General features: G+C 47.9%; 5 protein-coding genes across 5 annotated transcripts in view; 3 read left to right on the top strand and 2 right to left on the bottom strand.

Annotated features, from left to right (window-relative positions):
- Nucleotides 1–6,030: 6,030 nt before the first annotated feature.
- On the bottom strand, nucleotides 6,031–7,395 carry LOC105192274 (uncharacterized). Its single transcript, XM_011156295.2, has 2 exons — nucleotides 7,153–7,395; nucleotides 6,031–7,053 (listed from the first exon to the last, which is right to left on the bottom strand). Exons 1-2 carry the CDS (start codon nucleotides 7,393–7,395, stop codon nucleotides 6,031–6,033), a joined length of 1,266 nt encoding a protein of 421 aa, XP_011154597.2.
- An 18,211-nt stretch (nucleotides 7,396–25,606) lies between these two features.
- LOC112589417 (uncharacterized protein F54H12.2-like) lies at nucleotides 25,607–26,410 on the top strand. Its single transcript, XM_025302598.1, has one exon. The coding sequence runs from the start codon at nucleotides 25,607–25,609 to the stop codon at nucleotides 26,408–26,410; it is 804 nt and encodes a 267-aa protein (XP_025158383.1).
- Nucleotides 26,411–63,117: 36,707 nt separating this feature from the next.
- LOC105192275 (uncharacterized) lies at nucleotides 63,118–64,050 on the top strand. The gene is made up of 2 exons (XM_011156296.2): nucleotides 63,118–63,370; nucleotides 63,611–64,050. Exons 1-2 carry the CDS (start codon nucleotides 63,118–63,120, stop codon nucleotides 64,048–64,050), a joined length of 693 nt encoding a protein of 230 aa, XP_011154598.1.
- A 286-nt stretch (nucleotides 64,051–64,336) lies between these two features.
- Nucleotides 64,337–65,859, top strand: LOC112589418 (uncharacterized). The gene is made up of 3 exons (XM_025302599.1): nucleotides 64,337–65,089; nucleotides 65,189–65,560; nucleotides 65,683–65,859. Exons 1-3 carry the CDS (start codon nucleotides 64,337–64,339, stop codon nucleotides 65,857–65,859), a joined length of 1,302 nt encoding a protein of 433 aa, XP_025158384.1.
- Nucleotides 65,860–71,340: 5,481 nt separating this feature from the next.
- Nucleotides 71,341–71,345, bottom strand: part of LOC112589419 (uncharacterized protein F54H12.2-like) — an 804-nt gene continuing 799 nt past the window's right edge. The window contains exon 1 of the mRNA XM_025302600.1: nucleotides 71,341–71,345. This exon is cut by the window's right edge and continues 799 nt beyond it. Coding sequence (XP_025158385.1) covers nucleotides 71,341–71,345 — 5 coding nt within the window.

Here is a 71,345-nt window from a genome sequence, read left to right on the forward strand (position 1 = left end):
TCTTCTGAGAGCGGAGTTAGAGGACGCGAGTTCAGGATGGCTTCGATTTGTACCAAGAGTGTGGTTAGTTCCTCGTATGTCAGTGTGGAGTTGCCGATAACCCGACGTAAGTGAAACTTGACAGATTTCACTGCAGCTTCCCACTTGCCACAGAAGTGAGGAGCTGCCGGAGGATTAAATACCCATTTCACTCCGTCATTGGCAAGAATGGATGCGATTTGAGAGCCCAGTCCTGAGGCACTGAACAACCTTTTTAATTCGGCATGGCGCCTACTGAATTCGAGCCGCAGTCGTTCGTGAGAGTGTTACAGAGTCCTCTCCGCCCTATGAACCGTTTGAATGCGGCGATGAATCCTTCCGAAGTATAATCAGTGGCGGCTTCGAGGTGAACGGCTGAAGTGCTAAAGCAGACGAAGATAATTAAATAACCCTTATATAATTTAGAGCCTCGACCTCGCGAGGTTTTTAGGGTTAAAGGACCTGCGTAGTCGACTCCGCTGTTGAGAAAGTTTGGCACGGGACGACACGGTTGTTTGGAAGCTGTCCCATTATTTGTTGACCGGTTACTGCTCGCTGTCGACACAGATTACACATTTGTGTATAAATTATCGGATTGGCACTCGTCCGCCAATAATCCAAAATCGGTGCCGAATTGACGAGAGCGTAAATTGTGTTCCGCCGTATAACGTCCGTCGGTGGTGCTGGTCAATTATAAGAGTAGTGAGCCTAGAGTCACGAGGCAGAATGAGCGGATGCTCTCGAGAGTTCGAGTGATGACCAGTGAAACCGTCCGCTGACTCGCAAAAGGCCTTCGCTATCAGAAATGGCGTCAGGCGGCTCAGTGAGGCTGAGTTGGAAAGTGGGCGCGCTTTCTTCAGGGCGCGACTTTTCGATGACGAAGTACCCTCTCGAGTGAGTCTGACCCATCGTAATAGAGCTATCTCCAGTTCAGCGACAGTAAGTTGAGCTGAGTACTCGTAGGCCGTGGGACTCCTTCGCCATCGTCTTAGAGCTCGAAGTATCCAAGCGGTGACGCGAACGAGCGAGGTTAGAGATGAATAATTCTCGATTAGATCCCAGATTTCTGGTTCGCGAGCTTCGGTGGCCGTCGAGCAGTGGGGGCTCGCTTTTCTTCTTCATGTTTTGGTCAATACACCAGTCTGTCCCAGATCCAATGAAACTGGTCTAAAAAGTACAAAGCGTTTATTATTTTGATTTTTTATTCTTGTTTATTCAAAATAGTCTCCTTCTGAGTCAATACAGCGCTGGAAACGTTCAACAAATTTTTCGAAACATTTTTATACTCATCGGCTGGAATGGCCTTTAGTATGGCGGTCGAAGTCTTGGATGACCGGGATGGTATCGAAACGATTTTCCTTTCATCGCCAATTTCCAGTTTGGGAATTCGCCAGAAGTCGCACGGAGCCAAATCAAGTGAATACGGTGGATGATCGATAATAATGATGCCTTTTTTGGTCAAAAACTCATGTACCATGATGGCTTTGTGCGATGGTGCATTATCGTGCAACAAAAACCAACTGCCTGGCTCTCGATATTCCGGTCGAACTCGTCGAATTCTGACCCACAATCGTTGTAGAACTCCCAGATAATATTCTGCGTTCACCGTCTGACCTTCTGGGACGAATTCCACTGTGAACAATTCCCTTTGAATCGAAGAAAACGGTCAGCATTGTCTTGATTTGCTCTTCTGAAAGCGTAATTTTTTCTCTTTTGGCTCTTCTAGTGACTTCCATGCCACACTCTGACGTTTTATTTTTGGCTCGTATTGAAAACACCACGTTTCATCACCAGTTACAATGGCTGACATGCTTGTCGGATTTCTTCGGGAGATTTTTAACATGTCTTTGCAATGCTGAACTCTCCAATCTTTTGTCGTCTGTCAGAGTGTGTGGCACGAAGCGCGACAGACCTTCCGTTTGCCCAAATCTTCGGTCAAATTCGATAGACTGCTTTTCGGTATCTCAGTTTCCTCTCGATGAGTCTCGCAGATACACAGCGGTCGCTTCGAAGAATTTCTTTGACTTTCTCGATGTTTTCTTCATTGCGAGTGGTTTTTGGCGGCGGTGCTCGGTCATCGTCTGCAAGGTCCTCACGACCATCACGGAATCGGCCAAACCAACGGAAAACCTGTGCACGGGACATGCATTCATCCCGTACATATTTTTTAGCGTTTCGTACGTTTCTGCACCACTTTTACCCAATTTAAAACAGAATTTAATATTCGCTCTTTGTTCCATGTTAGTTTTTCGACCGACGTACACAAAGTGACTTTACATAAAATGTCAAACCACAGTGAAATATCAACCGAATTCGCTCAAATTTTGAGGTAAGTAGATGAAGGGTAGAACATTACCTACTATCATTCACTCATAGATGTTGCTGCGCTAAGATCTTTGATGGAACCAGTCTCATCGTATCTGGGACAGACTGTGTAGTTGGAGCCGACGCAATGCCACGCTGTCGAGTGTTTCTGCAGCCAATGCGGCCCTGACCACCAGATTTGCCCCGCACGGAGTCGTTGTGGCGATATTCCTCGCGAGGCGAGGTCCGCGGGGTTTCTTTACTCGAGACGTGATGCCATTTCGAATGAGATAATCTTGAATGAAGCGACGCGGTTCCGAACGAAAATCTTTCCAGCGTGACGGATGACTCTTTATCCAGGCGAGCGCAACGGTCGAATCAGTTCATAAGTGAATGGATGCGTGAGGAATATCGAGTATTTTACAAATTTTCTGCACATGACGGACGAATAATACGGCCGTGGATAACTCGAGTCGCGGAACTAACATGCGTTTGAGAGGAGCTACCTCTGTTTTCGCCGAGACAAGACATACGTGCACAACATCAAGGTCGTTAAAAACTCGGAAATACACAGCTGCCGCGGTGCACATTGGGAGGCGTCAGCGAACCCGTGAATCTCGATAGCCAGATTCGAAGTAGTCGTTCCGAAGCAATGGGGGTTTGAGATAGCTGCGACGTCTTGGAATTGGAATATGATATTTTACCATCGAGAGTTGTGTGGCTCAGGTAGCTCGTCATCACATTCAAGGCGGATAGCCCAGAGTTCCTGCATGAATATTTTTGCCCTAATAATGACTGGTGTGATCCACCCAAGTAGATTGAACATTCTCGCGATAGACGAAAGCACGTAGCGTTTCGTTAAGTTCCTGCTTGAGTTGATGGTCGTCGGTAGAGAGAATATGAATTTATCGTGCTGTTTTTCCCATGATATTCCGAGCGTATTGTATATCGTGTTGTCGTTGACCGGTAGCAATGATGTCAGGTTTTGGTCGCGATCCGGGACGTCGGCGAGGAGAGTCGCGTCGTTTGCGATCCATTTGCGAAGATGGAACCGGCCCGTCCTGAGAGCCTCCCGCAATTGCTGGATTTGAGCTTTAGCATGTGAGACATCAGATGCGCCGGACAGAATGTCGTCGACGTATGTGTCGTGACCAAGATTTGTGCAGCGAGCGGCTGCTTATCTTCGACTTCCATGCAAAGTTGATGTAGACATCGGAGCACGAGATATGAGATGCATGCGAGACCGTATGTGAAAGTACATAGATAATATTCGCGAGGACGGTCGTTCGGTGAGGTTCGCCATAGGATCTTTTGAAGCGGCCAGTCATCCTCGTGAACTCGAATTTGGCGATACATTTTCTCGACATCTGCCGCGAACACGAATTGATGTCGCCTCCATCGAATAATGATGTCCGCGATTTCCGTTTGCAATTTCGAACCAACATGTAGATAGTCATTTAACGAGAAACCGAGGTTCGTCTTTTGAGATCCGTTAAACACGATGCGTAGTTTTGACGTTGAGCTTGTTTTTCGGACGACGCCATGATGCGGAAGAAGAAATTCACGAGATTGAACGCGATCATTTTCGGGGATGAAACGCATTTGATCGAATTCCTGATATTCACGAAGAAAGTCAGTGTACGGGTTTTTAAGAGACGGACTCGACGCCGAATTGTTTTTCAATACGGAGTAATGTCTTGAGTGCGTAAGTTCTAGAGTTGCCGAAGTCGCTAATTTGAGTTTTCGGAGGAAGTCGAACTACGAATCGTCCATGATTATCGCGCGAGTGAGTTGCTTCAAAATGTTGCTCACATACTGATTCGTCCGTCGTGAGTGACGCAGGAGCTTGCGGCAATACTTCTTGTTTCCAAAACTGTTGAAGAAAATCAAGAAGTTCGGAGTCGACCGCTATTGGACTGCACATTGCAGTCCAATAGCGGAGGTACTCGCTGAAATGATCCTCTGTTGATCGTCCTGCGCGAGCGGCCCTGATAGAACCCATCCGAATGCTGTTCGCTGCACGATGGGTTCTCCGTAATTTCCTCGACTGATGCCTTCCTCGAGAATTTTTGCATAGATGCTCGTTCCGAGAATGACATCAATTTTGCCGGGCGTCGCGAAGTTCGGGTCGGCAAGCTGAAGACCGTAAAGGTGAGGCCATTGATATGGTTCGACATGAGCAGCAGGAAGATACGAGGTTAATTTCGGTAGGATGAGAGCGTCAATGTCGAACGAAATATCTGAGTTTATCCTTGAGATGATTGTGAGAGAGGCGATGCCGTTAGAGACACTCGATCGCTGAGCGCCGATTCCAAGGATCGGAATAGACGCGCTTCGACGCGGGAGTTTCATTAATTGCACAACAGATTCTGAAACAAACGAGACTTCCGATCCCTGATCAAGAAATGCGAACTGGATGACAGTCTCCGGCGCGAGACATAACGTTAACGAAAGCGGTAGCCAACAGTACGGGTGAACGTCTTACAACTTGCGATGTCGATGTTAAAGAGCCTGAGGTTCCCGAGCCGGAATCCGCATCTAATCCGAAAGAAATTGCCTGAGTGATAATCGTCAAGTGGTAATCGACGGACTTGATGGCTGCCTCCCATAGTCCGCCGAAGTGAGGAGCGCCAGGAGGATTGAAGCGCCACCGCGTGCCCTTGCTGGCTAGTTGGTCCGCTGCAACCCTGGTCGTCCCGCAGTCGCTGTACAGCTCAAGACAAGAGCCACGCCGAGCAGTGAACCGCCGGAAAGCCGCCAGGAACGTGCTCGAAGAATAATCCGAAAAGACCTCAAGATGTACGGCCCTGGTCACGAAGCACACGAAAACAGCGATGAACGCCTTCGACGCAGAGTTCACTCGCCCTCGAGTCGAGCGGAGCAGAACAGGCCCTGCATAGTCCACTCCCGTCCTGAGGAAGGGCCGGCAAGGCAAGACCCGGTAGGCAACTCATCTGAGGTTGCGGCGCTGCCGCCCGCCATGGCACATAAGGGGGCAGCAATAGACGTGCTCCTTCACCAGGACGTCGACCCTGGGGAACCCAGTACCGTCTTCAGATGGTGGCCAGCACGAGTTGGACCCCGCCATGCATCATGCGTCTGTGAGCAGCGTCAATCACCAGCCGGGTGAAGTGCGAGCGCGGAGGCAGAATAACCGGATAGCGCTCATCATAGCAGAGGAGCGTGTGTTTTAGGCGGCCACCCACCCGCAAAACTCCCTTCACGTCCTTGAAGGGAGTGAGGCGCAGAAGGGAGCTACGCCTCGGAAGCTGCGCCCGCAGGTGACAGCTCCGAACTCGCTCTCAAAAGCCATCGCCTGCACATGACGAATCCACAGCAACTCCGCATGTCGCAGCTCCTCCTGTCAGGACGGGCGACGGTGAAATGTCCCGAAAACACCCGAGCCAATGTCTCATCCAGGATGTCACTCGTAGCAGTCTCGTCATAGATGAAACCCTTAAGAGAACAGGGCTCTCCTCCGTCTCCAATCGGGCGATATGGACGACCACACGACGCTCCGGCACCTCCAACTTCTCACTAGTGATAGGAAGTGAGGGCCATCGTCGAGTGATAAGGGAATCCGGACCGTTCAACCAAAGCGAGTGAGAGATGAACTCGCTAGGTGCTATGCCTCTAGAGGCGCAGTCAGCAAGATTGCACTTTCCCGGCACGTAGCGCCACTCAGCATCGGGGAGGAGAGCCTGGATCTCAGCCACTCTGTTGGCCACGAAGGTGGTTCAGCTCCGCGGGTGACTTCGGATCCAACTTAAGGCCACTGTTGAATCCGACCACAGCGAAAGGACGCAGCTTACAAATGGAAACGGCATGAGACGCAAATCTTACAAGTAGGGTAGCGGCGCACAACTCCAGCCTCGGCAAGGACACCTGTCGGAGAGTAGCTACCCTCGTCCGGGCACACAGCAACGAGACCCTGACGTCGTTATCCAGGGCGGTCCTCAAATAGAGCATCGCTGCGTACGCCAGCTCAGAGGCGTCGGCAAATTCGTGGAGCTCCGCTTCGCTACCCGGGCGATCGAGCCCGTTCCAGCGCGGCAGACTTACTTGCCGCAGGAGGGGGAGCTCCTCGTAAAAAGTCCTCCAAGCGCTGACATCCTCGTCCGGCAAAGGAGAGCCCCAACTAATGCGCAGGCACCAGGTTGCTTTTATTAGGCACTTCGCCCGTATAGTCACGGGCGCCATCCATCCCAAAGGGTCAAAAAGCTGAGCGGCTTGAGAGAGAACGCCCCGCCTGGTCATGGCGCTCTCTCCCAACGAGCGGATGGTGAAAGAGAATTCGTTAACGAGCGGTCTCCACATCAGTCCGAGGCTGGCGTGGCTGAATTCTCGCGTAAGCAGCTCGAACTGCTCACCGTCAGCTCGGTAATTGAACGGGATACCGGCCCAAATAAATTCGCTATTGGCGATCCACTTCCTCAACGGGAAGCCTCCAGCTCGACAAACATTCTCGAGCTGTTGCCGTAGAGCTAGAGCAGTAGGAATCGACGGGGCCCCTGTGAGGATATTGTCCATGTAGACATCCTCTCGCAACACACGAGCCCCAAGCGGAAACCTCGTCTCTTCATCAGTGGCCAGCTGTTGTAACTTGCGGATAGCGAGGAATGGCGCGGACGCTAGGCCGTAAGTAACGCTGTGCAACCGATACGCTTTCACCTCACCATCGGCACACCACAAAATCCTCTGAAGGCCGCGATCGTCCGAATGCAGCAGAATCTGACGATATATTTTCTCGATGTCCGTAGTGAAAACATACCGGTGCCGTCACCAAGCAAGCAGCACATCAGCGAGCTTCGGCAGAAGGTTAGGTCCGACCCTGAGGAAATCGTTCAATGCGTAACCGTCACTTGTGCGATGCGACCCATCGAACACCACGCGCAGCTTTTTAGTGCCTCCGGACTCGCGAAAAACGCCATGATGCGGCAGGAAACATCGCTTGTTGTGTCCTTGACGCTCGAGAGGGAGAGCCGTGCCCATGTGGCCAAGAGACTCGTATTCGCGCATGAAGTCCTCGTATTTTCTTCCGAAAGTAGGCTCGTGAGCGAAACGTCTCTCCATGGCGAAAAGAGAACGCTCCGCCTGACGACGTGTGTCGCCCAAATTAGAAACGTTGTTGGCGAGAGGCAGCCGGACGACGTATCGTCCTCCAAGTTCCCTAGAGTGAGTGACCTCGAAGTGCTCCAGACAAGACTTTTCCTCGGCGGTGAAGGGAGCCGTATTCTGCGGAACCTCCTCCAACTCCTAGAACTGACGCACGCGGGCGGACAGCTCGTCATCGACCGAGCACTGTAGCGCGGAGACGGAGGAGCGGGAGGCAGTGCCGCTCTCCTCGATCACGACCCAGCCGAGACGTGTGCGGAGTGCGACCAGCTCCACGGGTCCTCCCTTTCGCATACGGTCGAGGATCAACTCTGAGAAGGCTTCCGCACCGAGAATTAAATCAATTGCGCCTTGATTCAAGTAATCTGGATCCGCTAAATCGAGGTCGCGAAGATGTGGCCACGATTTGCCTGAAACGCAATATCGCTGGCCATAAGAAGTCAATCGTGGTAGTACGTAGGCTTGCGCTTGCAGAACTGGAATCCCGAAACGCGAAATGACCGACACGCACACTCGCCCGCGAGTTGAGCCAGAACTCACTCCTCCAATTCCGGTGATGGAGAGTGTCGAGGAAGTCCGCGGCAACCTCAAGCGCTGAGCAAACGCCTCGCTGATCAGTGAGGTCTCGGAGCCGGGGTCAAGAAGCGCCCGCGCCACAACATGATCCCCGAGATGTCCCACGACTTTGACGTGCGCGGTGGCGAGCAACCGTTCGCTGAGCTCTCCGAACGGACGACAAGCTGCGAGAGCCGAAATGCTCGCGTTCGCCTCTCCCGCTCCGTGCCTGCGGACTCGAACGCGTCATGCATTGCGCTATGATGCCTGTCGCCGCATCGAACGCATGATTTTGATGAGTTGCACGCGCTGACGGGATGCCTACCCAGGCAGTTCAAGCACAGGCTGTGCTTCTCGATTGCATTCCTACGCTCTACGGCTGACCGCGACTTAAATTTGTCACAAAATAAAACGTAGTGCGACTTGGGGCACAGTGGGCACCGTCCGCTGGGAAGATTCCTGCGAGTTGGCGTGCAACGCTCTTGTCACCCGGCCCGACCCGTCTTGTTTCGAAGCGCTCGAATCGATCCTACTCGCGCACAAGGCGTGTAGAGTGCGCAACTTACGCTCCAGGAAATTGAAAAGCTGATCATAAGACGAAGGATCAGAAGAGCCTCTAACATGGTTCTCCAACTCACGTCTGGTCTTTGCTTCCAGCATCTCCACTACCAGGTACACGAAGAGATCGGAGCAGTCCGAAATCGGTCTTCCGACGCCCTCCAGGGAGCTCACGAAGTTCATCATACCGTGGAAGACCTTACGAAGATCGGCGGCAGACTCCGACTTCATCTTCGGCTGAGAGGTGAAAGCGCTGAAGAATGCAGTCACCAGCACCCGCTTGTTTTCGTAGTGATTGGTGAGGATCGTCCAAGCTCGGGAAAAGTTGTCACCGACCACTGGGAGACTGCGTATCAGTTGCTCAGCGTCACTCTGGATGCTCATTTTGCAGCTTTTCTATTTCTGAAATAGCTCCGTCGGCAATGACCATTGAACGGAAGAGATCGCGAAAAGCAGGCCAATCCTTTGATCTGCCGGAAAATTGCGGAAGCGGGATGCGAGGCAAAGATGATCTGGAGCACGAACCTCTGTCGGACAACTGCGAGGCTCAACTGCAGCCGTCTTCTTAATCGAGAGAGATTGCTCGACTTCGATTAACGAGGCACGCTGCTGCAAGTAGATATCTTCCACTTTTCTAATAGTGTTGCACCGTATGTAGTCATGATGCAGCAGCTCTGAGTGGAATTTCGATCGCAACAGATCATGGTGTTCCTCGAATTTTTCCCACTTCCTATCCAGAAGACTAATGGTTGATTGCACTAACGCCGAGGTAATCTTCGCCGCACCAGCCTTCCTCAACCCTTGTCGTTCGTGCGAGCAATACGATCGCAAAGCTCCGACTGAGCGCTGATGAGCGACTCCATCGTTAGCGTCCGAAGAAACCAGGATAAGTCAAACAAGCACTTCACTACAGCTACCGGAGCGCAAGCAACGCAGGCTCGAAGGACCAAATGTTCTTACCGAAAGTGCAAATTGTAAAAGAAGGAGTAAAGGGAGACGATTGAATGCCGTCACTTTACAACAGAACTGCAGTTTAATGAATAGAAAGAGTTTAAATGTCGCCCGACAATTTTTCCACGGAATTGCGCTATTACAAGAAGTGATATGAGAAGTCTCGCCGAACGTCGAGGAAGAACAGCGTGTATATCTCGTCTTCTAGCATCTTCGATGTCTTGTCGAACTTTCTCCCGATAGACACAGGACTCAGGCCCGTGTATAAGAAGCCGAGACTATGTATCGATAACATACAATCAAACTCAATGTTCGCGATTTTTCTATACGGGAATATCAATACATAATATCGAAGACAAGATGTAGGTTTAAATTCTAAGCGAGATCACGTTAATACAATAAAGCTTATAGAGCCCAGATATAAACAATTTTAGCAAGCGGATGAAATTGAAATTCGTCGATTCCCTTTCTTTTCCGTAAAATTCCTTCCTCCCAAAACTTCTTCTTTCAGAACCATTTTCATAAATAGTCTCTATAGTATTTGCTCTTTCTATCGCTGCCTCTAAAGACACTGTCCCCTCAAGTTGCAATAAACGCTTTGTATTTTCGCTCGCTAGTCCCACAATAAATTGCGCACAAACTATCTTTGTTCTCATTTCTTTTCCGCTTTCGGGATAAGCTAAACGCGCTAATCGCTCTATTTCCGATCCGTAAGACGTAATTTCTTCCCCAAATTTTTATTTTCTATTAATAAACTGCGTATAGAAATTTTGAAAAAGCCCCTGTTGTCCGAAACGTAACTCTAACCTAGCACATAATTGTGCATGATTAAAATTTTCCTCCATACCCTCTAAAACCGTCCGAGCTTTTCCTCGCAAATTTGCCGCGAGATTTATCGTTTTAAAATTCTCATCCCAATTATTCGCCCGTGCGATCAATTCATACTGGCAAAGATATTCGCGTAAAGACACGGTTCCGTCAAAAATATCGGTTTTGATTTGCCCGGTTATTAAAGAAATTGAAAGCGACTGGCCTGTCATATTCTGCCGTTGCGCCTCCAGCTCCTCCACTAAATGCAGCCGCGCCTCCCTCATCGCTCGGATCTCTTGGAGCGCATCCTGTAACACCGTCACCTCCGACGTTCCGGAGCTTGCCGCCTCCGTCCCCGTCGCTTCCGACTCATTTGAACGAACATGCTTCCGTCGGCTAGGAACCGCATGACCTCTTGCTTCGGTTATCATTCTGTATCCTCACTTTCTCTCACTGTCACTCTTACTCGCGATGCGCGTCGCGATACGATACCGAACATCTCGCGTTCCTAACCCGGACGTCTCGCGATTTTTATCCCGAATACTCTGTGATTCGATCCCGGATCAGCCCCCGAAATGTTGCGCGTGTCCGTCTCGCACGTACCGGGTCCGCGAAATGAACTGACAGGATTAGAGGAAAAGAAGTACTCCGTTTTACTTCCAATATGTACAGACTCACGAACATCCTCTCGTCTTAACAATATTAAAAAGAAACGTCTAAGTCACGTCTGCTCGCAGCTGTCACGGCTCGTAACAGACTCTGCTGCTGTTGTTTTCCAACAAATTCCCGTCATCCAGACAAACATCCTTCAACTATCAAAATCCATATGCCTAAGGCTCGCTGACAACGGACGCTGCCACACTCCTTGTGGCTCGTACACAACAATATAAATAGTGTTAACACATTTAATATTAATTTTTAGAAATATAGATTGTCATTACATAATTATAAAATGTACCATCGCAATTATTAGAAGATTGAAATGTAAAATCTATTACAACTTTTGTTTTAATGCATCCTAGGTACGCCAAGTGTTTTTGTCAAAATCTTAATTTTATGTTCCATTGTTTTATTATTTTTAATTTTATTTGCTTTCGTTGCTTCGTTTTTTATATCTTGTACAACATATTTTTGCATTATCAGTTGGCGTAACTTTTTAATTTCATTACTTTTTTTAAAAAGATTAAAAAGTAACATTTTTTTATACAAACTTGCATTAATAATTTTTCCTGAATATTTTTTTTCATGCAACGAGATAATTTTTGGGAAGTTAAAATACAACATCCCATATTATTTTCTTAGCCTTTATTTTTTATAACATTTTTTTAAATCTATATTTGCGGAAGAAACGCTGCAACACGTGTACTTTGCGCTTTTTTCTTTTTTTTAAGTAATTTTGTTTGGATTTCACATCTTCTTTTACATACATTTAAATTATTATAAATAGTACTGAATTGGTAACATTTTCATCAAATATTGAAGATCTTTTTCTTCACAGTTCGATGTCGCTTATCTCATGCACATGTATTCTATATACTAGAGTATATTCTCAAGTTCAACACAAAAGGGTGAGTTATATTTATTACTTTTAATCAAGGAATACAACTCTGTTTAATTACTGTTATCGTTGCATTTAAAGTGATTAACATCTGTATTAAAAATTACAAACAAAAAATTACTTATGTTCTGACATAAGCAGCACTAACTACGCAGTGGTCACCCATTGTTTATTGAAAAATTTGCTATCACCATTACTAACTTTACAAAAACTACTCGTTATGACTCTGATAATTTAAAGAGTAATGAATTGTTATAGAAAGCACTGAGTTGACATGGATCTGTCAAGATAATGATTTTCAAAACTTGATAAAAACAATACCAACTCAATACTTTCTATAATAATTCATTATTCTTTAAATTATCAGAGTGATAAGGAGTAGTTTTTGTAGAATTAGTAATGGTGATAGCAAGTTCTTCAATAAACAATGAGTGACCACTTTGTGGCGCTATTACGTTAGAAGGTTAAAAGCAATTTTTTGCTGTAATTTTCTGTAATTTTTTACAGAAAACTTTCTGTAATTTTTTAATACAGTTAATAATCACTTTAAATGCAATGGTAACAGTAACAGAGTTATATTGCTTGGATAATAGTAATAAATAACTGAACCTTTTGTGTTAAACTTAAGAATACATATGCATGAGATACGCATCATCGAACTGTCAAGAAAAAGATCTTCAAAACTTGATGAAAACAACTTAGTACTTTTTATAATAATTCCAATTCAGTACTTTTTATAATAAATCATTATTATTTAAATTACCAGAGTGGTAACAAGTAGTTTTTGAGTAATGAATGAACGTGAAGATGACGATCTTAAATATAAGACTGGACTATGACTACGGCCCATTGGGACGACACAACGCACGACGCACAACACACATGTCCCAGTGGAACGATTTGATTGGTTAACTCGGTTCTCCAATCAAAGCGCTGTTACAAATATATGGATGTTACATATGTATCATTTAACTGAAACATTTAAATCAAACTTTAAATAATTATTTGAATATTTTATAAATAATTAGAAAAGTTTCAGATGACAAATATTAACTGATGCATACCTAAGTCAAAAAATGGATCGAAGTGTCTCACATATAAAATCGCTTCGCTCTCATATGCACTTAGCGTGTGTCTTTTCGTAATTGTAATTGATGACAGACAAACTGTCAAGACTCAATAATCATCATACTTTAGATGGTGTTTAGAATAGGACTTACATATACAACAGGAAAGTATAAACAAGTGAATTTAAATGTTCAATTTCTAACATCACAAGTCAAAATGTCTACATGAGGTTGTCAATTAATCATTGAAAGCAGTGTTCCGATGTTGAGCAGAGACTCTCTCTCTCTTTCGAATAGAGATTTATCGCGCATACGCATGCAGCCTCTCCAACATATCGGAAAACTGATCGAAAATATGACTACCACTTCAAAAAATATAATTTTTTTTCTCTGATGTTCCGTTTTCTGTTGTATGTATAGGTTTTCTATTCTATGTACAGGATATCCCATTTTAATGTCCCACCCCAAAAAACTCTTCAGTATTGAAGTTTCAAGGAAAATGATCTAAATAAAAGTTGTAGGGATTTAAGTAAGCTACCTCACGATAACCTTGACTTTGACCTTGATCTATATTTTCAAGGTCATTTGAAAGCCAACTTGCGTTTTTTAAATAGGAATACTTATTTTTTATTACACCGTTTTTTTCTACTAGCTAACTTGAACAATTTTTGTCTAAAACATTTTTTCATTTGTCTAATTTTTTTTTAGATATTTGAGGAAAATTTCATAACTTTTTCAATATTTAACTTACCATATCTCGCTAACTATTTATTGGAAGAAAAAGTGATACTAGACTTTCTTGCTTTATTTAGTCTCAAGAATATATTGTTACAACAGCGCCTGATTTTTGTTAACTTACTAACTTTTGGAAATTTCGAAATCATCAAATTAACAAAAATCAAGGCGCTATTGTAACAATATATTCCTAAAACTAAGTAAAGCAAGAAAGTCTAGTACCACTTTTCCTTCCGACAAATAATTAGCGAGATATCGTAAGTTAAATATTGAGAAAGTTACCAAATTTTCCTTAAATATCTAAAAAAATATTACACAAATCAAAAAATATTTTTGACAAAAGTTGTTCAAATTATCTAGTAGAAAAAACGGTGTAATAAAAAATAAGGGTCCCATTTGAAAAACGCAAGTTGACCTTCAAATGACCTTGAAAATAGAGGTCGAGGTCAAAGCTCAGGTCATCATAAGGTAACTCACTTAAATCCCTACAACTTTTATTCAGATCATTTTCCTTGAAACTTCAATACTGAAGAGTTATTTGGGGTGGGACATTAAAATGGGACACCCTGTATAGATCCCAGGTAGAACAAAAAATCATAATATTGGGTGAAGTAAAAAGTTCTGAACGTTTTTTCTCTTTACTTCGACGATGAAATTAACAAAGTTAGGATTATCGGATTTAGATCAAATATGCGCCGTTTTGTTCGATAACTTTTGTCCATTGTGAAGGCAATTTCATAATTCCGCGATTGAAGAAGTCCTCGTCCCTATTGGTAAAAAACTTGACCAGCTCATTTTCACAAGCCTCTCTTGAGGCCAGTTTTGTACCATCAAGAAAATTTTGCAAATGCTTGAAAAGGTGATAATCGCTTGGAGCCAGGTCTGGGCTATATAGCGGGTGCGACATAACCTCCCATCCAAGCTCTCGGAGCTTCTGGCGCGTCGTCAAAGATGTGTGCGGCTTGGCATTGTCTTGATGGAACACAACACCCTTCCTATTGGCCAATTCTGGCCGCTTCTCGTCGATCGCCTGCTTCAATCTGGTCAGTTGTTGACAGTGTAGGTCCGAATTGAGTAACTGGCCCGATGAGAGCAGCTCATAGTGGATGATTCCCTTCCAATCCCACCAAACACACAGTAAAATCTTCTTGGTCGTTAATCCGGACTTGGCGATCGTTTGGACCGACTCACCGCGATTGGACCACGATCTTTTCGCCTGCTGTTCTCGTATGAGACCCATTTTTCATCGCCAGTCACCATCCGCTTCAAAAATGGGTCGATTTCGTTACGCTTCAACAAAGAATCGCAGGCATGAATTCGGTCCAAAATGTTCTTTTGCGTCAATTCGTGTGGCACCCATACATCGAGCTTCTTCTTGAGACCAGCCTTATGCAAATGGTTCCTAACGGTTTTCTGGCTAATCTTCAGTTCCTGAGCAATGGAATAAGTGCTCGCATGCCGGTCCGACTCGACGATTTCCATGATTTTATCGACATTTTCGACGATTGGCCTACCAGAGCGTGTCTCATCTTCGATGTCCATATTACCAGAACGGAATCGTTGAAACCACCGCTTTGCTGTTGCATTCGATACTGTATTGGGTCCATAAACAGCACAAATTTTTTTGGCCGCCTGCTCCGCTTTTCCATTTGGTCGTAGTGGTACTGAAGAATGTATCGAATTTTCTCTTTCTTTACCTCCATTTTGGAACGCTCTAACACACAACTGGCTTCACCAAACACAAAACTGTCAAAGAAATTTTTTTAAAGCGTTATGTCATCTTTAAGTCGCAGTGTAGAATGACCAGATGCAACGTATACATCGCGAGATATGACCTCACTAAAGCCATCTAGCGGAAAACGCTCAAAACTTTTCATTTAACCCAATAATATAATTATGATATCAAAAAAGTCATTTTAAAACGAATCAGTATAATGTCATTCGATATAATTTTCGTGATGGCTTGGTGATGTTTTTTGATATAGAAATGATGTTATGGTGACTCTTAGAACTGTACATTAAAATAGAATGTCACAATAACATCAAAGTGATGTCAAAGTGACGTCAAAACAACAACAAGACAATGATCTAATCATGATTACAAAGTGAGCTTTTACAGTCTTTTGTTACTCATTTTGAAGTCATTGTGATTTTTGTTTAAATAATAATATAGCTTATACCCATACATATACAATGGCCGAAAAACATTTTAGAGATATCATATTTCTAAGATGTTTTTTGGGCATGTATATGTATTTTTGTATGTATTTATACATGTATTTGTGTATGTATGGATAAGAAACATAGGATAAAAATGTTAATGTGAATGTGACTATTTGGGTGTTATTTTGAGAGTTTTCTTGGGTGTTATTTTGAGAGTTTTTGTTGAGCGTTAACCCTCATTTGAGTGTAACCTTCAATTGATCATCCGAAATCACATCCAATTAAAATGATTTCTCGGTGTATAATATCCAAATTTGAGCGTTTATTCGGTGTATAACACTCAAAGTTGAGTGTTTCTTATCGGTGTTTAACACCCAAAGTTAAGTGTTTCTTGAGTGTTAACCAAAATTGAGAGTTCTTCTCATAAGGGCTAATATACATATATGTTGTAACGAGTAAGCCTGCGGCTCCCTCGTTACGCGCTCGAAACCGCATAGCCGTCGAAGAGGCGTCAGACCGCCATACAGGGCACGGCCCCTGAATACCGACAACCCGGCGAACACGCTCGACGCGGCCGAAAACGGCCGAACACCGCCGAAGACGTCCGAACACCGCAAGCACCGGAAGCCTCGCGCGGGCACGCGAGCTTCCGGCCGAAGATAGCCGAGCGAGACGCCGAAGGCACCCGAAGCCACCCGGCTGGGGGTATAAATACCGGCGACCGAGCAGCCCGAGACATCACTCGACCACCGGGCCACCTCGATAGAAGACCGAAGAGATGAAGAGACACCGTTCGCAATACCCTACCGATCCTGACTACTCCTAAGCTACGGGACGGCGAAGACTGTCCCCGCCACGGAAGTCGTGGTCACCCACCGCTCTTTACCTACGGATCGGCGAAGACCGTCCCCGCCACGGAACTCGTGGTCACCCACCGCTCCTCACCTACGAGTCGGCGAAGACCGTCCCCGCCATGGAACTCGTGGTCACCCACCGCTCCTTACCTACGGGTCGGCGAAGACCATCCCCGCCATGAAACTCGTGGTCGCCCACCGCTCCTTACCTGCGCGTCGGCGAAGACCGTCCCCACCACGGAACTCGTGGTCACCAACCACTCCTTACCTACGGGTCAGCGAAGACCGTCCCCGCCACGGAACTCGTGGTCACTCACCGCTCCTTACCTACGGGTCGGCGAAGACCGTCCCCGCCACGAAACTCGTGGTCGCCCACCGCTCCTTATCTGCGGGTCGGCGAAGACCGTCCTCGCCACGGAACTCGTGGTCACCCACCGCTGCTCACCTACGAGTCGGCGAAGACCGTCCCCGCCACGGAACTCGTGGTCACCCACCGCTGCTCACCTACGAGTCGGCGAAGACCGTCCCCGCCACGGAACTCGTAGTCACCCACCGCTCCGGACCTACGGGCCGACTCGACTCAACCGTGCGACCACACGCGCATCCGTCCACCGCCCTCGGCCGCGGACCTTCGAGAACCCGCACAAGGGAACAAGCTTCACCGCGAGCACGCGGACCGCCGTGGACAACGAGAGCCGAATATAGAGGATTGAGAACCAACCACCGGGATCACAATACCCGGCAGAGGGACCGAACCCAGCAGCCCGACCCGCAGATCTAAGGCCGGAGAAGGCCCAGGGCAACCACCGACCCAGTGACCACCAGACTCACGAGCCCTAGGAACATTGTACCTAACCGAAGAGCGCAAGTGCCGACTAATAAAGCAGTTCACGTGATCTCTCGACGCCCGCACTTATCTACCCCTCCCACGAATCCTGACACCGGCGAGCGAATTCAGGCAAAACCGGGGACAGCCGGGGAGGGGGAACGGGGAGGTCCGTTACAATGTTATATGAACAATTTTTTCTATGAAAATCTAGTTTACGTTACACATAAGATTCCTGAGGATAATAGCGTCATCAAACCTCAAAGATTCTTAAAAATATCGCATATGTTATTTTACCTAGATAACACAAATATATTCTATAAATATTATATAAATATTTTTCGAGAAAATTAGAATATTCGCACAATATATCGATAAGATGAAAAAACATTTTATGCATATATATAGAATGTTAAAATGAGACTAGTTTTAGAATTTTATATATGTGAGTAGAACATGCAGTAACATAATCAAATAATATCCGAAGAAGATCATTGGTTCTATTCAAAAATGTTCATAGGATGTTTATAGAATGTTTGAAAGACAAATTATCTGTTATTTGCAAAACAGTATTACCATTTATTTTTGGTGCAATTTTAAATCATAGCCGATGGTCAGTAATATAGGGGTAGATATGGTCAGTCAAAACATTTCCCCTCCACTCGACCCTCCGACGCTGGAGGGTCGAGTGGAGAGGGAATGTTTTGAGTAGCCATACCTAATCCTAAGGCTGAAAATGGCGGAAATTTGAATCACCGGAATAAAAATTAGCGTAATGTAAATATTAAATTTTTATTATTCATATTAGGCGTTGTTGTGATTCTAGCTCTTGGTCAGCTGGTTAATTTGCATGTTACTTTTGGAAAAATCTCCTAGGCACTCTGCGAGGCTCGAACCAGAGACCTCAGGCTCTTAAGTCAAACCCGTCTTACCACAGCTCTACTGCTACTCTTTGGTAGAAACTGGTTTCACGACATACACGTAGAACGGAGAGAGAGATGTGTGTGTGTGTGTGTGTATGTGTAGTTAGTGCGAAGTCTCTGGAAAAATCCTGTAGGCCTGGCCGAATTCGAACCTGCGTCCGCTGGTTTTCGAGTCAAGCACCTAGCACTACACTACTGCTATACCCTGATGGAAACCAGCTATATTGTATACATACGAAAAGTATCGATGTCACGCGTAAAAAATTCTAGAACCTACGGGACTCGAGCCCCCACCATGAGACCCCGCTTCTCGACTCTCGTGAGCGTGTTCGAGCATGTTCGAGCAGGTAGGGATCATTCCGACTGCCACGTCATCTGCTATGCAGATGACACCCTGATGGTGGCTGGGAGGAGGACTGGGGGATGCTCTGTGCGGAGGCTGCGCTGGCATCGGTGGTGGGCACCATCAAGGACCTGGGGCTGAAGGTGGCGCCTCAAAAAACGGAGGCCGTTTATTTTCACGACGGCAGCCGTGGGGCGCCTCCGGAGTCCCGGGTCCTTGTGGACGGAGTCCGCGTACGCATCGGGCTCCAGATAAAATATCTAGGCCTGGTGTTGGATGGCCGGTGGGGCTTCGGACCGCATTTGGGTGGCTGGCTCCCCGGGTTCGCACAGCAGGCTTGGCTCTTGCCGGGCTAATGCGGACCCAAGGCGGCCCTGGATGGCACGATCGCCGCCTGTACATGGGTATGGTGCTCTCGATCACCCTCTATGGGGCGCCTATATGGGCGCCCCAGCTTAACCCCCAGTTGAGTTTGAGTCCCAGGGGGTATTGAAAAAACACTGTCGAAGAATCCCAAACAGCGCAACTGCGCTTTCTATAAATGAGTATGAAAAGACCCAAGCAGCGCGATAGCGCTGCGTTTATTTTACATCGATGAATCCCAATCGGACCAATACCGCTTCTTGTATTTGTTAGGTAACGCGATACTCGTCTTTTTCTCATCGCTCTGTCACATTTATTGTAGTTTGCAAAGCGATCGGACGTATTCTTGCGTAAGTGTTTCTCATTGTTAATAATTGTGTGTTTCAAAATGATTAGACGAAGCAACGGAGCAACGAAGCAAAAGGAATCCATCCAACATGTTTTGATAAACACCGATGTTACAAATTATAATTGTTACTCTCCATTTAAATTATTTGTTCATAACACAAAAATATTGTTAATTTGTAATTCGTTATTTTATAAAATACATCTGTATTATTACATATGCGTACTGTAAATTTATAAATATTTCAAGTTTTGTTCGATAAAAATTATTGAGAAGATAACAATGAAATAAAAATTTTTATTTGTATTTTGTAATGTATTATTGCATTATTATAGTATTATTCTACCTATTATAAAATGTACTATTTACATTAAAAGGATCGGTGTGATATACTTGCTTCAGTAAATCTGAGCGCGCGACTTCGACAATCGGTAACGCACCGTCAGTTGTCCACAATGATCGAAATGTACTGAGTTTTCTCGACATAAAATCAGAACAGCGCGATCGTGCTGCTTGGGACTCAAACGGTTAATGCCGCCGACCGCAGCAAACGCTTGATGCCCCAGGCACTACGGTCGGTGGTTGTGAGGGCGATCAGTACCGCACCGTATCGTATATGGTGGCGATGATCCTGGTCGGCTCCCCTCCCGTGGAGCTCTTTGCCGAGGAGCGCTGCACACTTTATTAGAGAGTGCGTGAGCTCCGCGAGGAGGGGAAGGAGGTAACGGTCAGGGGCCTGGCGGCCCTGAAGTTCCAGAGCGGTGCATTTGAGCGGTGGGTCGCCCTATTGGCGGACCCTCGTGGATCCGGGCTCCGAACGGCCGAGGCCTTCCGCCCCTGTCCGCCGATGATGGCGGACAGGAGGGAATGCGGACTCTCGTTCCATCTGGTGCAGGTGTTGACGGGACATGGATGTTTCGGCCGATACCTGCACCGGATTCAGAGGGATCCCACCGCGCGGTGCCACCACTCTCCGGCACTTGAGGACACAGCGGATCATACGCTGGCCGCATGTGAAGCATGGGGCCAGCAGCGCCGTATCCTCGCTCGAACGGTGGATTGCGCGGAGGAGGCCCTCTCGCTCCCGCGCATGGTCCCGGCCATGTACGGAAGCGAGGAGGCATGGGAGGCGGCGGTCTCCTTCTTCAGGGATGTCCCGGAAGGAGGCCGCCGAATGGGAGCGCCCTTCCGGAACCCGTCGCAGGGAGCGACGGGGGAGGCAGCGGCGCTCCCCGCGTATAGGAAGCGGGCCCGAGGTGACACCGGCTGAGGAGCTGCCCCCGATTCGTCAGGGGCCTCCTCGGGCTCGCCATCGTCCGCGCGGGGGAAGGCAACGGGCCTAAGCCCGCCTTCCCTCACGCGATGGTGAAGGAAGGCAAGACGGGAGTGATGGCCCATTTGGGGACGGGCTTCACTCCTTTGCCTCCTCAACTGAAGAGGGGCGTTAGGAGAGAGGGTGAGTGTCCCTTCTCTCCAACCAGAACCAAAAGACCAACCCGGCCGGGTGACCGGTCGGGGCGTCGCGCCCTCGACTCCTTTCGTAGGAGGGGGCGCGGCACTTGGACGAGGGTCAGAGCCCCGGGGCCGGGTGTCGGGGAGGAGTGCCGGCGCAGTTCCCCCGACCCCCCAAATTCCGGCCCGATTGGTAGACACCCCGGTGAGGGTTTAGCCAGTAAAAGTCCGGCACAACCCTCGCCCCCAAGGCGAAGGTATCCATGAGGATTCCCCCACCGTGATAAAAAAAAGAAAAAAGGTGGGGATCATTTCGAAAACAATAACTACCCAGCAATTGTTGGAAGACGATACCTCTGGTCTATGTCTACCCGAATATTTTTACCTGTGCGGGTCCCCTCGCTTTCGAACTCGAAAAGTTTACAACGGGATTTGTTATCTCGAACTGGAAATCACAGGGAAGAGAGAAGAGGTGAAAAGAAAGGAATGTACAATATTTTTCGTAGAATTAATTCACATTTTATTTTTATTCATTTTTCTTAATATAGGATTGAACCTGGTACACAGGGATATGATGATCTAGCGATTTACGCTTACATTGACAAAAGATTTTCCTACACATTCGTACAATCAACTGATCGTTTCGTACACAATCATTAGTAAACAAACTGTTAAACTGCTCGAGATTATAACCCCGACACATAAAGTAAACAAAAATATGGCAATAATGACCACAAGTCGTCGATAAGAGGGCCTGTAGCTGAAAGATATTCTATTGGTAAGTGACGGAATTCTTCTAAGACGCAGGAGAAATCGTAAGTCCCAGGGTGGCATCCGTAGCTGTCGAAGTATGTGTCCGTTCCATTGCGATCGACGTAGAATGCGACCTAGTGCTGTCCCGACGATCATGAGTGTCCGTATTAGCGACTACGGCAGTCGACCTCGTTCACATCCTCGGTAGTCTGTCGGCTGGATAGACGCCTGCGTATCTAGCATTGAGATGTTGCAGTGTATGTTGAATTTCGAACGAATTCATTTTATACAATTTCGTTTACCTCTGGTAACGCGATTGTTATAGTCTTCGACGGCTCGACGGAATGTTCCAACTCAGTATTTGTCTCGTTTTCCTCTTCTTCAACCGGCGACTGTTCGCTCCCTGATTTGTCGGAATAACTATTTTCTCTGTCTTCCTCGTCAATTTTGGAGGACAAGCACCGGGTCCCATAGATGTTGTCGCGTTTCCTGATGTTGATTTGACTTTGTTCGATGAATCTGTGTTTTCAATTTGTATGCATCACGTAATGCATAATGATAACGTCTGTGTTTTCTAAATGTGGTGGAATGAGCAGCCTTCTATTCGTTCGCTGGGTGAAAGATCACTGGATCGGCGAGATATTCTCCAGATTATACACATTTCGCGCTAACAAATTTTGCAAGTAGCTCGCTTTTTCCTTGCCTTTTGTCATGAAGTCACGAATATGACTCGTAATTTCACACAAGCGCGGATAAAAATATTTTGGATTAGTCTCCCCATCGTACCACTTGATTCCATGATAATTCAGCGAAAGCCAGTTATTTATCCGTCTTGATTTTGCATTCAATTCCGCAGATGAATACTCTGGAGCTAAGACCAGTGTCCGACAAATGCCTCATTAATACCGACAATACCTCCTTGAACACATAGGTATCGTTGCTATCGCGGAAACACTGCACTTCGATGATCACATCCATGTTCTCACTGCATTCGCAATTCTGCTTGCCGAAACTATACTCTTTACGCCTCGAAGTCGACTGAGTTCTTTTCTCAAAACTTTTACTCTGGAGGAGAATGATGTTGAAAATCTTTACACGGAAGGGGAAAGACGCCGAAAAAAAAGTGGGAGATGTGTTTCTTTAACCGCTATAATCTACAATGACTTGACGAGAAGAATTATTTCCAGCACACTTTCAAATTCAGCGTAAACTAAGCAATGGACCGTTGTGAGGGTTCTTTTGAATCGTACTTCCATTCGTAAACTGCCGTGTTTCACAAGGTTCCATTGGCTGGCGCAATTAACAGACAGATCAGGTGATCAAAAGCGAAAAAGTATAACCCAGCAGGATAATCTTCTCTGGAATTAGTTTCGTTCAAAAAGTGAATGCCCGTTCCTGAGGAAAAGGGTGTGATACGCCTCGGCGTAGAGCATCTCGTTACCAGAGAATTTGGGTTGTAACGATCTGCTAGGAATTTGAGTACCATCGACATACAACGAAAAGAAATTTATTTCCATAATGCTGGAAAAGGCTGAATGGATTTAAATGCCGGACATCGTTAAACGCTCTGTTATCGATAAAGCCGACAATTATGCGCTTGGTATTTATCCAAGAATGACCGTTGTCCAATGTCTCTCCTACGNGTTGTCCACTTCCAACTGGCAGCTACTTCTCTTTTTGTTTGTTTTTAAGGTTGGCGAGACCACTAAGAATAATATTTCGTGGAACACTGTGCACTTGCCACACTTGAGCCACACTTATCAAAATCTGAATATCTGAATTGAGTCTAGACCTGAGTCCGAATCTGAGTACGACTTTTTCGTTTTCGTATGTTCTTCTGTTCGCGGAGGCGGATTATCGCGGTTTTTATATCAATGATCGGAGGCAGAAGCTATCAGGGTGGAGAGAGAGATGGCCCTTTTAGGGAGAGGTGAAGCCCTAACGAGAACCCAATGAAGTTAAAGATTTTGTTACTAATTTTTATTATTGGTCCTGGTTGATAGTAGTGAGAAAAAGTCTTAGCCATTAGCGAAGTTAAAAGACATCGTGGGAGAAGACAGTTAGTTTTTGGAGATATGAATGTGAAAGGGCTAAAGGATGGAGCGTGGGTGTCTCATAGTTTTATGTGGATATGATTGGCTGAATGGATTAGGCGCGACAAGCGTGGAGGTGGTGGATTCTTGAGATAGAGAAATGTATACAAGTGGCGGCTGGAAAAATCAAAATGCCGTAAATCAAAGGCTGAGATCAGATTTTACGACTATCAGTGAAGTAAAACTTTGTTGGGTAAACTGATAGGGCACATATGGTTTTGGATTGGGAAGATGTAAGTTTCAAGTTTTAGAGCAGGAATGCTCTGAGTTGCTTTGTTTTTACTGAAGGTTTCTTAGCGCGGAGTTTCAAATTTTTATAGCTAGGACGACGGACACACTTGGCGAACACTACCAAGATATAAACTTTAAACGAAGACGTGTAAATTTTTACAACAGGGCACTGTTTCCTGTTATGAAATTTTTCCCGAATCGCCTTTCATTTGGCGCGACGGCTGTTCGCCAGATGGGTCTGTTTCTTAATTTATATATATATATATATATTCCTATTATAGTTATATTAGGAGAATATAAATCCGCAAGAGGAAAAGACAATTTTGTTAGTTAAATCTGCAGGACGTAACATATACCTACGGCCGTAATATGGTGAAGCATTTTTCACCTCCGAATTATATTCCATTACGGTTAACATGTTTCCGTACGATCGAAAATAGATATAAGAGATCAAGTTGGCAAAAGAATACCATTTGAATTTGGGACGTTGACAGTTACATTACAATTCAGACGTCGTGATTAGCATGATATGGCACATTATTTAGAGTATTACGAAGCACAATCCGGGGGAAGTCGCGGCGGTGAAATTCTGCGAGTTTTTGTAGGATCGCAGTATCAGCGTGGTTGTGGTATTGGCAGTATTCTCGGTGGTCTGTTCAGGTGTGTTACCTTATCTGGCCAGTAGTGCGCGTGTTGTTGGAAAAGAAGCTCTACGCGCAGGGATTAATATACTCGATGACGTGGAGAATAACAGGCCGTTGAAAGCAGCTGTTAAAACATGCCTCAAGGAATCAGGCTCAAATCTCAAAAGAAGAGCGGAAGAACACATTAACAAACTGATAGAGGGGTCTGGATATAAAACTCCTACGAACATCGGAAAACTCAGTTTCCTTTCGTCACCCTAAGCGGATACAGCGGCAAATCATCTGCACCCAAACGTCGAGTCAACACTTCTAAATCAAGTAAGAGGAAAATGACTCGAAGAAACGTACAGGGGAAAAAACAGGGTAAGAAGCTAGCGAAAAAGCTGGCGAAGAAATGAAGGAAAGCGGAAGAGGACTTGCTAAACGTCGGAGAGTTATCAAGAAGCGTACCGGGTCGGACATTTTTTTCTAAACAGCAACAAACGCGTGCTTTCGAAGCATGTCCTCTCTTCATACGCATTCCTGCGAATGTTTAAAGAGTGAACTCGATCTCTTCACCCTGCCACCTACACAAACCAGCATTGAGAGTTCACAATGGATTCACTACAAACCCGTGTCTTCTCTCACGGACGACGTACCCATAGAATTCGTCGTACCCGGGCAGCGAGAAGAATACATAGATCTTGCTCACACCATGCTGTCGCTACACATACGAGTAGAAACGGAAACTGGAGCAGGAGCCGGTGTCGCAAAAGTAGGCCCAGTAAACCATACACTGCATTCGATGTTCAATCAAATCGACGTGTATTTCAACCAAAAGTTCGTGCCTCCTCCAAACAATGCTTATGCTTACCGCGCTTACATAGAGGCGTTATTAATTATGCTTCACCAGTAAAAACCCCCACCTGGCTTCGTGCCTGTAGTACAACGATACGGCGGGGAACATGGACGCTCTACCTAGAGCGACACCATGCAATCACGGACTCGACAAGCGAGCCGCTTTTGTACAAGGAGGGCGAACGCTGGATCTCGTAGGTCATCTTCACTGCGATGTCTTCAATCAAGATAAATTTTTGATCAATGGTGTCGAAGTACGCATGAGGCTTGTTCGTTCAAAAGATTTCTTCTGTCTTATGGAGAGAAATACTATGTCACGGATACGCATTTTAGATGCTACACTACTCATCAGAAAAGTTAGAATAAATTCAGGCATATTATTCGCTCATACGAAAATGTTGACCAGGACTACTGCTAAATACCCTCTCACAAGAGTCGAAGTTAAATCATTCACAATTCACAGTGGCGTCGTAGGAGAAACACTGGACAACGTCATTCTTGGACAAATACTGAAGCATATAATTGTCGGTTTTGTCGATATCAAAGCATTTAACGGTGCCCGACATTTAAATCCGTTCAACTTCCAGCATTACGGAATAAATTTCTTTTCACTGTATGTCGATGGAACTCAAATCCCCAACAGGCTGTTACAGCCAAAATTCTCTGGTAACGAGATGCTCTACTCCGAGGCGTATCACATCCTTTTCTCGGGAACGGGTATTCACTTTTTGAACGAAACTAATTCTATATCCAGAGAAGATTATCCTGCTGGTTATACTCTTTTCGCCTTCGACCTCACTCCTGATCTATCGGCTAATTGCGCGGCTCAATGGAACCTTGTGGAACCTTGTGGTAGTTTGCGAATGGAAGTACGATTCGAGAAGCTCTCACAACAACGATCAACTGCTTAGTTTACACTGAATTTGAAAGCGTGCTGGAAATAGATTCTTCTCGTCAAGTCATTGTAGATTATAGCGGTTAAAACGAGTCCCCCACTTTTCTTTTCGACGTTATTCCCCTTCCAATGTAAAAATTTTCAACATCATAACCCTCCTGAGTAAATGTTTTGAGAAAAGAGTCCAGTCGATTTCGAGGCGTGAAAAGTATAGTTTCGGGGGAAGCAGAATTGCGTATACAGAAAGGACATGGATGTCATTATCGAAGTACAATGTTTCCGCGATAGCAACGATGTCTATGTGCTTAAGGAGGTGGCTATTAATGAGGCATTCGTCGGTCATTGGATCTTAGCTCCAAAGTATTCATTTGCGGAATTGAATGAAAAATCAAGGCGTATAAATAACTGGCTTTCACAGATTTATCATGGTATCGAGTGGTGCGACGGGAAGAGCAATCCGAAATATTTTTATTCGAGCTTACGTGAAATTACGAGTCATATGTGTGACTTCATGACAAAGGGCAAGGAAAAAGCGAGCTACTTGCAAAATTTACTAACCCGAAACGTGTATAATCTGGAGAATATCTCGCCGATGTCCAGTGATCTTTCATGCAGCGAACGTGTAGAAGCTTGCTCATTCCACGCATTTAGAAAACACAGTCATTATCACTGTGCATTATACAACGCATACAAATTGAAACACTGGTACATCGAACAAAGCCACATAAACATCAGGAAACGTGACAACGTCTATGTGGCTCAGTGCTTGTCCTCCAGAATTAACGAGGAAGAGAGTGAAAATAGATATTCCTACAAATCGGGGAGTGAAGAGTCATCGACTGAAGAAGAAGAAAACGAAACAAATACTGAGTTGGAGCATTCAGTCGAACCATCGAGGACTATAACAATCATGTTACCAGAGGTAAAACGAAATTATATAAAATGAATTCGCTCGAAATTCAACATGCGCTGCAACATCTCAACGCCAGATACACAGGCGTCTATCCAGCCGACAGACTACCGAGGGTATGGACGAGATCGACGGCAATAGTCGCTAATACGGACAATCATGACCGACCAGGACAGCACTGGGTCACATTCTACATCGATCAGAATGGAGCAGCCACATACTTTGACAGCTACGGAATGCCGCCTTGGGACTCGCGATTTATCCTGTGTCTTAGAAGAAATTCCGTCACTTACCGATGGAATACCTCTCAGTTATAGGGACACTTATCGACGACTTGTGGCTATTATTGTTATATTTTTCTTTACTTTATGTGCTGGGGTTATAACCTCAATGCCTTTAAAAATTTATTTACCAATGATTGTGAACGAAACGATCAGCTAATTGTATGAATGTATAAGAAAATCTTTTGTCAATGTAAGAGTAAATCACTAGATCATCATATCCCTATATACCAGGTTCAATCCTGTATTAGAAAAATGTATAAGAATAAAATGTGAATTTATTCAAAAAAAATTTTGTATATTCCTTTCTTTCCGCCTCTTCTCTCATCCCTGTGATCTCTAATTCGCGATAACAAGACCCGTTGTAAACTTTTCGAATTCAAAAGTGAGGGGACACACAGGTAAAAATATTGAGGTAGACATAGACCGGAGGTATCGTCTTCTAACAATCGCTGAGTAGTTTTTATCTTCGAAATTATCCTTATCTGCTCGAACATGTGCACACATGCTCCCGCGCCTCAAGAGCAGGGGCCTGAGAGATTCGAGTCCGTAGGGCCCAGAATTTTCGAAATTTTCCACGCGTGACGTCACTACTCTACGTAAGTATACAATATAGCTAGTTTCCATCAGAGTATAGCAATAGCGTAGCGTATAAGACGCTTGACTCAAGAGCCAACGGACCCTGGTTCGAATCCAAGGAGACCTACAGGATTTTTTCAGAGAACACGCATGTGGGGATGACCACACGCACACGCACACACACACACACACACATACACACACACGCGCGCACACTTCACTCCGTTATATGACTACGTCGTAAAGCCAGTTTCTACGAGAGAGCAGCAGTAGTACGGTGGTAAGACCGGGGTTTAACTCAAGAGCCAAGAGGGACTCCGGTCCGAATCCGAGCAGGGAACCACAGAGTTTTTCCAAAACTTGTGACGTCGTTACTTTCCGTATATAGGCAATATAATAACTAGTTTCCATCAGGTTATAGCAGTAGCGCAGTGGTAAGACGCGTGACTCAAGTGCCAGAGGTTCGAATCCAGCAGAGCTTTACAGAGTTTTTCCGCAAACGCAATATGCAAATTAAGTAGTTAATCAAGAACCAGAATCGCCAACTTTCTAATAATATCGGCCATAATTTGCTTATTTCAAAAGTTGATTAGTTTTTGTCTGTGGGAAGATATGGCCTGTCAAAACATTCCCCCTCCACTCGACCCGCCGGCGCCGGTGGGCGTGATTTAGTGGCGCTGGCGGATCGAGTGGAGGGGGAATGTTTTGACGGGCCATACCTTCCCACATACTACTGCTCTCTTTCTCTCACGATTTGGCTATAACTTATTGGCTATAACCAAAGCGCCATCCGTGAAAATAATGCCTAGGCATCTTTAATGTATTTCGCCGGTCACGTGTCCTTTCTCGCGCGTACGTTCTCTTCCTACCTAATTAATTGTCGCATTAAATAGGAAGTTTTTTACATATAAAATATATAAAAAAATAAAATGAAAGGACCCATCTCTCCCCCCTGCCCCTGCACCGAGTCCATCAGTGGAGGGGAGACCGGCCTGGTCTCCTCTTTTCTTTCCTGGGAGTCCTTTGCTGTGGCAGGGGTGGGGGGTCCGGCCCCTTTTCTGGTCCTCTCTTCCCCAGCGTTCCTCCTCTTTCCCTTCCTCCCCCGATTCTTCGGGGGCTTACAGGCTGGCCCGCCGACCCTATGGTCGGACGGGCCCTCTCGGCGCACACCGCACATTTAGCCGAGGCCGCCCTGCAATCCCTAGCGCGGTGACCGGGGTTACCGCAGCGATAGCAGGTATCGCTGCAGTCGGCGGTGTTCCTGCACCGCTCGCACACATGACTATGCTACAGACATCTGAAGCATAAGGCCGCGTGAGCGGGCAGCACCACCACCCCGGCGCGAGTCCAGCCTATCTGGACCCGCTCCGCAGTGGCGACCTTGGAGGCCGCCGCCTGCGGAGACCGTCCCAGAGCCGTCGCCATCCCTCGCTGGGGTACACGAATCCCATCCACGGACACTTCCGCAGACAGGCACCCCCCAGCGAGGGCTACCGCCTCCGCCACCTCCTGGGCCCCGATCGTCAGGTCCAGGCTGGTGAGCCGCAGCGTCGCGGTCCTCACCGGTCTCTGGACCCGATACTCGGGGCCCTTCTCAGCCGCCAGCTTGCGAAGCTCCTCCGCAAGCCGGTCGGCTGGTGCCCCGGCGTTGAGGCCAGGCACCTCTACAAGCAAGGCCCCCGTGAGTGTCCGGCGAACCCTGAGGGATCCCGGAATCCCCAGGTCCGTCGGCTTGATTCGGCGCCTGGTCTCTGCCATAAATTGACTATATTCGCCGTGGGGGCATTTGGGAGTGACGGCGGCTGACCTAGGCGGCCTCAGCTTTACCTGACCCCCCTTCTTAGCCCCCGAGGTGGGCCGGGGAGGAGGGTTAGTGGGATGGAGGATATCTCTCTTCTCCTCCTTCTTCCTCTTCTCCCTCTCCTTCCTGCTCAGCACCTTGGTCCATCCTTCATTTTGCCCTTCCTTCGGCTGGGCCCTATTGGTGGTGGTGGGTCCTCAAGTAGGTCCCACTTTCCTCTTCTCCGGTCACCTGCGCATAAGACTTCTTTCCCTGGATGGGAGGGATCCTCGGTCCTTGTGTCGCAGGGTCTGGTATGATACCTTCCGCCCCTCGAATGGCAGCCACTTGTCTCCTTTTTCCCCTCTGCCTCCTCCTTTGTTCCTTCTTTTGGGTTTTGGTCCTCGGGATTCTGGACGTCGGTCTTTCAGCTCCCCTGCCCCCCCCCGATCGGGTTAGCTATTGCCTCCCCCCTCGGAAGTGGGATAGTGTCGGGAGCCCCAGCCCGCGCCACTGTCCCCGAAGACCTGCCCTTTGGCCTGTCTTCTATGAGGCCCTTTCTCATTAGCGTAAGACTCTTCATCTCCTGCGTGGGGCGAGCGTGCTCCTCACTCTCCGGGTCGAAAGGCTCCCTCTCCTCCACGCACTCCAACAGCCTCCTCGTCCATTCCTAGTATATCTCCCTGGCCCCCGCGTCCAGTCCACTAATTAACAGGGAATCCTCCCGTTCCTTTCTCTGCCCCAGTACCTCCGGTCTACGGACCGAAGGCATCGGGGCAGTAGCCTCACCTCCCCTGAAGAAATCAAGGTTGTCATTATAGACTTTGACCCCGTCCACCTCCATTTCCTCCACTGACGTGGAGTCCTCCCGGATGGGGGACTTCACGACCTTCCTCCTCTTCCGCTTCGTTTTCCTGCGTCCGGATACTAGTGTCCCCTTCCTTTCACTCGCCGAGGAGCCATCGCCTGATACCACGTCGGCGTACGTCCTCCTCTGTGCTGTCGTCGTGTGAGCGGAGGCAGGGACGGAACAGCTCGCAGCCGCCGTAGCCGCACCTAGCTTCTCCTCCAGCTCCCTGTTCTTCACCTTCACCACTCTCAGCTCCTTCATCTTCCTCCAGATCCCGGTCGCATCCCTATCTTCCTTTCCATCGTGCGCCGCGACCCTCGCTATAAGGGTCGACAGAACTGTCTCGGAGGCAGTCACGGTACGGCCCAACAGCGCCACATAGGTCCCCTTCAGGGTTTTGGACCTATGTGCTACCAGTCGAATCACGCCAAGTGCGCGACAAACCTCCGAGGCCAGTTCCGCCGACCCAGCCACCTTCAGAAGCCCCTTTGTTGCGGGGTCTTTAAAAATCTCCTCAGCGGGGCGCTTATCGTTCAAGATACGCATCATCCCCGCGCTGAGGAGGTTCTCCATCTCCCTTTCTAACTTCTTCTCCGCCACCACCTTTTTGCGGATGGCCTCAGTCTCCCTCTTCTCACGGAGTCCAACTCCAGCCCCAGTAGTGGCCTTCCTTCCCCTGGGGTCCTTTGGCCTGATCTGAACACTGGCGCGCTTCCTTACCTCCCTCTTGATTGAGGAACATGAGCCCCCGCTGGACTCCTCCTTCCTTTTTTCGGACCCAAGACCCGATGTAGCCCCCCCGGCTGTCACAGCATCACCAGCAGTGCTGATGATAGCCGTGTCAGCCTTTGTTGCCGGTTTCTCCATCTGGCTCGGGTCCTTGGTACCCACAGTGGTCGTGGGTTTCTTCAGGAATTTCCCCGTTTTGGGGTCCCTCTCATTGTCGTTGATTCGAACTTGAATCCTGGAATTCCAACTTAAGACGGCATCAGATAGGACCACCGGTTTTCTGGTGGTCCTCTTTCCCCCCTACTCGCGTCCGCGCTCGCGCAATCCCCCTCAGTCCGCGTATCCCTCTTACTACTAAAAGGGCCCGGTCTGTTGAGTCTACGCGTCGGGGTTGAGGTCTCAGTCCCTATCCCTTTGACCATTCCCTTTCCCTCGTTGGCCACAGTCTCCTCCTTGCCCGACGAGCTGGCCTCACTCCCTTCTCGGTAGGAGGTGTGCTTCCCGTCACTAAGCGGGGGTTCAACTCCCCCGTTGGGTGGCCGCTCCTTCTTGCTCCGGGAGCCTACCAGACGAGTCCCCTGGTAGGGATCGTCCTTCCGGCAGATGTTGGCCGGGGTTTGTCCCTCGGTGCACGGCTGCCCTTTCTTCAGACCCGCAGGGCCTGTATTACACACTCCCCGGCGGGAGCGGTCTCTCCGGCGCACACGCTCAGAGGAGGACCCGTGATAATCAGGGTTCACGTCGGATTGTGGGTCGTCCCTCCGTACAGATAACTCCAGCATGGTAGGACCTGCCAGGGGTCGAAACCCCCGCCGGTACAGCCCTGTACGTCATCAAGACACGCAAGCTCCCCCACCACGGCACGGTGGTGTCCACGGGGGAGAAAAAAAGGGTACTCTCTTGTGATCCCCTTCCCCACCTAATGACCAGTAACCCGGCACAACCAACGGCCATCCCTTTCGAGTGCCCCGATGCTCGACGCTCTTCGCCTAACAAAGTAGGTCGCCCTCTCCCCGCGGGTTCCCTGTTGCCGACTATCTCCAGCCACCGAGCACCAGAGTTCCCCCCTCAGATGGACAACCCCCGGGTGTGTGCTCCAGGCTTCCTGAACACTGGGTATAGCGCTGAAGATTGCCTGAGGGTGGACCGTGTCCATCCCGCACGCAACCCATGCGCCATCAAAACACGCCTTCCGGCGTACCAAACAGACTGCTTTTAGATGCGGTATCATGTGACCGTATATACCACCTACTGGACCGTCCAAGGCGCAGGGTCAGGCAAAGCTCTCCAACTGCGGGAGTCTTCCAGTCCAGCGATGGCACATCCGGGAGGCTCCATCACCGCCGCCGCAACCATGCAACCCCACCTTTCAGCCAGCCTTCCAGGCCACCGTCCCGGCGGGCAACGGTCCAGATGGCCCGTCCGACCGGCATCCAGGGCGTGTCACTGAGGCACCGACTCCCAACGGTAGTATGCCTCCACGACCCATACACCCATTCGCAGCTCTCCGGTCCCTCTGTGAAGATGAAACTGGGACACCGATGAGTGCATCCCCCAAGTTTCCTCAAGGAATGTCCACCCGGCACCCAGAAAAACCCTTCTTCGGAGGCGACCTAAGCTGGTTCATTCGACGTACATATCCTCTCCGGCACTGGAGCGGGGACGTCCCCAGCCGCTATCACCCCAGCCCCATTCCTTCGAGGATCAGCGCTGTCGCCAGCCCCCTCCGGAACCCCTCCCCCCTACACACACATTTATTCTGGATGGCGACGCCATCCTACATCCTCGTAGAGCCCGCACCGTTCTCCGAGAGCACCCCTGCTCCCACCGTCGAGCAAACCCCCCGGATGTCGTAGGACTTCGGCCTAACGAATCAGTGGGTGCACTACAGCGCTCGCCCACCGTTACCGACTATCCTCCGTCCCCGGCATCCGAAGGTCCCCCTAGCCATCAAAAGCAGTGGCCTAACGGAGCAGGGGGTACACGACAGCGCTCGCGCCCCGTTGCCGACTATCTGCCGCCCCCAGAAACCAGAAGGCGTCCGATTCGACGACAGAACTAGGACCCACGGGGTCCGCGGCGCGCTCCACCGGGCGTTGCCTCTCAGCCACTCCCATGTGGAGGAATTAAACCACACGAGAACCGCTGAGAGGATTCCATTCATCCATACCATGGTCGACTGCCTCACTAGGCTAACGAGTCCGACCCCCCGGATTTTTATTTTGGGTTCCTCCCCTCGTTCGGATGTCTGGCACCGACAGACTAACAGGTCAGATCACCCGGGTTTTTCTACTGAGTTCTCCTTCCCCTCGTTCTGGTGTCTGGTATCACTAAACTAGCGAGCCCGATCGCCCGCGTTTCATATTGGGGTTCTTCTTCCCCTTCACTTCGGTCGCTTGCCCACGAAGTCAAGCTCTCGAACCCTCGCCCGGGTTTGATATCGGAGTTTCCTCTCCGGAATAGGTTGTCATGAGGCTAATGAGCCCACTAGCCCGGGTTTTTCCAGTGGATGTCTTTCCCCTCGTCGTATTGTCTGGCAACCTTCCAGACTAACAAGCCCGATCGCCCGGATTTTATATTGAGGTTCTTCCTCCCCTTCACATAGATTGCTTGTCCACGAAGTCAAGCTCTCGAGCCCTCGCCCGGGTTTGATAACGGAGTTTCCAATCTCCGAAATAGGTTGCTCAAGGCTGACGAGCCCACTAACCCGGGTTTTTTACAATGGGTTTTCCTTCCTCTCGTCGGGTTGTCTGGCAACCTCCCAGACTAACGAGTCCGATACCCGGGTTTTTTATAATGGGTTTTCCATCCCATCGTTGAGTGCCTGGAAAATAGGCTAACGGGCCCCCTCGCCACGGGTTTTATTATGGGTTTCCTTCCCTTTGTTTGGATGCCTCCATAAGGCGAAGCTGACGAGCCCAAACGCCCGCGATGAAGGGTCCCTTCATGCCGCTCGAAAGCAGCCCTCCAGTCCCTTAATGCCTCGAGAGGCAGCTGCTCATCTCGGAGCATGTATTAGTCGCTCTTAGTAGCCACTCTCCTCGGTTCACCCTCGAACTTGGAATCCTAAGATTCCAAGTCGAGTCCATCCCCTTGGATCATTGTGGCCATCAAGCTTCTGCACCACGACAAGGTGGCGACCATCGCAGAAGTTTGTACTATAAACTGACTGAACAGATAAAACCACGCAGGTAAAAATTTCTTTAAAATCGAATAATTAAGATAAATAGAAGAGATTTATAGTACTAAACGTAGCTGGTGAGTCAAGTTCGTATTAAAACAATTAATTTCGTTTAAAATTTAACCGCTGTTCTTCTTAAATGCTATTTTTAATTTATATTATTAGACATGGCCTTTTTCACAATTTAACAATTTATTTGCAGCATATGATCATGCGTACCGACAAATTCTGTTCTATCCCTTGGAATACGTTTCACAATATTCTATCTATGAAGACGACGAGACTTGGCTTTTTCTGTGAGTTTTCAGCCGTTACTAAATATTAATATATATATCTATGTGCAATTTATTTTGCAATTAGTAAACACACATTTATTGATGAAATATATAAATTCTAATTTGTTAAAATTATTCTTTACATTTTTGTAGTCTTTAGATATAACATAGAAAAAAAGTAGGTTTTGAAATAAAATAAAATATTATCATATATAAGAAAGAATATACAATCTTCTTAGAAGATTTTTAACTTTACATTGATTACATTAATATCAATGCAAGTAATTGCAATACTTGTATCAATAATGACAATTTAAATAATTCAAAACAAAAATATTCTTAGCAGATGATATATTATTATTTATACATGAGAACATATCATTTTGAGAAGTTATAAACTAATTTTTTTCTGCGTAATAGAGTAATAAACTACAGGTCCTCTGTGGACCTGTCATTATTTTGAATTTTGTATGCCTATATTGTTACAATACTAAATTCAATTTGTTCATTATATTTTATTGTTTATTAAATATAATGGTAAAATGTAAAATATGGATAATGATATAGTAATGTGGATAATGATATAGTACAATGTCATACAAAAGTAGGAACAGATTTCTCACCGTCAGTGGTCCACCTAGTAGCACAACAACACAATAACGGCGCTCCGTCTGCTGGGAACGGTGGTTGAAGCGGACTTTGGCCGGCTTCCCTTCCCAGCACCATAGACGGGGCGGAGGGATGGAGGGGGAGCAGCGGTCGAGAAGGAGCTTCGGCTCGCCTCCCCTCTTTCTCCACCTCTCGGAGAAAGACGACGGTATACCCGTCTGGACTCGGGGCTCCAAGGAAGTCCCTTCGCAGCACCACCTGGGGAGGTTTTATCCGGCATAACCCCAGGACCTTCCTCGAGGATCTGGAGTATCCATGATGGATTTCCTTCTCGTCAAAAAAAAAGAAAAAGCTTTCTCACCGTCAAGAAATATATATTACTTTAAAAAAAAGAAAAAAACCCAAAGTACACGTGTTGCAGCGTTTCTTCCGCAAATATAGATTTCTAAAAATGTTATAAAAAATAAAGGCTAAAAAATAATATGGGATGTTGTATTTTAACTTCACAAAAATTATTTCGTTGCATGGAAAAAAATATTCAGGAAAAATTATTAATGCAAGTTTGTATTAAAAAATGTTACTTTTTAATCTTTTTAAAAAAAGTAATGAAATTAAAAAGTTACGCCAACTGATAATGCAAAAATATGTTGTACAAAATATAAAAAACAAAGCAACGAAAGCAAATAAAATTAAAAATAATAAAACAATGGAACATAAAATTCAGATTTTGACAAAAAACACTTGACGTACCCAGGATGCATTAAAACAAAAGTTGTAATAGATTTTACATTTCAATCTTCTAATAATTGCGATGGTACATTTTATAATTATGTAATGACAATCTATATTTCTAAAATTAATATTAAATGTGTTACACTATTTATATTGTTGTGTACGAGCCACAAGGAGTGTGGCAGCGTCCGTTGTCAGCGAGCCTTAGGCATATGGATTTTGATAGTTGAAGGATGTTTGTCTGGATGACGGGAATTTGTTGGAAAACAACAGCAGCAGAGTCTGTTACGAGCCGTGACAGCTGCGAGCAGACGTGACTTAGACGTTTCTTTTTAATATTGTTAAGACGAGAGGATGTTCGTGAGTCTGTACATATTGGAAGTAAAACGGAGTACTTCTTTTCCTCTAATCCTGTCAGTTCATTTCGCGGACCCGGTACGTGCGAGACGGACACGCGCAACATTTCGGGGGCTGATCCGGGATCGAATCACAGAGTATTCGGGATAAAAATCGCGAGACGTCCGGGTTAGGAACGCGAGATGTTCGGGATCGTATCGCGACGCGCATCGCGAGTAAGAGTGACAGTGAGAGAAAGTGAGGATACAGAATGATAACCGAAGCAAGAGGTCATGCGGTTCCTAGCCGACGGAAGCATGTTCGTTCAAATGAGTCGGAAGCGACGGGGACGGAGGCGGCAAGCTCCGGAACGTCGGAGGTGACGGTGTTACAGGATGCGCTCCAAGAGATCCGAGCGATGAGGGAGGCGCGGCTGCATTTAGTGGAGGAGCTGGAGGCGCAACGGCAGAATATGACAGGCCAGTCGCTTTCAATTTCTTTAATAACCGGGCAAATCAAAACCGATATTTTTGACGGAACCGTGTCTTTACGCGAATATCTTTGCCAGTATGAATTGATCGCACGGGCGAATAATTGGGATGAGAATTTTAAAACGATAAATCTCGCGGCAAATTTGCGAGGAAAAGCTCGGACGGTTTTAGAGGGTATGGAGGAAAATTTTAATCATGCACAATTATGTGCTAGGTTAGAGTTACGTTTCGGACAAACAGGGGCTTTTTCAAAATTTCTATACGCAGTTTATTAATAGAAAATAAAAATTTGGGGAAGAAATTACGTCTTACGGATCGGAAATAGAGCGATTAGCGCGTTTAGCTTATCCCGAAAGCGGAAAAGAAATGAGAACAAAGATAGTTTGTGCGCAATTTATTGTGGGACTAGCGAGCGAAAATACAAAGCGTTTATTGCAACTTGAGGGGACAGTGTCTTTAGAGGCAGCGATAGAAAGAGCAAATACTATAGAGACTATTTATGAAAATGGTTCTGAAGAAGAAGTTTGGGAGGAAGGAATTTACGGAAAAGAAAGGGAATCGACGAATTTCAATTTCATCCGCTTGCTAAAATTGTTTATATCTGGGCTCTATAAGCTTTATTGTATTAACGTGATCTCGCTTAGAATTTAAACCTACATCTTGTCTTCGATATTATGTATTGATATTCCCGTATAGAAAAATCGCGAACATTGAGTTTGATTGTATGTTATCGATACATAGTCTCGGCTTCTTATACACGGGCCTGAGTCCTGTGTCTATCGGGAGAAAGTTCGACAAGACATCGAAGATGCTAGAAGACGAGATATATACGCTGTTCTTCCTCGACGTTCGGCGAGACTTCTCATATCACTTCTTGTAATAGCGCAATTCCGTGGAAAAATTGTCGGGCGACATTTAAACTCTTTCTTTCATTAAACTGCAGTTCTGTTGTAAAGTGACGGCATTCAATCGTCTCCCTTTACTCCTTCTTTTACAATTTGCACTTTCGGTAAGAACATTTGGTCCTTCGAGCCTGCGTTGCTTGCGCTCCGGTAGCTGTAGTGAAGTGCTTGTTTGACTTATCCTGGTTTCTTCGGACGCTAACGATGGAGTCGCTCATCAGCGCTCAGTCGGAGCTTTGCGATCGTATTGCTCGCACGAACGACAAGGGTTGAGGAAGGCTGGTGCGGCGAAGATTACCTCGGCGTTAGTGCAATCAACCATTAGTCTTCTGGATAGGAAGTGGGAAAAATTCGAGGAACACCATGATCTGTTGCGATCGAAATTCCACTCAGAGCTGCTGCATCATGACTACATACGGTGCAACACTATTAGAAAAGTGGAAGATATCTACTTGCAGCAGCGTGCCTCGTTAATCGAAGTCGAGCAATCTCTCTCGATTAAGAAGACGGCTGCAGTTGAGCCTCGCAGTTGTCCGACAGAGGTTCGTGCTCCAGATCATCTTTGCCTCGCATCCCGCTTCCGCAATTTTCCGGCAGATCAAAGGATTGGCCTGCTTTTCGCGATCTCTTCCGTTCAATGGTCATTGCCGACGGAGCTATTTCAGAAATAGAAAAGCTGCAAAATGAGCATCAGAGTGACGCTGAGCAACTGATACGCAGTCTCCCAGTGGTCGGTGACAACTTTTCCCGAGCTTGGACGATCCTCACCAATCACTACGAAAACAAGCGGGTGCTGGTGACTGCATTCTTCAGCGCTTTCACCTCTCAGCCGAAGATGAAGTCGGAGTCTGCCGCCGATCTTCGTAAGGTCTTCCACGGTATGATGAACTTCGTGAGCTCCCTGGAGGGCGTCGGAAGACCGATTTCGGACTGCTCCGATCTCTTCGTGTACCTGGTAGTGGAGATGCTGGAAGCAAAGACCAGACGTGAGTTGGAGAACCATGTTAGAGGCTCTTCTGATCCTTCGTCTTATGATCAGCTTTTCAATTTCCTGGAGCGTAAGTTGCGCACTCTACACGCCTTGTGCGCGAGTAGGATCGATTCGAGCGCTTCGAAACAAGACGGGTCGGGCCGGGTGACAAGAGCGTTGCACGCCAACTCGCAGGAATCTTCCCAGCGGACGGTGCCCACTGTGCCCCAAGTCGCACTACGTTTTATTTTGTGACAAATTTAAGTCGCGGTCAGCCGTAGAGCGTAGGAATGCAATCGAGAAGCACAGCCTGTGCTTGAACTGCCTGGGTAGGCATCCCGTCAGCGCGTGCAACTCATCAAAATCATGCGTTCGATGCGGCGACAGGCATCATAGCGCAATGCATGACGCGTTCGAGTCCGCAGGCACGGAGCGCGGAGAGGCGAACGCGAGCATTTCGGCTCTCGCAGCTTGTCGTCCGTTCGGAGAGCTCAGCGAACGGTTGCTCGCCACCGCGCACGTCAAAGTCGTGGGACATCTCGGGGATCATGTTGTGGCGCGGGCGCTTCTTGACCCCGGCTCCGAGACCTCACTGATCAGCGAGGCGTTTGCTCAGCGCTTGAGGTTGCCGCGGACTTCCTCGACACTCTCCATCACCGGAATTGGAGGAGTGAGTTCTGGCTCAACTCGCGGGCGAGTGTGCGTGTCGGTCATTTCGCGTTTCGGGATTCCAGTTCTGCAAGCGCAAGCCTACGTACTACCACGATTGACTTCTTATGGCCAGCGATATTGCGTTTCAGGCAAATCGTGGCCACATCTTCGCGACCTCGATTTAGCGGATCCAGATTACTTGAATCAAGGCGCAATTGATTTAATTCTCGGTGCGGAAGCCTTCTCAGAGTTGATCCTCGACCGTATGCGAAAGGGAGGACCCGTGGAGCTGGTCGCACTCCGCACACGTCTCGGCTGGGTCGTGATCGAGGAGAGCGGCACTGCCTCCCGCTCCTCCGTCTCCGCGCTACAGTGCTCGGTCGATGACGAGCTGTCCGCCCGCGTGCGTCAGTTCTAGGAGTTGGAGGAGGTTCCGCAGAATACGGCTCCCTTCACCGCCGAGGAAAAGTCTTGTCTGGAGCACTTCGAGGTCACTCACTCTAGGGAACTTGGAGGACGATACGTCGTCCGGCTGCCTCTCGCCAACAACGTTTCTAATTTGGGCGACACACGTCGTCAGGCGGAGCGTTCTCTTTTCGCCATGGAGAGACGTTTCGCTCACGAGCCTACTTTCGGAAGAAAATACGAGGACTTCATGCGCGAATACGAGTCTCTTGGCCACATGGGCACGGCTCTCCCTCTCGAGCGTCAAGGACACAACAAGCGATGTTTCCTGCCGCATCATGGCGTTTTTCGCGAGTCCGGAGGCACTAAAAAGCTGCGCGTGGTGTTCGATGGGTCGCATCGCACAAGTGACGGTTACGCATTGAACGATTTCCTCAGGGTCGGACCTAACCTTCTGCCGAAGCTCGCTGATGTGCTGCTTGCTTGGTGACGGCACCGGTATGTTTTCACTACGGACATCGAGAAAATATATCGTCAGATTCTGCTGCATTCGGACGATCGCGGCCTTCAGAGGATTTTGTGGTGTGCCGATGGTGAGGTGAAAGCGTATCGGTTGCACAGCGTTACTTACGGCCTAGCGTCCGCGCCATTCCTCGCTATCCGCAAGTTACAACAGCTGGCCACTGATGAAGAGACGAGGTTTCCGCTTGGGGCTCGTGTGTTGCGAGAGGATGTCTACATGGACAATATCCTCACAGGGGCCCCGTCGATTCCTACTGCTCTAGCTCTACGGCAACAGCTCGAGAATGTTTGTCGAGCTGGAGGCTTCCCGTTGAGGAAGTGGATCGCCAATAGCGAATTTATTTGGGCCGGTATCCCGTTCAATTACCGAGCTGACGGTGAGCAGTTCGAGCTGCTTACGCGAGAATTCAGCCACGCCAGCCTCGGACTGATGTGGAGACCGCTCGTTAACGAATTCTCTTTCACCATCCGCTCGTTGGGAGAGAGCGCCATGACCAGGCGGGGCGTTCTCTCTCAAGCCGCTCAGCTTTTTGACCCTTTGGGATGGATGGCGCCCGTGACTATACGGGCGAAGTGCCTAATAAAAGCAACCTGGTGCCTGCGCATTAGTTGGGGCTCTCCTTTGCCGGACGAGGATGTCAGCGCTTGGAGGACTTTTTACGAGGAGCTCCCCCTCCTGCGGCAAGTAAGTCTGCCGCGCTGGAACGGGCTCGATCGCCCGGGTAGCGAAGCGGAGCTCCACGAATTTGCCGACGCCTCTGAGCTGGCGTACGCAGCGGTGCTCTATTTGAGGACCGCCCTGGATAACGACGTCAGGGTCTCGTTGCTGTGTGCCCGGACGAGGGTAGCTACTCTCCGACAGGTGTCCTTGCCGAGGCTGGAGTTGTGCGCCGCTACCCTACTTGTAAGATTTGCGTCTCATGCCGTTTCCATTTGTAAGCTGCGTCCTTTCGCTGTGGTCGGATTCAACAGTGGCCTTAAGTTGGATCCGAAGTCACCCGCGGAGCTGAACCACCTTCGTGGCCAACAGAGTGGCTGAGATCCAGGCTCTCCTCCCCGATGCTGAGTGGCGCTACGTGCCGGGAAAGTGCAATCTTGCTGACTGCGCCTCTAGAGGCATAGCACCTAGCGAGTTCATCTCTCACTCGCTTTGGTTGAACGGTCCGGATTCCCTTATCACTCGACGATGGCCCTCACTTCCTATCACTAGTGAGAAGTTGGAGGTGCCGGAGCGTCGTGTGGTCGTCCATATCGCCCGATTGGAGACGGAGGAGAGCCCTGTTCTCTTAAGGGTTTCATCTATGACGAGACTGCTACGAGTGACATCCTGGATGAGACATTGGCTCGGGTGTTTTCGGGACATTTCACCATCGCCCGTCCTGACAGGAGGAGCTGCGACATGCGGAGTTGCTGTGGATTCGTCATGTGCAGGCGATGGCTTTTGAGAGCGAGTTCGGAGCTGTCACCTGCGGGCAGCAGCTTCCGAGGCGTAGCTCCCTTCTGCGCCTCACTCCCTTCAAGGACGTGAAGGGAGTTTTGCGGGTGGGTGGCCGCCTAAAACACACGCTCCTCTGCTATGATGAGCGCTATCCGGTTATTCTGCCTCCGCGCTCGCACTTCACCCGGCTGGTGATTGACGCTGCTCACAGACGCATGATGCATGGCGGGGTCCAACTCGTGCTGGCCACCATCTGAAGACGGTACTGGGTTCCCCAGGGTCGACGTCCTGGTGAAGGAGCACGTCTATTGCTGCCCCCTTATGTGCCATGGCGGGCGGCAGCGCCGCAACCTCAGATGAGTTGCCTACCGGGTCTTGCCTTGCCGGCCCTTCCTCAGGACGGGAGTGGACTATGCAGGGCCTGTTCTGCTCCGCTCGACTCGAGGGCGAGTGAACTCTGCGTCGAAGGCGTTCATCGCTGTTTTCGTGTGCTTCGTGACCAGGGCCGTACATCTTGAGGTCTTTTCGGATTATTCTTCGAGCACGTTCCTGGCGGCTTTCCGGCGGTTCACTGCTCGGCGTGGCTCTTGTCTTGAGCTGTACAGCGACTGCGGGACGACCAGGGTTGCAGCGGACCAACTAGCCAGCAAGGGCACGCGGTGGCGCTTCAATCCTCCTGGCGCTCCTCACTTCGGCGGACTATGGGAGGCAGCCATCAAGTCCGTCGATTACCACTTGACGATTATCACTCAGGCAATTTCTTTCGGATTAGATGCGGATTCCGGCTCGGGAACCTCAGGCTCTTTAACATCGACATCGCAAGTTGTAAGACGTTCACCCGTACTGTTGGCTACCGCTTTCGTTAACGTTATGTCTCGCGCCGGAGACTGTCATCCAGTTCGCATTTCTTGATCAGGGATCGGAAGTCTCGTTTGTTTCAGAATCTGTTGTGCAATTAATGAAACTCCCGCGTCGAAGCGCGTCTATTCCGATCCTTGGAATCGGCGCTCAGCGATCGAGTGTCTCTAACGGCATCGCCTCTCTCACAATCATCTCAAGGATAAACTCAGATATTTCGTTCGACATTGACGCTCTCATCCTACCGAAATTAACCTCGTATCTTCCTGCTGCTCATGTCGAACCATATCAATGGCCTCACCTTTACGGTCTTCAGCTTGCCGACCCGAACTTCGCGACGCCCGGCAAAATTGATGTCATTCTCGGAACGAGCATCTATGCAAAAATTCTCGAGGAAGGCATCAGTCGAGGAAATTACGGAGAACCCATCGTGCAGCGAACAGCATTCGGATGGGTTCTATCAGGGCCGCTCGCGCAGGACGATCAACAGAGGATCATTTCAGCGAGTACCTCCGCTATTGGACTGCAATGTGCAGTCGACTCCGAACTTCTTGATTTTCTTCAACAGTTTTGGAAACAAGAAGTATTGCCGCAAGCTCCTGCGTCACTCACGACGGACGAATCAGTATGTGAGCAACATTTTGAAGCAACTCACTCGTGCGATAATCATGGACGATTCGTAGTTCGACTTCCTCCGAAAACTCAAATTAGCGACTTCGGCAACTCTAGAACTTACGCACTCAAGACATTACTCCGTATTGAAAAACAATTCGCGTCGAGTCCGTCTCTTAAAACCGCGTACACTGACTTTCTTCGTGAATATCAGGAATTCGATCAAATGCGTTTCATCCCCGAAAATGATCGCGTTCAATCTCGTGAATTTCTTCTTCCGCATCATGGCGTCGTCCGAAAAACAAGCTCAACGTCAAAACTACGCATCGTGTTTAACGGATCTCAAAAGACGAACCTCGGTTTCTCGTTAAATGACTATCTACATGTTGGTTCGAAATTGCAAACGGAAATCGCGGACATCATTATTCGATGGAGGCGACATCAATTCGTGTTCGCGGCAGATGTCGAGAAAATGTATCGCCAAATTCGAGTTCACGAGGATGACTGGCCGCTTCAAAAGATCCTATGGCGAACCTCACCGAACGACCGTCCTCGCGAATATTATCTATGTACTTTCACATACGGTCTCGCATGCATCTCATATCTCGTGCTCCGATGTCTACATCAACTTTGCATGGAAGTCGAAGATAAGCAGCCGCTCGCTGCACAAATCTTGCGTCACGACACATACGTCGACGACATTCTGTCCGGCGCATCTGATGTCTCACATGCTAAAGCTCAAATCCAGCAATTGCGGGAGGCTCTCAGGACGGGCGGTTTCCATCTTCGCAAATGGATCGCAAACGACGCGACTCTCCTCGCCGACGTCCCGGATCGCGACCAAAACCTGACATCATTGCTACCGGTCAACGACAACACGATATACAATACGCTCGGAATATCATGGGAAAAACAGCACGATAAATTCATATTCTCTCTACCGACGACCATCAACTCAAGCAGGAACTTAACGAAACGCTACGTGCTTTCGTCTATCGCGAGAATGTTCAATCTACTTGGGTGGATCACACCAGTCATTATTAGGGCAAAAATATTCATGCAGGAACTCTGGGCTATCCGCCTTGAATGTGATGACGAGCTACCTGAGCCACACAACTCTCGATGGTAAAATATCATATTCCAATTCCAAGACGTCGCAGCTATCTCAAACCCCCATTGCTTCGGAACGACTACTTCGAATCTGGCTATCGAGATTCACGGGTTCGCTGACGCCTCCCAATGTGCACTCGCGGCAGCTGTGTATTTCCGAGTTTTTAACGACCTTGATGTTGTGCACGTATGTCTTGTCTCGGCGAAAACAGAGGTAGCTCCTCTCAAACGCATGTTAGTTCCGCGACTCGAGTTATCCACGGCCGTATTATTCGTCCGTCATGTGCAGAAAATTTGTAAAATACTCGATATTCCTCACGCATCCATTCACTTATGAACTGATTCGACCGTTGCGCTCGCCTGGATAAAGAGTCATCCGTCACGCTGGAAAGATTTCGTTCGGAACCGCGTCGCCTTCATTCAAGAATTATCTCATTCGAAATGGCATCACGTCTCGAGTAAAGAGAACCCCGCGGACCTCGCCTCGCGAGGAATATCGCCACAACGACTCCGTGCGGGGCAAATCTGGTGGTCAGGGCCGCATTGGCTGCAGAAACACTCGACAGCGTGGCATGCGTCGGCTCCAACTACACAGTCTGTCCCAGATACGATGAGACTGGTTCCATCAAAGATCTTAGCGCAGCAACATCTATGAGTGAATGATAGTAGGTAAATGTTCTACCCTTCATCTACTTAACCTCAAAATTTGAGCGAATTCGGTTGATATTTCACTGTGGTTTGACATTTTATGTAAAGTCACTTTGTGTACGTCGGTCGAAAAACCAACATGGAACAAAGAGCAAATATTAAATTCTGTTTTAAATTGGGTAAAAGTGGTGCAGAAACGTACGAAACGCTAAAAAATATGTACGGGAATGAATGCATGTCCCGTGCACAGGTTTTCCGTTGGTTTGGCCGATTCCGTGATGGTCGTGAGGACCTTGCAGACGATGACCGAGCACCGCCGCCAAAAACCACTCGCAATGAAGAAAACATCGAGAAAGTCAAAGAAATTCTTCGAAGCGACCGCTGTGTATCTGCGAGACTCATCGAAGAGGAAACTGAGATACCGAAAAGCAGTCTATCGAATTTTGACCGAAGATTTAGGCAAACGGAAGGTCTGTGCGCGCTTCGTGCCACATACTCTGACAGACGACCAAAAAGATTGGAGAGTTCAGCATTGCAAAGACATGTTAAAAATCTCCCGAAGGAATCCGACAAGCATGTCAGCCATTGTAACTGGTGATGAAACGTGGTGTTTTCAATACGAACCAAAAATAAAACGTCAGAGTGTGGCATGGAAGTCACTAGAAGAGCCAAAAGAGAAAAAATTACGCTTTCAGAAGAGCAAAATCAAGACAATGCTGACCGTTTTCTTCGATTCAAAGGGAATTGTTCACAGTGAATTCGTCCCAGAAGGTCAGACGGTGAACGCAGAATATTATCTGGGAGTTCTACAACGATTGTGGGTCAGAATTCGACGAGTTCGACCGGAATATCGAGAGCCAAGCAGTTGGTTTTTGTTGCACGATAATGCACCATCGCACAAAGCCATCATGGTACATGAGTTTTTGACCAAAAAAGGCATCATTATTATCGATCATCCACCATATTCACTTGATTTGGCTCCGTGCGACTTCTGGCGAATTCCCAAACTGAAATTGGCGATGAAAGGAAATCGTTTCGATACCATCCCGGTCATCCAAAGACTTCGACCGCCATACTAAAGGCCATTCCAGCCGATGAGTATAAAAAATGTTTCGAAAAATTTGTTGAACGTTTCCAGCGCTGTATTGACTTAGAAGGAGACTATTTTGAATAAACAAGAATAAAAAATCAAAATAATAAACGCTTTGTACTTTTTAGACCAGTTTCATTGGATCTGGGACAGACTGTGTATTGACCAAAACATGAAAGAAGAAAAGCGAGCCCCCACCTGCTCGACGGCCACCGAAGCTCGCGAACCAGAAATCTGGGATCTAATCGAGAATTATTCATCTCTAACCTCGCTCGTTCGCGTCACCGCTTGGATACTTCGAGCTCTAAGACGATGGCGAAGGAGTCCCACGGCCTACGAGTACTCAGCTCAACTTACTGTCGCTGAACTGGAGATAGCTCTATTACGATGGGTCAGACTCACTCGAGAGGGGTACTTCGTCATCGAAAGTCGCGCCCTGAAGAAAGCGCGCAAACTTTCCAACTCAGCCTCACTGAGCCGCCTGACGCCATTTCTGATAGCGAAGGCCTTTTGCGAGTCAGCGGACGGTTTCACTGGTCATCACTCGAACTCTCGGAGAAGCATCCGCTCATTCTGCCTCGTGACTCTAGGCTCACTACTCTTATAATTGACCAGCACCACCGACGGACGTTATACGGCGGAACACAATTTACGCTCTCGTCAATTCGGCACCGATTTTGGATTATTGGCGGACGAGTGCCAATCCGATAATTTATACACAAATGTGTAATCTGTGTTCGACAGCGAGCAGTAACCGGTCAACAAATAATGGGACAGCTTCTAAACAACCGTGTCGTCCCGTGCCAAACTTTTCTCAACAGCGGAGTCGACTACGCAGGTCCTTTAACCCTAAAAACCTCGCGAGGTCGAGGCTCTAAATTATATAAGGGTTATTTAATTATCTTCGTCTGCTTTAGCACTTCAGCCGTTCACCTCGAAGCCGCCACTGATTATACTTCGGAAGGATTCATCGCCGCATTCAAACGGTTCATAGGGCGGAGAGGACTCTGTAACACTCTCACGAACGACTGCGGCTCGAATTCAGTAGGCGCCATGCCGAATTAAAAAGGTTGTTCAGTGCCTCAGGACTGGGCTCTCGAATCGCATCCATTCTTGCCAATGACGGAGTGAAATGGGTATTTAATCCTCCGGCAGCTCCTCACTTCTGTGGCAAGTGGGAAGCTGCAGTGAAATCTGTCAAGTTTCACTTACGTCGGGTTATCGGCAACTCCACACTGACATACGAGGAACTAACCACACTCTTGGTACAAATCGAAGCCATCCTGAACTCGCGTCCTCTAACTCCGCTCTCAGAAGATCTGTCTGACCTCGCTGCGCTCACTCCTGGGCACTTCCTCGTAGGCACAGCCCTCACGGCATTACCAGAACCATGTCTTCAGGACACCCCGCAGAACCGACTTTCACGCTGGCAACTCCTGAGACAAATGACTGAGTCATTTTGGTAGAGATGGTCAGCTGAATATTTACATCATGTGCAAACGTCATCAAAATGGACCAACGCTCAATCAAACTTTCGAAAGGATGCACTAGTTCTTATCAAAGACGAACGGCTTCCCCCTACCAAATGGCCTCTTGCTCGTATCATTGACGTGCATCCTGGAAGCGATGGAGTTGTTCGAGTGGCAACTGTTAAATTAGCAGCCGCCATCCTAAAGCGGCCGATTGTCAAGTTATGTTTGCTTCCCGGGTCGAATTCGAGCTAGATTTGCCTATATTACAAATCAATTCTATGTCTAGCTTGTAATTGCACGGCCTCTCTGAATTTCGACTCCTGTCCCTTGTCTATATCACATTGTGTAGTATGACCAGCTATTCCGAGTTTTTCTGTTCTCCTCTGTTCTTTTTTTCTTTTCTCCTTTCTTTCCGCACTTTGCCTACTCTCCCTTCCTTTTCCATTTTGTCAACATAAAGTTGACAAGGCGGGCGGAATGTTTGGCGGAACGTGGACAAACCTTTTCAAAAGAACCGATCTCTCTCGTACAGGAGGAAAGCAGTTCGGTTCAAATTATCAGCAATCAATTCTATCTGTAACCGTTGAGTTTGGTCGCTTGCTTTGTATTTATCTATCTATCTAATAATACAACAGTTTTGTCGACCGATATTATTGTATTCACGAAGATCCGTATGCCGTATGTACATATTATGTTTCTATCTATCATCGCCTTTATGTTTATATTTCTTATTGACTTTGTTACAATTATAACCACGTTCGAATACGTGGATATCGTGTGTTCGCTATCAGCCTCATCGAAGAAACCAGTATCGTTTGAACTCTCAATTCGAATAAACGTCTTAATACTCGAAAACGCAATCACGGAAAACTCCATTACTCTGAGTCCATTCCTACCCAGAACTTGGACGTCTCCAGTATCATTCTACTTATATCATTATCCTGAAATTCTCACAAAACAGACAAAACAGGGAAATTCTTTTTGTTCTCGAATTTTGAATAAAGAAGAGAACGTTCCAAAAGGCTTAGGAGAATTTTATGAGAGAAGCTCAAAGGAGTTAGAAACTTCACAAAAAGAAGATTTTGTGGAATTCTTGAAAGAATTCAGGGATATTTTCGATGGCTAAGTAGCAGCAGGAAATTGTGTTGAAGTTCAACATGAAATTCAATTGTTAAATCCTACTCCGATTAAACAAGCTCCAAGAAGAATTCCTTTCAAACTGCGTGAAAATGTAGAGAAAATTATGGGAGAAATGAAGAAGCAAGGAATAATCGAAAAATTTTCTAGTCCATGGACCTCGCCGGTAGTTATAGTTCCAAAAAAAGATGATACAGTTAGATTTTGTGTTGACTTTAGGAAGTTGAATTCTGTTACGAAGTAAGATTCATATCCGTTGTCTAGAATAGATGATCTTTTAGACCGGTTGTCAGGAAATGAATAGTTTTCCACTTTGGATATGAAAAGTGGATATTGGCAAATTAAGATTCGTCCAGAAGATAGGGAGAAAACTGCTTTTTCTGTGGGGAATAGTTTGTGGCAATTCACGGTCATGCCTTTCGGTTTATGTAATGCACCTGCGTCATTTGAACGATTTATGGAAAAAGTTTTGAAATCAATATTATTAAAAACTTGTTCAGTTAATTTGGATGATGTTGTTTTTGGAAAGACGTTTGATGAAATGTTAGAAAATCTTAGGGAAGTTTTTCGAAGACTTCAAGTTTCAAATTTAAAGGTCAATCCGACAAAGTGTAAACTTTTTGAGAGGCACGTTAGATACTTAGGTCATATAGTTTCTTCAGAAGGAATCGCAACAGACTGCTGCCCGAAAGGATTGTTGCGGTAAAAAAATGGCCAATTCCTAAGAATGAAAAGCAAGTGAAATGTTTCCTAGGATTTTGTTCTTATTACAGGAAGTTCGTCAAAGGATTTTCTTCAATTGCTAAACCTCTTTACGGATTGACAGAAGAACGAACAAAATTTTGTTGGACTTCTCAATGTCAGGAAGCTTTTAGTATCCTGAAGAATGTTCTGACATCTTCACCGGTTCTGTCTTTTCCAAAGGAAGAAGGAGATTTCATTTTAGACACCGATGCTTCGAATCACGTTATTGGTGCAGTACTTTCTCAAGTTCAAGAAGGAGTAGAAAAGGTGTTCGCTTATTTTAGTCGTGTTTTGAGTAAAACGGAAAGGAATTATTGTGTGACTCGAAGAGAATTGTTAACTGTGGTGGATTCGATCAAATCTTTTCATCACTATTTGTTCGGACGGAAATTTTTAGTAAGGACAGGTCATTCATCGTTGAAGTGGTTAATGTCATTCAAAGAATTAGAAAGTCAATTAGCATGATGGATGGAAAGACTGCAACAGTATGATTTCGAAATTTTTCATCGAAAAGGGGAGCTACATAAGAATGCAGACGGTTTGTCTAGACGACCTTGTTCAGAAGAAAAGTGTAAGTATTGTTCTAGGATAGAAGTGAAAGTTAAAAATCAGGATTTTTGTGAATCAGTTGCACGAATAAGTTTTAGTGAATTTTAATCAAAATTGGCGGAAGGAGCAGCTTAATGATCCAAGCATTTCAGCAATTCTTCTGACAAAAGAATCCGATAGACATCCTTTAGTTAGGAGGAGATGGCGAATGGAGATATTTCTTCAAAAATTTATTATAATATTATTGAGAATGGAATTCTTCATAAAAAATGGCAAGCACCTGATTTGAAAAGAAGTATTCTTCAAGTTATTGTTCCACGTTCGGAAGTTAAACGGATTTTGGAAGAGGCACATGACGCTCCTTCTGGAGGACATTTTGGTATTAATAAAACATTAGGGAAAAACATTAGGGAAAATTCGAAAACGTTTTTATTGGGCAACATGTAAAATGGATGTTGAAGATTGGTATAGAACTTGTAGGATTTGTGTAGCCAAAAAGGGGCCTTCAAATAAAGGAAAATCTCCTCTTCAGATTTTCAATATTGGAACTCCTTTCGAACGACTTCAGATGGATATACTTAGTCCACTGCCAATAACTTCTTCAGGAAATAAATATCTTTTAGTTATAGTTGATTGTTTTTCAAAATGGGTTGAAGCTTTTCCTTTGAAAAATATCAGGGCGAACGCCATAGCTGAAGTATTCGTTAGTCAGGTAATTTCGAGATGTGGTGTGCCTTTAGAAATTCACACTGATCAGGGAAGGAATTTTGAATCACAGTTATTTAAGGAACTTTCAGAAATGTTAAGAATTAGAAAGACAAGGACTACAGCTCTTCATCCTCAATCTGATGGGCAAGTCGAACGTCAACATCAAACGATTCTTCAGTATTTGTCCAAATTTGTGGACGAAAATCAGAAAAATTGGGATAAATGGATTCCGTTATTTCTTTTAGCATTTAGATCCGCAAAACATGGAACAACGGGAATGACTCCGGCAGAATTGAATTTCAGAATAGATTTGAAGTTAGCTTTATTTTATGGAACTCCTCCGAAAGATTGTGTCATAGACTTTAGAGATTATGTTCATGATTTAAAAGGAAAATTAGAAAGTTTATCAAAGTGTTAGGCAGGAAATGACTTTAAATTCAGAAAAGATTAAAAGATGGTATGATCAGGGAGCTAGGAAATGTTTATTTGAAGAAGGTCAGAAAGTTTGGTTTTTTAATCCACAAGGGAAAATAGGAAAAGTTCCTAAGTTACAAAGTAATTGGGAAGGACCTTATGAAATAGGGAAACGATTGAATGAAGTAGTTTATTGTATTAGGAAATCGTGTAAGAGCAGGAATAAAGTACCAGGTATATAAATATGAAACCGGAATTTTTGTATAGAAAATACACGTTTATTGTATGAAAATGATAAAAAATATTTTATTCGAAGTATTGCCCATTGCTAGCTATACATTTTTCCCAACTGCCTGACAATTTGTGGATGCCACGGCACAAAAATTGTTGCTCTTTTGAGACAAACCAGTCATTGAGCCATTTTCGTACATTTTCGTAAGAAGTGAAACGCTGCTCAGCAAGTGCGTGTCCCATCGATGCGAATAAGTAGTAATCGCACGGAGCCAAGTCTGGTGAGTAAGCCACATGCGAAAACATTTCCCAACTAAACGCCTCAATCGTTTCCTTCACCAGTTTTGCTGTATGTGATGGTGCATTATGATGAAGCAAAATCACTTTGTGTTGCCTTTTTTGATATTCTGGTTGTTTTTCACGCAAAGCTTGATTCAAATCGACCATTTATTGTCGGTAGCGTTCAGTATTAACAGTTTCGCCGTTTTAGCAGCTCATAATAAATCACACCCTTCTGATCCCTTCAAACATAGAGCATTGTCTTCCGTCCATAGCGATTTGGCCTTGCAGTTGATGTCGATGGTTCGCTTGGAGTTATCCATGATCTTTTACGCTTAGGATTCTCAAAATATATTCACTTTTCATCGCCAGTCACAATTCGATGGAGAAACGACTAACTTTTGTACCTGGCGAGCAGCATTTCGCAAGTGGTTTTTCGAATTTCCTGCTGTCTTTCATTCAATTCATGTGGAACCCATTTTCCCATCTTCTGGATCTTTCCCATGGCTTTCAAACGGCTTCTCGTGTCACATTTAATTGATCTTCGAGTTGTTGTTGCATTTGAGCGTCATCCTCATTCAACAATGCTTGCAATTCGCTGCCTTCAAACGTTTTCGGTGGTCTTCCACGTTCTTCGTTTCTCACGTCAAAATCGCCACGTTTGAATTTTTTAAATCACTCAAAGCACTGTGATTTACTAAGAGCATGCTCATCGTAAGCGTCGATAAACATTCGGTGCGATTTTGCAGCAGTTTTCTTCAAATGGTAACAGAAAATCAATGCTGTCCGCAAATTGTAGCTTCCAGGCACAAAATTCAATATGTTCAACGCTATTACAAACTATGGTGTTGTATGAAACCTGTATTGTCGTGAGTTGAAAATCTGTGTCAGATGTCAACAAATGGAAATGGCGCCAATGACGCCGTTTGACGGTAACTACATTGATTGCTAGGGCCATCTATGGGCAAATTCCGGTTTCATATTAACAGACCTGATAGTACATGCAGATAGGTTAGCTTCTTTTAGTGAGAGACAGGAATAGGGAGGACATCAGAGACCTGCAAATTTTTAATGGTAAAATTATTTAGAACAAAATTTTACATTCATTTTCTTTTCTTTAAGGTTTAATTTTGGAGGGCAGTTTCGGAGGACCACATCCGGGAGAAAGAAAGGAGAGAAGGCTGCCTCCCTCACGGTTTTTGACCGTGGTTTTTCCGTGGGGCATTGGGCGAATGCCGAAGCAGGGACTCGGGATGTTCTATAAAAGAACGTTGAGTCCACGGTAGTCCCCCCTCTTGTCCGAAGAGGAGTCAAAGAGGAGACGGATAAGGAAACGAGAGAAAAGCGGATCGTTTTTAGAAATGCCTTGGACATGGTTTACTTCCTGGAAGACGAAGATAAGAATGGTGCTCTGGGAACAAGTAGTAAAATTCCTCGGAACCCTTTGATTGAGAACATTAAGTTCGGTAACCTGTAGCAGCAGCACAGGGTAAAATAAGAACCATGGAATACTTTGGAGTCAAAGAAGAGGATGACCTTGCTCAGGAGAATTGTTGGGGCGACAATTTGCAGAGAGAGAGAGGGAGCAGTGTTGTGTACGAGCTACAAGGAGTGTGGCAGCGTCTGTTGTCCGTGAGCTTTAGGCATATGGATTTTGACAGTTGGAGGATGATTGTCTGGACGACGGGAGTTTGTTGAAAAACAACAGCAGCAGATTCTGTCACGAACCGTCGCCGTGAGCAGACGTGACATAGACGTTTCTTTTTAATATTGTTAAGACGAAAGGATTTTCGTGAGTCTGTACATATTGGAAGTAAAGCGGAGTTCTTCTTTTCCTCTAATCATGTGTCAGTTCATTTCGCGGACACGGTATGCGCGAGACGGACACGCGCAATAATATATTTGACAGTTTATAATATCTGGGTACGCCAAGTGTTTTTGTCTAAATCTTAATTTTATTTTTCATTGTTTTATTATTCTTAATTTGATTTGCTTTGACAAGGAGGGGCAACGGTGGAGGCCGGCATACATGGCCAGCAAGTCTTAAAGGATAGCAACCTTTGACGTTATCTAGGGAGAGGAGAGTGTCATGAACGTGGAGCGTCAGATAGCTCAGTGGTCTAGAGCATTCGCCCGGCAAGCGAAAGACCCGGGTTCGATTTCCGGTCTAGCGACTACCGCGCTCTCGATATTTTTCTCTCTTCGGAACGAAAATAAGATGCAGCGCCCGAACACACGGCGTCCAGTCGCCACCTAGTACGTCCTCCTTCTTTCATGGTCTTAAAGAATAGCAACCTTTGACTTTGAGAGACCAACAGCTTGTACCACCAGGTACAAGTAACAATGCCTCTCTCTGTAGTCGCCGTGCGCTCGGGATAGCACTAGAGATGTCGCTTCCGAACGACATCTCTCAACATTATCTAGAGAGGGAAGTGTGTCGTGAGCGTGGAGCGTCAGATAGCTCAGTGGTCTAGAGTAGTCACCCGGCAAGCGAAAGACCCGGATTCGATTCCCAGTCTAGCGACTACCGCGCTCACGATATTTTTCTCTCTTCGGAACGAAAAATGAGATGCTGGTCCCGAACGCACGGCATCCCGTCGCCACCTAGTACGCCCTCCTTTCATGGTCTCCTATTCATGGTTTCACCATCTCCCTAGATAATGTTAAGAACTATATATTTTCGCTCGCTAGTCCCACAATAAATTGCGCACAAACTATCTTTGTTCTCATTTCTTTTCCGCTTTCGGGATAAGCTAAACGCGCTAATCGCTCTATTTCCGATCCGTAAGACGTAATTTCTTCCCCAAATTTTTGTTTTCTATTAATAAACTGCGTATAGAAGTTTGGAAAAAGCCCCTGTTGTCCGAAACGTAACTCTAACCTAGCACATAATTGTGCATGATTAAAATTTTCCTCCATACCCTCTAAAACCGTCCGAGCTTTTCCTCGCAAATTTGCTGCGAGAGTTATCGTTTTAAAATTCTCATCCCAATTATTCGCCCGTGCGATCAATTCATACTGGCAAAGATATTCGCGTAAAGACACGGTTCCGTCAAAAATATCGGTTTTGATTTGCCCGGTTATTAAAGAAATTGAAAGCGACTGGCCTGTCATATTCTGTCGTTGCGCCTCCAGCTCCTCCACTAAATGCAGCCGCGCCTCCCTCATCGCTCGGATCTCTTGGAGCGCATCCTGTAACACCGTCACCTCCGACGTTCCGGAGCTTGCCGCCTCCGTCCCCGTCGCTTCCGACTCATTTGAACGAACATGCTTCCGTCGGCTAGGAACCGCATGACCTCTTGCTTCGGTTATCATTCTGTATCCTCACTTTCTCTCACTGTCACTCTTACTCGCGATGCGCGTCGCGATACGATCCCGAACATCTCGCGTTCCTAACCCGGACGTCTCGCGATTTTTATCCTGAATACTCTGTGATTCGATCCCGGATCAGCCCCCGAAATGTTGCGCGTGTCCGTCTCGCACGTACCGGGTCCGCGAAATGAACTGACAGGATTAGAGGAAAAGAAGTAATCCGTTTTACTTCCAATATGTACAGACTCACGAACATCCTCTCGTCTTAACAATATTAAAAAGAAACGTCTAAGTCACGTCTGCTCGCAGCTGTCACGGCTCGTGACAGACTTTGCTGCTGTTGTTTTCCAACAAATTCCCGTCATCCAGACAAACATCCTTCAACTGTCAAAATCCATATGCCTAAGGCTCGCTGACAACGGACGCTGCCACACTCCTTGTGGCTCGTACACAACAATATAAATAGTGTTAACACATTTAATATTAATTTTTAGAAATATAGATTGTCATTACATAATTATAAAATGTACCATCGCAATTATTAGAAGATTGAAATGTAAAATCTATTACAACTTTTGTTTTAATGCATCCTGGGTACGTCAAGTGTTTTTGTCAAAATCTGAATTTTATGTTCCATTGTTTTATTATTTTTAATTTTATTTGCTTTCGTTGCTTTGTTTTTTATATTTTGTACAACATATTTTTGCATTATCAGTTGGCGTAACTTTTTAATTTCATTACTTTTTTTAAAAAGATTAAAAAGTAACATTTTTTAATACAAACTTGCATTAATAATTTTTCCTGAATATTTTTTTCCATGCAACGAAATAATTTTTGTGAAGTTAAAATACAACATCCCATATTATTTTTTTAGCCTTTATTTTTTATAACATTTTTAGAAATCTATATTTGCGGAAGAAACGCTGCAACACGTGTACTTTGGGTTTTTTTCTTTTTTTTTAAAGTAATATATATTTCTTGACGGTGAGAAAGCTTTTTCTTTTTTTTTTGACGAGAAGGAAATCCATCATGGATACTCCAGATCCTCGAGGAAGGTCCTGGGGTTATGCCGGATAAAACCTCCCCAGGTGGTGCTGCGAAGGGACTTCCTTGGAGCCCCGAGTCCAGACGGGTATACCGTCGTCTTTCTCCGAGAGGTGGAGAAAGAGGGGAGGCGAGCCGAAGCTCCTTCTCGACCGCTGCTCCCCCTCCATCCCTCCGCCCCGTCTATGGTGCTGGGAAGGGGAAGCCGGCCAAAGTCCGCTTCAACCACCGTTCCCAGCAGACGGAGCGCCGTTATTGTGTTGTTGTGCTACTAGGTGGACCACTGACGGTGAGAAATCTGTTCCTACTTTTGTATGACATTGTACTATATCATTATCCACATTACTATATCATTATCCATATTTTACATTTTACCATTATATTTAATAAACAATAAAATATAATGAACAAATTGAATTTAGTATTGTAACAATATAGGCATACAAAATTCAAAATAATGACAGGTCCACAGAGGACCTGTAGTTTATTACTCTATTACGCAGAAAAAAATTAGTTTATAACTTCTCAAAATGATATGTTCTCATGTATAAATAATAATATATCATCTGCTAAGAATATTTTTTGTTTTGAATTATTTAAATTGTCATTATTGATACAAGTATTGCAATTACTTGCATTGATATTAATGTAATCAATGTAAAGTTAAAAATCTTCTAAGAAGATTGTATATTCTTTCTTATATATGATAATATTTTATTTTATTTCAAAACCTACTTTTTTTCTATGTTATATCTAAAGACTACAAAAATGTAAAGAATAATTTTAACAAATTAGAATTTATATATTTCATCAATAAATGTGTGTTTACTAATTGCAAAAATAAATTGCACATAGATATATATATTAATATTTAGTAACGGCTGAAAACTCACAGAAAAAGCAAGTCTCGTCGTCTTCATAGATAGAATTATTGTGAAACGTATCCAAGAGGATAGAACAGAATTTGTCGGTACGCATGATCATATGCTGCAAATAAATTGTTAAATTTGTGAAAAAGGCCATGTCTAATAATATAAATTAAAAATAGCATTTAAGAAGAACAGCGGTTAAATTTTAAACGAAATTAATTGTTTTATACGAACTTTGACTCACCAGCTACGTTTAGTATTATAAATCTCTTTCTATTTATCTTAATTATTCGATTTTAAAGAAATTTTTACCTGCGTGGTTTTATCTGTTCAGTCAGTTTATAGTACAAACTTCTGCGATGGTCGCCACCTTGTCGTGGTGCAGAAGCTTGATGGCCACAATGATCCAAGGGGATGGACTCGACTTGGAATCTTAGGATTCCAAGTTCGAGGGTGAACCGAGGAGAGTGGCTACTAAGAGCGACTAATACATGCTCCGAGATGAGCAGCTGCCTCTCGAGGCATTAAGGGACTGGAGGGCTGCTTTCGAGCGGCATGAAGGACCCTTCATCGCGGGCGTTTGGGCTCGTCAGCTTCGCCTTATGGAGGCATCCAAACAAAGGGAAGGAAACCCATAATAAAACCCGTGGCGAGGGGGCCCGTTAGCCTATTTTCCAGGCACTCAACGATGGGATGGAAAACCCATTATAAAAACCCGGGTATCGGACTCGTTAGTCTGGGAGGTTGCCAGACAACCCGACGAGAGGAAGGAAAACCCATTGTAAAAACCCGGGTTAGTGGGCTCGTCAGCCTTGAGCAACCTATTTCGGAGATTGGAAACTCCGTTATGAAACCCGGGCGAGGGCTCGAGAGCTTGACTTCGTGGACAAGCAATCTATGTGAAGGGGAGGAAGAACCTCAATATAAAATCCGGGCGATCGGGCTTGTTAGTCTGGAAGTTTGCCAGACAATACGACGAGGGGAAAGACATCCACTGGAAAAACCCGGGCTAGTGGGCTCATTAGCCTCATGACAACCTATTCCGGAGAGGAAACTCCGATATCAAACCCGGGCGAGGGTTCGAGAGCTTGACTTCGTGGGCAAGCGACCGAAGTGAAGGGGAAGAAGAACCCCAATATGAAACGCGGGCGATCGGGCTCGCTAGTTTAGTGATACCAGACACCAGAACGAGGGGAAGGAGAACTCAGTAGAAAAACCCGGGTGATCTGACCTGTTAGTCTGTCGGTGCCAGACATCCGAACGAGGGGAGGAAACCCAAAATAAAAATCCGGGGGGTCGGACTCGTTAGCCTAGTGAGGCAGTCGACCATGGTATGGATGAATGGAATCCTCTCAGCGGTTCTCGTGTGGTTTAATTCCTCCACATGGGAGTGGCTGAGAGGCAACGCCCGGTGGAGCGCGCCGCGGACCCCGTGGGTCCTAGTTCTGTCGTCGAATCGGACGCCTTCTGGTTTCTGGGGGCGGCAGATAGTCGGCAACGGGGCGCGAGCGCTGTCGTGTACCCCCTGCTCCGTTAGGCCACTGCTTTTGATGGCTAGGGGGACCTTCGGATGCCGGGGACGGAGGATAGTCGGTAACGGTGGGCGAGCGCTGTAGTGCACCCACTGATTCGTTAGGCCGAAGTCCTACGACATCCGGGGGGTTTGCTCGACGGTGGGAGCAGGGGTGCTCTCGGAGAACGGTGCGGGCTCTACGAGGATGTAGGATGGCGTCGCCATCCAGAATAAATGTGTGTGTAGGGGGGAGGGGTTCCGGAGGGGGCTGGCGACAGCGCTGATCCTCGAAGGAATGGGGCTGGGGTGATAGCGGCTGGGGACGTCCCCGCTCCAGTGCCGGAGAGGATATGTACGTCGAATGAACCAGCTTAGGTCGCCTCCGAAGGAGGGTTTTTCTGGGTGCCGGGTGGACATTCCTTGAGGAAACTTGGGGGATGCACTCATCGGTGTCCCAGTTTCATCTTCACAGAGGGACCGGAGAGCTGCGAATGGGTGTATGGGTCGTGGAGGCATGCTACCGTTGGGAGTCGGTGCCTCAGTGACACGCCCTGGATGCCGGTCGGACGGGCCATCTGGACCGTTGCCCGCCGGGACGGTGGCCTGGAAGGCTGGCTGAAAGGTGGGGTTGCATGGTTGCGGCGGCGGTGATGGAGCCTCCCGGATGTGCCATCGCTGGACTGGAAGACTCCCGCAGTTGGAGAGCTTTGCCTGACCCTGCGCCTTGGACGGTCCAGTAGGTGGTATATACGGTCACATGATACCGCATCTAAAAGCAGTCTGTTTGGTACGCCGGAAGGCGTGTTTTGATGGCGCATGGGTTGCGTGCGGGATGGACACGGTCCACCCTCAGGCAATCTTCAGCGCTATACCCAGTGTTCAGGAAGCCTGGAGCACACACCCGGGGGTTGTCCATCTGAGGGGGGAACTCTGGTGCTCGGTGGCTGGAGATAGTCGGCAACAGGGAACCCGCGGGGAGAGGGCGACCTACTTTGTTAGGCGAAGACCGTCGAGCATCGGGGCACTCGAAAGGGATGGCCGTTGGTTGTGCCGGGTTACTGGTCATTGGGTGGGGAAGGGGATCACAAGAGAGTACCCTTTTTTCTCCCCCGTGGACACCACCGTGCCGTGGTGGGGGAGCTTGCGTGTCTTGATGACGTACAGGGCTGTACCGGCGGGGGTTTCGACCCCTGGCAGGTCCTACCATGCTGGAGTTATCTGTACGGAGGGACGACCCACAATCCGACGTGAACCCTGATTATCACGGGTCCTCCTCTGAGCGTGTGCGCCGGAGAGACCGCTCCCGCCGGGGAGTGTGTAATACAGGCCCTGCGGGTCTGAAGAAAGGGCAGCCGTGCACCGAGGGACAAACCCCGGCCAACATCTGCCGGAAGGACGATCCCTACCAGGGGACTCGTCTGGTGGGCTCCCGGAGCAAGAAGGAGCGGCCACCCAACGGGGGAGTTGAACCCCCGCTTAGTGACGGGAAGCACACCTCCTACCGAGAAGGGAGTGAGGCCAGCTCGTCGGGCAAGGAGGAGACTGTGGCCAACGAGGGAAAGGAAATGGTCAAAGGGATAGGGACTGAGACCTCAACCCCGACGCGTAGACTCAACAGACCGGGCCCTTTTAGTAGTAAGAGGGATACGCGGACTGAGGGGGATTGCGCGAGCGCGGACGCGAGTAGGGGGGAAAGAGGACCACCAGAAAACCGGTGGTCCTATCTGATGCCGTCTTAAGTCGGAATTCCAGGATTCAAGTTCGAATCAACGACAGTGAGAGGGACCCCAAAACGGGGAAATTCCTGAAGAAACCCACGACCACTGTGGGTACCAAGGACCCGAGCCAGATGGAGAAACCGGCAACAAAGGCTGACACGGCTATCATCAGCACTGCTGGTGATGTTGTGACAGCCGGGGGGGCTACATCGGGTCTTGGGTCCGAAAAAAGGAAGGAGGAGTCCAGCGGGGGCTCATGTTCCTCAATCAAGAGGGAGGTAAGGAAGCGCGCCAGTGTTCAGATCAGGCCAAAGGACCCCAGGGGAAGGAAGGCCACTACTGGGGCTGGAGTTGGACTCCGTGAGAAGAGGGAGACTGAGGCCATCCGCAAAAAGGTGGTGGCGGAGAAGAAGTTAGAAAGGGAGATGAAGAACCTCCTCAGCGCGGGGATGATGCGTATCTTGAACGATAAGCGCCCCGCTGAGGAGATTTTTAAAGACCCCGCAACAAAGGGGCTTCTGAAGGTGGCTGGGTCGGCGGAACTGGCCTCGGAGGTTTGTCGCGCACTTGGCGTGATTCGACTGGTAGCACATAGGTCCAAAACCCTGAAGGGGACCTATGTGGCGCTGTTGGGCCGTACCGTGACTGCCTCCGAGACGGTTCTGTCGACCCTTATAGCGAGGGTCGCGGCGCACGATGGAAAGGAAGATAGGGATGCGACCGGGATCTGGAGGGAGATGAAGGAGCTGAGAGTGGTGAAGGTGAAGAACAGGGAGCTGGAGGAGAAGCTAGGTGCGGCTACGGCGGCTGCGAGCTGTTCCGTCCCTGCCTCCGCTCACACGACGACAGCACAGAGGAGGACGTACGCCGACGTGGTATCAGGCGATGGCTCCTCGGCGAGTGAAAGGAAGGGGACACTAGTATCCGGACGCAGGAAAACGAAGCGGAAGAGGAGGAAGGTCGTGAAGTCCCCCATCCGGGAGGACTCCACGTCAGTGGAGGAAATGGAGGTGGACGGGGTCAAAGTCTATAATGACAACCTTGATTTCTTCAGGGGAGGTGAGGCTACTGCCCCGATGCCTTCGGTCCGTAGACCGGAGGTACTGGGGCAGAGAAAGGAACGGGAGGATTCCCTGTTAATTAGTGGACTGGACGCGGGGGCCAGGGAGATATACTAGGAATGGACGAGGAGGCTGTTGGAGTGCGTGGAGGAGAGGGAGCCTTTCGACCCGGAGAGTGAGGAGCACGCTCGCCCCACGCAGGAGATGAAGAGTCTTACGCTAATGAGAAAGGGCCTCATAGAAGACAGGCCAAAGGGCAGGTCTTCGGGGACAGTGGCGCGGGCTGGGGCTCCCGACACTATCCCACTTCCGAGGGGGGAGGCAATAGCTAACCCGATCGGGGGGGGGGGCAGGGGAGCTGAAAGACCGACGTCCAGAATCCCGAGGACCAAAACCCAAAAGAAGGAACAAAGGAGGAGGCAGAGGGGAAAAAGGAGACAAGTGGCTGCCATTCGAGGGGCGGAAGGTATCATACCAGACCCTGCGACACAGGGACCGAGGATCCCTCCCATCCAGGGAAAGAAGTCTTATGCGCAGGTGACCGGAGAAGAGGAAAGTGGGACCTACTTGAGGACCCACCACCACCAATAGCGCCCAGCCGAAGGAAGGGCAAAATGAAGGATGGACCAAGGTGCTGAGCAGGAAGGAGAGGGAGAAGAGGAAGAAGGAGGAGAAGAGAGATATCCTCCATCCCACTAACCCTCCTCCCCGGCCCACCTCGGGGGCTAAGAAGGGGGGTCAGGTAAAGCTGAGGCCGCCTAGGTCAGCCGCCGTCACTCCCAAATGCCCCCACGGCGAATATAGCCAATTTATGGCAGAGACCAGGCGCCGAATCAAGCCGACGGACCTGGGGATTCCGGGATCCCTCAGGGTTCGCCGGACACTCACGGGGGCCTTGCTTGTAGAGGTGCCTGGCCTCAACGCCGGGGCACCAGCCGACCGGCTTGCGGAGGAGCTTCGCAAGCTGGCGGCTGAGAAGGGCCCCGAGTATCGGGTCCAGAGACCGGTGAGGACCGCGACGCTGCGGCTCACCAGCCTGGACCTGACGATCGGGGCCCAGGAGGTGGCGGAGGCGGTAGCCCTCGCTGGGGGGTGCCTGTCTGCGGAAGTGTCCGTGGATGGGATTCGTGTACCCCAGCGAGGGATGGCGACGGCTCTGGGACGGTCTCCGCAGGCGGCGGCCTCCAAGGTCGCCACTGCGGAGCGGGTCCAGATAGGCTGGACTCGCGCCGGGGTGGTGGTGCTGCCCGCTCACGCGGCCTTATGCTTCAGATGTCTGTAGCATAGTCATGTGTGCGAGCGGTGCAGGAACACCGCCGACTGCAGCGATACCTGCTATCGCTGCGGTAACCCCGGTCACCGCGCTAGGGATTGCAGGGCGGCCTCGGCTAAATGTGCGGTGTGCGCCGAGAGGGCCCGTCCGACCATAGGGTCGGCGGGCCAGCCTGTAAGCCCCCGAAGAATCGGGGGAGGAAGGGAAAGAGGAGGAACGCTGGGGAAGAGAGGACCAGAAAAGGGGCCGGAGCCCCCACCCCTGCCACAGCAAAGGACTCCCAGGAAAGAAAAGAGGAGACCAGGCCGGTCTCCCCTCCACTGATGGACTCGGTGCAGGGGCAGGGGGGAGAGATGGGTCTCCACACCCTCTCCCCCACCGAAGGACTCGCTGCAGAAGTTGGGGAAGGAGGGAGGGGCTTTCCCCCCTCCCCCATGGACATGGACCCGTGGACGGAGGTGGTACACGCAATGGTCCATAGGGATCCGGAACCAGAAGAACCGCTGCAGCAGAGGACCACGAGGAAGCGAGGGGCCGCAAAGGACGATACAGAGGAGCCAGCGGACCTAGGAATGGTAGGACAGGCCGGACAATTGGAGGCCGAAAAGGTGAGGAGGGTGATGCCGAGAGGCTCACCCCCAACGACCCTAAGTGAACAGGAGTTGGAGGATGCGCCCCCTCTGACTTTTCATGGTACTGACACCTCCTCATACTCCCCAGAGGAGGGGGAAATAGAGGTAGGGACTCCCTGCACCTCTGCGGAGACATCAGTCCCGGAGGTACCCGTAGAAGAAGCTGCCATGGTCGAAGCCCTCCCCAGACGGAGCCGACGCGACATTGTTGCGGGAGGCTCCTGCTAAGGGGGCAGAGGTGGGTAGCCCGGAGGAGGGGCCGAAAACTTAGCTTTCACGCCCTTTCTCCGGGTCCTGCAAGCCAACCTCAGCCGCAGCCGACGCGCCCAGTATCACTTTGCCCACGGGTTGAGGGAATTGGAGACTGGGCTGGGGTTGGTCAGCAAGCCGTTCTGGATCCCGATATCCAGTCCTGACTGGATTGAGAGCCGGAGCGGCGGGGTGGTCATGGTGGCGCACCCCATCACGGGTGCCCCTCCCTGCAAGTGTAGGAAAAAGGGGGACTCATGCGTGGCGGTTGATTGGGGGCCCGTTACTATTGTGGGGGTGTATTTGCACCCCCGCAAAAACAAGGCCGGTCTCGGCGAACTGCCCCATGTAATGGGGATCCTGGACGAGGTCGGGGATGTGGTGCGGCAGTGCCACCTCCGGCCAGTCGTGGTTGCCGGGGACTTCAATGCTCACTCCACGGAGTGGGGTTGCAGCCCCGGCAGGGGGATCCCCGAAGGGGCGACGCCGTGATTGGCTGGGCGGCGGGACTCGGCCTCCTGTTGATGAACAGGGGGTCGACCAGCACCTGTGTGCGGTCGAACTGGGAGTCGGTCATTGACTTGACCTGGGCCTCCCCGTCGGCCGCCCGGATGTTCCGGGAGGGGTTGGTGGAGACCGAGGGCGACAACCTGTCTGACCACAGATACATTGTTTGGGCTCTCAGCTCCCAAGCCCCTTCGCAGGTGCTCGGCTGCCGCCCAAGGGAGGAACCGGGCTCCCTCTTCCGAGATGGACTTTCAATCAACTGAAGTCGGACATGTTCCGGGCGGCCATCCTCGCGGCCACTTGGCATCTGGATGAGATGCTAGGTGAGTGGGACGCCAGCCCTCAGGAGGGGGCTAGGCAACTGGTGGGCATCGTGACGTCGGCCTGTGACGTCGCGATGCTCAGGTCCCACCCCCGTCGGCGCCGGGCCGCCTATTGGTGGACGGCGGCCATCGCAGAACTGCGAGAGGCCGCCGCCCAGGCCAGACGGGTGTACACCCGGGCCCGGCGAAACGACGGGAAGGCTGCGAGCGAAAAGGAGAGCTATCGCCAGGCGCGAAATGCCCTGAAGGCCGCCATAGCTGAAGCGAAGGCGGGGGCCTGGGAGCAATTGGTGAGCTCCCTGGACGAAGACCCGTGGGGGCGCCCCTATAAGCGGACGGTCGGGAAGATACGTTCGTGGGCGCCCCCGCCAACGGAGTCGCTAGACCCCCAGGACCCGGAGGAGCTCCTCAGTACCCTCTTCCCGAGGGTGGAGGGGGGCCTCCCGCAGATTCCTGCCCCACGGGAAGGGGAGTGGACCGAGGACCTGGGAGTCAGTCCGGAGGAGCTCGCCAGCGCTAGGAAAAGGCTGGGGAGTAGAGGCAAAGCCCCTGGCCCCCACGGCATTCCTGGCTACGCCTGGGCTCTCGCCCTCGACGATCGGAACATGTCTGAAGCCACGAGGAGTGTGTTGAACTGGTGCCTCACGGACGGGGTCTTCCCCCCAGAGTGGAGGAGGGTCAAATTGGTCCTCCTCCCGAAGGTGAGTAAAACACCCGATGCATCGGCCTATAGACCGATTTGCTTGCTGGACGAGGCGGGCAAGATGCTCAAACGCATCATCGCGGACCGCCTCGTCCAGCATTTGTCCTCAAATGGGCCGGACCTCCATGACAGACAATACGGGTTCAGGCCCGGACGATCGACGCTGGACGCGATTCAGCACGTCCGGGACCTGACCTGTGCCGTCGTGGAGGAGAGGGGCGGGGTATTGTTGGCGATATCCTTGGATGTAACCAACGCTTTCAACACCCTGCCATGGTCAGAGATCGGGCGGGCGCTTGAGCATCATCGAATGCCTGCCTATCTCCGGCGCATCCTCGCGGCCTATTTTGAGGACAGGGACCTCGCCTACCCAGTTCAACGTGGGGTCCAGGGTCGGCGGCTGATGGAACGCAGTGTCCCGCAGGGGTCTGTCTTGGGCCCTCTGCTATGGGACATCGCGTTCGACAGGGTGTTACGCTCGCCCCTCCCCCTCGACTGCCACGTCATCTGCTATGCAGATGACACTCTAGTGGTAGCCGGGGGGGGGAGCTGGGGGAAGCCCGCTTTAACGCGGAGGTGGCCCTTGCAAAGGTGGTGGGCACAATTAGTGACCTGGGTCTAAAGGTGGCGCCCCACAAGACGGAGGCCATCTTCTTTCACGACTGCAGCCGTGGAGCGCCGCCGGAGACCCGGGTCTTGGTGGACGGAGTCCGCGTCCACGTCGGGCCCACGATAAAGTATCTGGGCCTGACGTTGGACGGCCGGTAGGACTTCAGGGCCCACTTAGAGACCTGGCCCCCCGGGTCAGAAAGGAAGGCCTGGCTCTCGTCAGGTTGATGCAGACCCAGGGAGGCCCAGTTTGGCACGCTCGCCGCCTGTATGTGGGAGTGGTTCTCTCGATCGCTCTCTATGGGGCGCCAATTTGGGCGCCCCAATTGTTAGCCACCGCCCAAAGCAAACGCCTGATGCGCCAGGCTCTGAGGGCGGTGGCTGTGAGGGCAGTTCGGGAGTTCCGCTCCATAACATACATGGCAGCGACGACCCTGGTCGGCTCTCCCCCAGTGGAGCTCCTTGCGGAGGAAAGATGTACTCTTTATTGGAGAACCAAGGAGCTCCGCGAAAGGGGGGAGGCAACGGCCAGGGAACTTTCGGCCCTGAAGTCTCAGGTGGTTGCCCGAACTCTGCAGAAGTGGGAGGACGCAATGTCCGACCCGCGAGAGCTCGGGCAACTAACGACGACGGCAGTCCGCCCCTGCCTGGCGGAATTCGCAGGCAGGAGGGGGCGCGGACTCACTTATCATCTGGTGCAGGTGATGACTGGACATGAATGTTTCGGTCATTACCTGCACCGGATAAAAAAAAAGCCCACCACCGGGTGCTACCACTGCCCGAAGCTGGATGACACCGCGCATCACACCCTGTCCGAATGCCCGGGGGGAATGGGACAGGGAGCGCGGTGTCCTGGCCCAGGCGGTGGGGTGCAGGGAGAACGATGTGACGCATGGCAAGAGCCATGTGCAGGAGCAAAGAGGTTTGGGGAGAGGCGGCCTCCTTCTGTCGCAGTGCGCTGACGCGGAAGGAGGCCGCCGAGAGGGAGCGTCGTCTCGGAGATCGCCGTAGACAGCGGCGGGGAGGGCGGCGCTCCCCGGGGTTGAGTAGCAGCGAGCCCGAGGAGGCGCCGGCCGGGGAGAAGGAAAGGCCAGCGGCTAGACGGAGGCCGCCATCTTGGCCGCCTCGGGCTCGTCTTCGGCCGCGCGGGGGGAGGGGGGCGACGAGAGGCGCGTAACTCCCGACCGCCTCCCCCCTGAGTGTCGGATAATGTAGGCGAGAAGGAGTGGAAGCCTAGTTGAGGCTGGGCTCCATTCCTCCCGCCCTTATCCTTTGGAGGGGAGATAAATAGGGTGGGCGCGGAGGAAGAGTGGATATCCCCTTCCTCCAAGTAATCACCGGAAGGTCAACCCGGGCGGGAAATCGGCCGGGGGACCGCGCCCTGGACTCCCTTTGCGGGGCAGGGCGCGGTACTTGATGGCGTGGGGCTCCCGGAGAGCCCTGGAGCCGGGATGTTGGGGAGGGAATGCGGGAGCAGTTCCCCTAACTCCCCTCACAACGGTCCGAATGGTAGACATCCCGCAGAGGTTTTAGTCAGTAAAAGTCTGACATAACCCACGATTCCCCAAAGGGTCGGGGGTATCCATGATGGATTTCCCCTGCGTTACCAAAAAAAAAAGTTTATAGTACAAACATATCCCGGTCGCGCGATATAATCTGATGAATTATTTGATAAAAATTTTCTGCATGTAATCTGAGACATTTTATTTTTCCAAAATACTTTCTTTACAAAATATTTTTCTAGATATTACTGCTCTAGATATTATTACTCTATTGCAAAATATTTTTCTAGATATTAAAGGATATTCTGAACAGTTTCAGAAATTATCAATATTGTGTATTACATAAATTTTTAATATAATATTAACAAATGCAGGAAATCTTCAGTATATCTTTAAATATGTTCAAAAAATTATACGAAAAGTAATTTTCCGAGTCGAAATATTTGGTCCCATGTCAAGTTTACATGTTCCAGAAAAGTTCTTTATGTCTCAACATGGAGGAAATAATTTCCAATTAGTAGCATTAAAGAAATACAATTCTGCAATATATAGGCCAGCGTTACTAGATCGTGAGATTTTTTTCGCACATGCGCAATAAGCGCAACTCCGCTCATTCCCAGTCGCGTACATATTTCGCTGGAATATAAAGTATCGCTAAGGCCCTTCGAAGAAAAGAATGAGATATATTGAAAAATGAGTATAGGATAATGAGAGATGTATAACAAAAGTGTATAAAAAAACGTATTACAGGTTTCTTATGCATCGTTTTTTTAGGTTAATGCTGTCTAGTTACAATACAAGTTATTTTACTTCATTACCATATAATAAATAATAGTTTTACGTTCAGCGATGATGAAGACTTTTAAGAATCGACTATTGATAGCACAATGCTCGTGTATCATTTGTCAGTGTTTCTTGTTTTAATATATAATATGATAATATATCGCATACGCATATGCAATACGTGTTGTTCAGGTTTTCATATAGGCGCCACATAAGCGCCTATTGTTGCATTTAAACACGATACTGACAAGGCTACCCATGTGAGGATTGTGACATAGCTAGCGCATGCGCTGTTGAATATCAGCTGACCAAAAATCTCACAATCTGGTAACGCTGATACAGGCTTCATGTAGAATCAAAAGGTTCAACTTGGGATATCATAAATAAAATTAACTTAGTTCATTTATAAAACTGAAACAGCAGAAAACTATTACTGTAAGAACATCTATTTCTGTTGCTTATTATAATGTTTTTGCTATTAATAAAGTATATTAACAGAATACTTTTTACGAAACAGAAAAAATATAATTTAATTTGGCAATCTATTTTTTTGCACATTAAATAATTTTTATAAATTAATAATCAAGTTTTTTAAGGAAAATGCGTACATATTGGCCAAGAATGGATTTCTATTTTTTTTATTTTTTACGTCCTTTCTGTTTTTCATTTTATTTTTTTATATATTTTATATGTAAAAAACTTCCTATTTAATGCGACAATTAATTAGGTAGGAAGAGAACGTACGCGCGAGAAAGGACACGTGACCGGCGAAATACATTAAAGATGCCTAGGCATTATTTTCACGGATGGCGCGTTGGTTATAGCCAATAAGTTATAGCCAAATCGTGAGAGAAAGAGAGCAGTAGTATGTGGGAAGGTATGGCCCGTCAAAACATTCCCCCTCCACTCGATCCGCCAGCGCCACTAAATCACGCCCACCGGCGCCGGCGGGTCGAGTGGAGGGGGAATGTTTTGACAGGCCATATCTTCCCACAGACAAAAACTAATCAACTTTTGAAATAAGCAAATTATGGCCGATATTATTAGAAAGTTGGCGATTCTGGTTCTTGATTAACTACTTAATTTGCATATTGCGTTTGCGGAAAAACTCTGTAAAGCTCTGCTGGATTCGAACCTCTGGCACTTGAGTCACGCGTCTTACCACTGCGCTACTGCTATAACCTGATGGAAACTAGTTATTATATTGCCTATATACGGAAAGTAACGACGTCACAAGTTTTGGAAAAACTCTGTGGTTCCCTGCTCGGATTCGGACCGGAGTCCCTCTTGGCTCTTGAGTTAAACCCCGTCTTACCACCGTACTACTGCTGCTCTCTCGTAGAAACTGGCTTTACGACGTAGTCATATAACGGAGTGAAGTGTGCGCGCGTGTGTGTGTATGTGTGTGTGTGTGTGTGTGTGTGTGTGTGTGCGTGTGGTCATCCCCACATGCGTGTTCTCTGAAAAAATCCTGTAGGTCTCCTTGGATTCGAACCAGGGTCTGTTGGCTCTTGAGTCAAGCGTCTTATACGCTACGCTATTGCTATACTCTGATGGAAACTAGCTATATTGTATACTTACGTAGAGTAGTGACGTCACGCGTGGAAAATTTCGAAAATTCTGGGCCCTACGGACTCGAATCTCTCAGGCCCCTGCTCTTGAGGCGCGGGAGCATGTGTGCACATGTTCGAGCAGATAAGGATAATTTCGAAGATAAAAACTACTCAGCGATTGTTAGAAGACGATACCTCCGGTCTATGTCTACCTCAATATTTTTACCTGTGTGTCCCCTCACTTTTGAATTCGAAAAGTTTACAACGGGTCTTGTTATCGCGAATTAGAGATCACAGGGATGAGTGAAGAGGCGGAAAGAAAGGAATATACAAAATTTTTTTTGAATAAATTCACATTTTATTCTTATACATTTTTCTAATACAGGATTGAACCTGGTATATAGGGATATGATGATCTAGTGATTTACTCTTACATTGACAAAAGATTTTCTTATACATTCATACAATTAGCTAATCGTTTCGTTCACAATCATTGGTAAATAAATTTTTAAAGGCATTGAGGTTATAACCCCAGCACATAAAGTAAAGAAAAATATAACAATAATAGCCACAAGTCGTCGATAAGTGTCCCTATAACTGAGAGGTATTCCATCGGTAAGTGACGGAATTTCTTCTAAGACACAGGATAAATCGCGAGTCCCAAGGCGGCATTCCGTAGCTGTCAAAGTATGTGGCTGCTCCATTCTGATCGATGTAGAATGTGACCCAGTGCTGTCCTGGTCGGTCATGATTGTCCGTATTAGCGACTATTGCCGTCGATCTCGTCCATACCCTCGGTAGTCTGTCGGCTGGATAGACGCCTGTGTATCTGGCGTTGAGATGTTGCAGCGCATGTTGAATTTCGAGCGAATTCATTTTATATAATTTCGTTTTACCTCTGGTAACATGATTGTTATAGTCCTCGATGGTTCGACTGAATGCTCCAACTCAGTATTTGTTTCGTTTTCTTCTTCTTCAGTCGATGACTCTTCACTCCCCGATTTGTAGGAATATCTATTTTCACTCTCTTCCTCGTTAATTCTGGAGGACAAGCACTGAGCCACATAGACGTTGTCACGTTTCCTGATGTTTATGTGGCTTTGTTCGATGTACCAGTGTTTCAATTTGTATGCGTTGTATAATGCACAGTGATAATGACTGTGTTTTCTAAATGCGTGGAATGAGCAAGCTTCTACACGTTCGCTGCATGAAAGATCACTGGACATCGGCGAGATATTCTCCAGATTATACACGTTTCGGGTTAGTAAATTTTGCAAGTAGCTCGCTTTTTCCTTGCCCTTTGTCATGAAGTCACAAATATGACTCGTAATTTCACGTAAGCTCGAATAAAAATATTTCGGATTGCTCTCCCCGTCGCACCACTCGATACCATGATAAATCTGTGAAAGCCAGTTATTTATACGCCTTGATTTTTCATTCAATTCCGCAAATGAATACCTTGGAGCTAAGATCCAATGACCGACGAATGCCTCATTAATAGCCACCTCCTTAAGCACATAGACATCGTTGCTATCGCGGAAACATTGTACTTCGATAATGACATCCATGTCCTTTCTGTATACGCAATTCTGCTTCCCCCGAAACTATACTTTTCACGCCTCGAAATCGACTGGACTCTTTTCTCAAAACATTTACTCAGGAGGGTTATGATGTTGAAAATTTTTACATTGGAAGGGGAATAACGTCGAAAAGAAAAGTGGGGGACTCGTTTTAACCGCTATAATCTACAATGACTTGACGAGAAGAATCTATTTCCAGCACGCTTTCAAATTCAGCGTAAACTAAG

This window comes from Harpegnathos saltator, unplaced genomic scaffold (genome assembly GCF_003227715.2).
Source record: "Harpegnathos saltator strain DR-91 unplaced genomic scaffold, Hsal_v8.6 scaffold505, whole genome shotgun sequence".
NCBI lineage: Eukaryota > Metazoa > Arthropoda > Insecta > Hymenoptera > Formicidae > Harpegnathos > Harpegnathos saltator.

What these genes read in the sequence shown, in the direction of transcription:
- LOC112589418 (XM_025302599.1), top strand. Translation starts at nt 64,337, where the DNA reads ATGTTCCGGGCGGCCATCCTCGCGGCCACTTGGCATCTGGATGAGATG. An exon ending in AATTGGTCCTCCTCCCGAAG is followed by an intron (nt 65,090 to 65,188) that starts GTGAGTAAAACA and finishes CGCCTCGTCCAG; the next exon opens with CATTTGTCCTCAAATGGGCC. An exon ending in GGGACATCGCGTTCGACAGG is followed by an intron (nt 65,561 to 65,682) that starts GTGTTACGCTCG and finishes GCCCTTGCAAAG; the next exon opens with GTGGTGGGCACAATTAGTGA.
- LOC105192274 (XM_011156295.2), bottom strand. Translation starts at nt 7,395, where the DNA reads ATGGAGAGACGTTTCGCTCACGAGCCTACTTTCGGAAGAAAATACGAG. An exon ending in CATTGAACGATTTCCTCAGG is followed by an intron (nt 7,054 to 7,152) that starts GTCGGACCTAAC and finishes ATATATCGTCAG; the next exon opens with ATTCTGCTGCATTCGGACGA.
- LOC105192275 (XM_011156296.2), top strand. Translation starts at nt 63,118, where the DNA reads ATGGACCCGTGGACGGAGGTGGTACACGCAATGGTCCATAGGGATCCG. An exon ending in GCCCCCTCTGACTTTTCATG is followed by an intron (nt 63,371 to 63,610) that starts GTACTGACACCT and finishes GGGTCCTGCAAG; the next exon opens with CCAACCTCAGCCGCAGCCGA.
- LOC112589417 (XM_025302598.1), top strand. Translation starts at nt 25,607, where the DNA reads ATGGACGCTCTACCTAGAGCGACACCATGCAATCACGGACTCGACAAG.